The 61,085-nt window shown below is 41.0% G+C and overlaps 1 protein-coding gene across 1 annotated transcript; it reads left to right on the top strand.

Moving 5' to 3' along the window:
* Window positions 1-8,899: 8,899 nt before the first annotated feature.
* HAS2 (hyaluronan synthase 2) lies at window positions 8,900-18,965 on the top strand. Its single transcript, XM_008941466.1, has 3 exons — window positions 8,900-9,528; window positions 13,954-14,055; window positions 17,439-18,965. Exons 1-3 carry the CDS (start codon window positions 8,902-8,904, stop codon window positions 18,366-18,368), a joined length of 1,659 nt encoding a protein of 552 aa, XP_008939714.1. The 5' UTR covers window positions 8,900-8,901; the 3' UTR covers window positions 18,369-18,965.
* Window positions 18,966-61,085: the final 42,120 nt, after the last annotated feature.

The raw sequence follows: 61,085 nt of genomic DNA, 5'->3' as shown, positions 1-61,085 counted from the left end.
CCCCCCGCCGCGGCCCTCGGCGTCCTTCCCGGCCAGAAACCCCGCCGGTGGCCTTCCGCAGACCTCGGTCCCCGACGGCCCTTCCCCGCACCTGCCCGAGTGCCCCTTGGCGTCCCTCGGACAGGGCCGAGACCCAGCGCTTGAAAGTCTCAGTAGCCTTCACCTTGTCACGGAGTGTTTTAGGTTGGAAGGCACCTTTAAAGGTCCTGTAGTCCAGCCTCCCCTGCCATGGGCAGGGACATCTTCATCTCGGTCAGGTCACTCAGAGCCCCGTCCAACCTGACCCTGAATATTCCCAGGGAGGGCACATCTACCCCCTCTCTGGGCAACCTGTGCCAGTGTTTCACCACCCTAACTGCAAAAATTGTCTTTCTTATAGCTAGTCTAAATCTACCCTTTTTTAGTTTAAAACCATTACCCTTCGTCCTGTCACAGCAGGCCCTGCTAAAAAGATTGTTCTCATCTTTCTTAAAGGCTCCCTTTATCATTGAAAGGCTGCAACAAGGGTTCTTATCTTGACAGACTCCATGGCAGTGATGCTGGCAAAGAGAGATGAAAGAGACCTTAAAAGAGAATTTACCCCATTCCCCTGACCCACCAGAAGACCTCAATACACCAGAACACTCCCAGTGAGTGCTGTCTAACCCCTCCTTCAGGGCTCGCATCTGGCAAGACATAGCTGCTCCTCCTCGTTAGCACTCCGCTTCCCAGCCTCCTTCCTTACTGGAACATTTTTCCACAGGCCAACATGCACTTTTTCTCCAGCACACAATGCATGTAACACGGGTGCCTTGGGGCCTCCTTCAGGGACCAGATAGGTTATTTCAGCTTGGGGTGATGGCAGCAAAATGTGTTCTTTTTCCCTGAAAAAAATGCCCAAAATCCAGCCCCCACCAGGATTAGAGGAGTTTTGTCAGTGGTGTCAGTAGAGTCAGGTTTTTATTTCATACCAGTAAATCTTTCATATCCTACATGCAAGTGCAGAAAAAAAATGGGAAAAGGTTTTCCCAGTGGGAAGAGCAGTTCTACTGGATTCAGTGGAGTTTCCCAAGCTAGTTCAGTAGCAACTAACTGTTCTGTTCATGTTCTTTATGTGGAAACAAATTTGCTTTATTTTGTTACTATTCAAGATTAAGTGCATAAAGCCAGAAATCATTCCTCCAGGCAGGGTACTGGGACTTGACTAAGTCAAACAAGATATGACCTGTGCCTTGAAAACAAATTACAAGATAGTAAGATATGAACACCAAATAAATATTGATTTTCTTGAGTAAGGCATGGAGTAGTTAGTTTTGTGCCAAAAGCATCCATGGACTTCATAACCAGCGACCCAAAAACATTTCTAAACTAGATTTTTGTTTAACCACAGTCTAAAATATCTGAGTACAAATTTTTCTATTAATTTATTTCTTAGAGCATTTATTTGGGTTTGTTGGGGTTTTGGGGGTTTGATTGGTTTGGGGTTTTTTAAATCTTTCTTTTGGTTAATTTAACAGCTAGTGTATCACTGTCTATATTAGGGACAAATCCAATCAGCAGCTGTAGAATTCATTCCACTTTGGTTACTCGAACCTGTAAGAGACTGAATTTGGGCAGTTTAGTGGGAAACATACACTGAGCAGACAGGAGATTCTTGATTTCTTGATCAAAGCCTGTGCATGCAGATACAGTTTGCTGTCATTACTAATCCTGTCCTCTATTTTAAACCTAACCCCAGAGTTAATCTTAGTCTTATGTGAACCCTTTTGAGAAGATCAATGGCATGACAAAATCTGGAAGCGATAAATAACCGAAAGCACCAGATATGGTAACTCTGCTGTTGTAAAGATGTACAGATGTAACATAACTTTTCAGTTTCCTCTCTGCAGGCTGTAAAATAAAAGAGGGAGTCTGGACAGCTATTTTGTGCTTGTAATTAATGTGTACCTGGAATCATTTGTACTTCAAAGATAAATGATTTATTTTGCTACCAAAATAAGACTAATAATGAAACAAAATATTGGCTGGAAAATGGTAACCCACAGATAGTGTTTGTCTGTACGACAGGGTGTGTATGTGTGTAAGGCCACATACAGTATGTGTCAGCCTGTGTGCCTGCACACACACACTTGCACATGCACTCAAACACACTCATGTCATTGAAGCAGCTGCTCTGCTGAAGCCAGTGCTTTTATTCTCACATGTAAGGAGGGTATTTTAAGACTTATAAAAGATGTTACTCTTCCTTTGGTTGTTTGCCAAACAGCCCTCAATAGCTGTACCCACTTACACTCACATGTGTCGGCTTTTATGCTGCCAGCCTCACTGATCTCAGGCATCCTGCTGAGCAAGAGCTGTGTGTTCATGACAGAAAACCCCTACTAACGATACCTTCAGGTGAATATAGGCAAGGAAAATAGCAAGGGGTGTGCTGGGTTTCGTTGGGTTTTTTTTAGCAAAAACAGTTATATGGAATTAGACAATTGGTGGGTCCCATATCACACCAGAAAGAGTAACATTACAAATATCAGTAACCTAAGCCTTATGAAGGGTTTTGTACATGTCCATGAAACTCTTTCATGATCACAATTCCTATATTACAGGTGAGGAGGTGTTCTGCCAATGACCAGGCCCAACAAAAATAATACAACCAGCAGGAAGATGAACCAATACACAGACTGTATTGTAAGCAAAAAGGACATTCCATGATTGATCGCTGGGGGTACAAACAGATCAATCAGCTGGTAGATAATTGATGCCACCCCCAACGATCCCACAAAAGATGTGACTCTGCCCACAACAGGTGGTACAAACAGTGAGCCAAGGTTTCCCATAGTTGGCATGGGAAACAGCCAGACCAGCCAGTTAAATACATAAGAGAAAGGTGCCCACATGGCGACTCTCACCCGATCGCCCGCATTCGCAAAGGTCCAAACGGACTGGGGCCCAGCTCCAGGGAGAGTCAGGAGGTCTGCCCTGAACCAGGAAGCTCTGTGGAGTGCACTCCACAGACACTCCTGACTCCCTGCCAGTGGTCCCAGCTTTTATCCCCAGGCAGACACCTGACCTTTGTCAACTCAGTGCGGGACCCCTGGGGCTCATTTCCCTTCTGGCTCTCCCTGCAGGGCCGGCCGCACCCTGGGGGGAAGCTATAAGGCAAACTCACCCCCTCTTTATGAAGGGCTGTGGGAATCACTCATATGTCAACCTTAATTCGGGGCTCGGGGTTCAGACTCCAGCATTTCAGGAGGCTGAGGCAGAGAAAGGTGAATTACCTGAGGCCACCCAAGAGGAGAATGGCAACACTAGGCACAAATTCCAAACAGTTTGGGTCCCGCCCACTTTTAGGTTCTCTAATGTAAGAAATGCAGTGGTTAAGCAATACCCCATCTTTCAACTTTCATAAGGGAGATTAATCTCTATGATACATTTGTCAAATGTATGCATACATTTTTATCATAAGTATCCCAGAAATAGTGGCTTCACAGTGAAAGATTTTCTTTAAGCCTGCACTACAGAACTGTAAGATAAATTATCCACTGGTTTCCCTCTTCAGCAAAACACTTAAGTGCACACTTGTCTTTAATGACATACTTACATGCTTTGCTGAATCCAAAGCCTCAGCACTAAGGTTCAGAGGATAATAACTACTAGGCATTCAGGAATTCAGGCATGTAAAAATGACAAATTTTCAAAGGTTTTCAGTGACATATTTTCAAAGGTTTTCAAAGGTTTTCAGTGCTCAGCACTTTTGGTTGCAAGAAAGATTTGTAGACAACTCTGATGTGCAGATCTCATGTGTGAGGTTGGTTTGTAACATCAATTTATTTTGAATCAGGAGTGTGCTGTTGAAGCCAAAGCTACGAGTGCCCCCTCCACCCAAATTGCTCGGGTTTGCATTACAAAGCTATTACTGGGCACACAGACTGGATTCCTCTTGAATGAAACTAACTGCAAGATGTACCCTTGAAGAACACTTTTCAGACCCTAACGGGTTTTCAGTCCATGGAGTCTGACTAAACTTAGTTCAGAGTGAAATATGGAAATGCATGGAGGGTGGAGCTGGGCCCTCAGCACCAGGTGTTCCTGTTTGCGGGTCTGTTCATGAGGTATTAGACTATTTGCTGATGTAGCTGTAGCCCTCGGTGTCTAGAGAAAGGCATGGCTCTTTTGAACCTTTAGAGATGAAGGGGACAAAATAAGCACACTTGTGACTGAACCTGTGTCTGCTGGACAAATATTGACTTTTGCAGTAGAAGGTTCTCTAAAAGTTTCTTCAGATGTGTGGAATTAGTAAGTGCTAATTCTTTCAACCAGCCTTCCAAATAGTTACATTTTATGTATAAACTTCCTGTGTACACCCCTCTTGCTTTTTAATCTTCTGGGGAGAAGTTAGCCAGAAGAACTACAAAGCAATAGGTTTGAGTGTTCTACATGAGGATGAATTCTCAAGTGGATGATGTGAGCTGCCTCCACATGTGTTGCAAGCCAACCTAACTTCAGTTTTACCTCTAAACGGTCGTGTCCTGCATCAGCAGATGCCAGGGACCACCTGATTGCTTCCTTAGCCCTCATAGCTGGTAGAGAATAATTGAACAGTGTTCAGATATCAGTATACCTAGGTTTTCTGAATACGTATTTGCCCCTGTTCTGTTTATTACTCTTTTGATATATTAGTAACAATTACACTTTTTTTTTTTCCCCCTCTTTGCATCCTGTCTTTGCAATGGCCTGAACTATCTGCAGGTCCTGTTACTCTCAGGGATGCATGAAAGGTGATTAATAACTATGTGGATGGACTCTGTTATATGATTTTGGGAAATAAGGTACTTTACATAGGGGTGCTTTACTATGGAAGTTAGCAGCATTCTTTGCTGAGTAAAGACCCAGCCTAAAGCAGGACGTAAGAACCTGATGAATTTCAGTCCAGTATGTAGATCTTATTAAAGTTAGATTTATGTATCATAACTACAGTTAAATGCTCAATATTTTCTAGAATGCAGTGAACTGAAGCATATTTTGCTATGTTCTTCTAATTTGAGATATAAGGGATTATTCAGTTTGAGAAAGGTGTGAACTCTAGTGTTAGAGTTAATATCTCAGCTATTATATGTACGGTGTAGAAATCAGTCAACTCTTTGTTAAACTGAATTTTTTTAATCAAACTAAGAAGACTACAACTCTTAGTTACACTAGTTGTTAATAATAATGTAGAGTAAATTCTCCTTCATCACACGTGACCAGAAGAATGCTCTTTGTGTGGCTTTGTCAGGATGCCAAGACAGACACAATGCCAAACAGTTCACTAGGTGGATTCTGATGTCAAGTACATTCGAGGGTTCATTTCTTGGCCATGCTTTTCCATAGGAGCCTCCAAAGAGAGACACACATTGCCTTCTCCTGTACAGCTGCGATAAGGCACATACATACTTGGGACTGTTTAATGAATCAAAATATGTCACTGAATCAGCAACAGCCTACATAGCATTAGGATTTAACATATGGCTTTCATATTCCATTTCTACAAGGTGGGCTGGTTAGCACTTACCAACTCCATCCATGGAAATAAACAGCTGCAAGATCATGGCAACAATTTGCTTAGTAGTAGTTCCCATGTAGCAGCAGTTCCGTGTGTACACAGAAATGACCTACAATTATCTTTATTGATCTAAGAATATGGACTGGCTGACTGCATGTCTCCCATATGTTGAGCTCCTCTTTGCTTGCCTAGGCAGTGCTTTTTTTTGGTCTTATAAATGCTGCAGTGCCTGTTTTCCAGGACAAACTTACTGGGTTAAATCCCTCAAGGAACTGAAGATCCACTAGGCTGAGATAACAAAATGCTAAGCTGCCATGATCATATGAGGTGTGTAGAGTACAGTCCATGAATCAGATAGCTGTTGAATAGTGCTGGAGTGCTGGTAACTTTGAATATAAGCAATTTTTTTTTTTTTTTCTGAAGGAATATTGGTAGCACTTAGAGTGATTATCAACAAAATGACGGAAAAAAAAATAACGTGGCTTTGAAAGTTAACAGGATGTCCTTCACCAAGCATTTGACACTTGCATCTTGTCTCACCATGGCATTATTCTAGGCTTGCACTTTAAAATGCAGTAAGGTATACTGGTTCTCTGGGAATGCTTGATTCTTCATGTGACGAGTTCAGGAAACTTCAGGAATGGATTTCAACTTGCTAAGGACATCCCTTTACATTTCACTGTGTTAGGCCAGGCTGGGTACTCATAACAGCATTGACTGACCTTAAAATCTCTGATGCAGCTATTCTCTACTCTTGGTGCTAGTATTTGACTCAGCAGTTCATTTTTGGTCCCAGACTTGTACAAGCATCATTTCCTTTTAACTTCTTGGCTCAAATATTAGAGAAGGGTGGAGAATTTTTGACTTCTTTGCCGTTGTTTGGGCACGTTAAGTTGATAAAGATCAGTTCTGCTGGGCAAGCTATCAATAGGTCATGTGCTAAAGCTAGGGAATATTGAGCAACTTTTTCTAGACTTTCCCTGAGATTCAGTCAGTTAAAAGTCTACACATAAAAACCTCAATTGCACATACAAAGGGGAAAGTTTCTTTGATGAAAGCCAGGAATTTAGATCAAAACACACTTTATTTTCCCAAGGTTGACAGTGAAAGGATAGGAAAAAAAATGTTGTTTTATTAAGACCAGAAATCCATTTCTTGATCTTAAAAGACTGGGTTTTTGTGAGGGAGGGAAGCTGTGCTGTAATGACAGGATCAGAGCATTACAATCTTTTTTTTTTCTCTTTTTATGCGGAAACACTTCATGGGAAAAGAAAAGCAATAGCAAATTAATATAAAAGAAGCCTGGTACAGTATATAGTCAATCAAATGTAAACACTGCAGATCTTCACCTAAATCCTATGAGCTCTACCTGTACAAGTGGTCCATTTATTTCAGCTGTAAAATTCTTCATGTAAGCAGAATTTAGTCTGTACTCACTATTAGGAATTTTCTTTTTCTGGCAAGAAAAGAGAAGCAGTGGACCCCAAATGGGAAAGCAGAGCACAACTGCACCGTTAATGAAACGTTTACCTTGAGGTCTGTGACCTTCTGTGTACTTGAGGGATTAATAAACACACAGGCTATTTGACTTCAAGGTAATCTAGAGGGGATCCATTACTTAATCTGTTTTCTAAAGCGAGTCTATTTTGGGCACTGAGTTTTAATTCACCTATAGTGGTGGGAAGCATAAGCTATCTTTTCTTAGGCTTCTTTACGAGCCCTGTTGTGAAAGGCGTTCAGACAAGCCAGAGCAGGGACAGTCCCTTGTGCTGGTGGGTGATTATAGCACCTGTTGGAGCCCAGCCATAAGTATTCAAGGAAGTCCTAGAGATAGGGTCCAATTTCTTTAACAGTGTCTCCAACTACACATTTAAGAGGCTTCCTCCTGTCTTGAAATTTAAGACCATAAATAGCCAGTGGAAAAAAGCATAGTCTTTGTAACCTTAGACTTTATGCTTTCCTGGTTTATTTTTATTTTGCAAGTGATTCTGTGTTGACTTTTCTTTATTTTCTCAAGTCTATAACTTTTCAGACAGAAACACAGTTGATGACAGCTATGCTGCTGCAGCTTGGTAGTGTTTTTTCAAGAAAGAGTTAAAGACATATATGATGTAAGGAAGTGCTGTTCCAATTTCAGCTTTGGCCAACAGATGGTGAAACAAACATCAGCAGCAGACGTTCAAGATGATAGCAGCAGGGAAAATATGAATAATAGTAAGAAAACACAAATATTAGTTCCGTTACTCTGGTAGGCCCTAATTTGGCAAAATATTCACGCATGAGCTTCAAATTCATTCAATGTGCTTGCTGAGTTAGCCTTAAACAGACATTATCTGGTTTATGTCCCTAACATGAAATGCAGCCATTGACATAAAACAGTGTCATTAGCGTTCCTGTAATTCTGAGACAGCTGTTGCATGAAATGCTTAGTGTGATTTTCAGCCAAAACCAGCTAGGTAACAATATATTCTGCCTGTCTGCCACCCTACATCATTTGTCTCAGGAATACCAGAGCAACTTCCATGCCAGCCAGGTCCTCAGTTGCCAGAACTTAGATTAGAAGACTTTGCAGACATGTAAACCTAAATATGTAGAAGTGGTCAGAATCATTCTAAAATCATTCTAAAGAATTTCTGAGTCCAGGGTGGGGTCTTGACTCTGTTACATTAATATGTAGTTTTGCCACAGATTAAATCTAAGTCAAAATTTAGCTCTGTACACACATGCTCACACATGCATATATCTATGTACACAAAATTAATGTATGAATAATACATTTTTGCAATGGTATTGAGAAGCCCTTTCAAAGCAGATGCCTGATTATATAAATATAAATTATAAATATAGTCAGACATCTGTTTAAAAATTATAAATACATTCAGACATCTGTTTTAGGAATGTCTTTCCAATAGTTTTGCAAACATAACTAAGCAACAGAAGCAATTCAGAGCAGGATACAGTCATGACATGGATGAGGAGGAGGGTCTGCTCAGACATTCAGCTGTTCTGCTCGCCCGTGACCATATGAAGTGAGTGGTGGCCCAAAAGCCCCTTCTCCAACTTCCTCAGGGTACTATGACTCATTTAACATGCCTATGCTGCCAAAATAAGACCCTGACACAGACAGTACCTTCTGCGAGGACATTACAAATAGTAGAAAACATCCCTGGTACATTAAGTTTATTTCAGTCTTACTTTACATGGAGGAAGTACTGCAAAGAGATGTTAAGTTGAGCAGGATGATGCAGTAAGTTTGTGACACAGCCAGCAGCACAGGGTGTATCTGTTGATGCTGAGCTCTGTGTTGCAGCCACGTGCACCCATTACAAGGTCTTACATCAGTAAGTAGTGGCTCTGCTAATAGTTTCTGTGCTTCTTTGCAGATGTATTGTGAGAGGTTTATATGTATCCTGAGAATACTTGGAACCACACTCTTCGGGGTGTCCCTCCTGCTGGGAATCACCGCTGCTTACATTGTGGGCTACCAGTTCATCCAAACAGACAACTACTACTTCTCCTTTGGACTCTATGGTGCTATCCTGGCATCACATCTCATCATCCAAAGCCTGTTTGCCTTCCTAGAGCACAGAAAGATGAAGCGGTCACTAGAGACTCCAATCAAGCTGAACAAAACAGTTGCCCTTTGTATTGCTGCCTATCAAGAGGATCCTGACTACTTAAGAAAATGTTTACTTTCTGTGAAAAGATTGACCTACCCTGGAATTAAAGTTGTTATGGTCATTGATGGGAACTCAGAAGATGACGTTTACATGATGGACATTTTTACTGAAATCATGGGTAGGGACAAATCTGCCACTTATATCTGGAGTAATAACTTCCATGACAAAGGTCCGGGTGAGACAGAGGAGTCTCACAGAGAGAGCATGCAACACGTATCTCAGCTGGTCCTGTCCAACAAAAGTGTTTGCATCATGCAGAAATGGGGTGGAAAAAGAGAAGTAATGTACACAGCATTCAAAGCACTGGGGAGAAGCGTGGATTATGTACAGGTAGGTATTAGAGTGCCAGGTCAGTGCCAATTCAAACACACTTTGAAAGAAAGCAGCTTTTGTATATTTTGTGCAGCATGTTAGAGGCCATCCTAGTCCCTGATGAACACAGTGCTCCTTTCAGTCTGTTTGGAAACAGCCTGACCGTTAAAAGCATATTTTGCTACCTTTTAAAATGGTCAGTCTATCTGTGAATATGTTAAATCCGTGCACCAGCTACTGGAGATATCTGAAATCCTTTCCCAGCCTTCAGTACTGCGGCCTCATCCAAACGGGTTTGCTTCAAACAAAGCCAGTGGCCTCCTGAGGACCCCATCTTTGCTCCTGTAGGTCAAGATCTTGGGCGAAGTTTTATGTGGTGAGGTTGTTAGTGGCCCCAGATGCAAACAGACAGACAGGTATTTGGTGGCACTAGGGAATATCTCTAGGGAAGCAGTGGTGGAATCTGTAAAAAAGATGGGGATATTTTAAAGGTTTCAAAGGCTGTGCTGTGTATTCAATAAAAGGGTCAATATGCAACCTTGAAAGAAAGATTTCTTCAGCTGAAGCCTGAAGGAGCTTTTGCTTCATCACTTACAGCTGCATTACCTCACTCACCAGGACTTGGACTTTAAAGCCCTTATGACACTATTGACTTAAAAATGATTTAGGCTGGGTCCTCTCTCCCTGTTTCCAAAGCAGCAGAGACACATTTCTTTCCAGCTGCCTTGGATCCTGTGAAAGCTTTTCTATGTTTTTGCCTTACACATGGAACCACTCCTCACCCCTGCAAACAGCCCTTCTGCTGACTGTGGGAAGGGAAGAGGTTGTGTGTGGAGAAAGGTGGGCAGATCAGGGTCTCTGGCTGGACACTGAGGATCCATTTTTATCAGGCAAGGCCAGCAGGGCTCATTTGACTAACCCGACTGAATAAGAAATGATCTTCCTAACTAACCGTCCTCAGCCCTTCCCACTTTCTCCTGACCACAGAGCCTCCACCGGTCTCCTCTGGAGCAGCAGTTCCTCATGAGATGCTGCCTGCTGGCTCAGGGCAGCTGCATGGCTGAGCCATATGTGTTTCTGGGGTCCGTGCCCAGCCTGGTGTGGGTGTGTGCTCCACAAAGCACAGTATCCACAGTATCCAAGGGACGCAGAGAGGCTGCCAGTAGCTGGGCTAAAGAGCAGCGAGTCCTCCACACACAGGAGGGGCAGGAACTGAAGAGTGCTGGGTACTGTTCTATTATTGGAGCTGTGCGAGTAAGATTTAAAACCCATCTCCTACCGCTTCCCAAACTGAAACTGATTTATTCTCTGAAAACAATGGGCTTAAGCTGTCTATTGTCTGCACTTGGGTTCTGTGCTGTGAGGGACTAGGATGGGATAAAAATGCTGTTTTGCTTTATTAGCATGGTTTTACAATCACTTCACGCAGAAGTATCAAATTGCAGAGAGAGAAGGCAGAGAGAAAGCATTCATTACAAGTTTCCTCCCTCAGTCCAGCTCTTGCATTTACTCAGGGAACCTGGAAAATATTGTTTCTATGTCAACAGTCGTAACATAAACTGAGAAGAAGGAAGAGATATTTCTGGTCTTTCAATCAATTAACATTCCTGACCTGGCTTGTGACCTGGCTCAAGTCCTAATGAAAGTGTCAGGGACAGTAATGCTGCTGTAAGCAGCCACCAAAGGCTGCAGTAATGATTGATGCCACAGTCAACACCTACAGTCACATCTCTATTAGAAATTCAGCACCTTGATGGCCCTGGCTATACACAGTCATGATGCAATGAAGCTAAAGTGTGACTCTGTTTAATGAATGAATGAATTTGGGATATTTCAAATGGTTCTTTGGGGGTACCCTGGGTAAATTACCTTAAACAAGCCCAACATTTAAAGGCTGCGCAATCATTGCCTACTCCTGAAACTGAAGGCCTTATGGGTCTTAGATGACACCTTGGGTTTACAAACAGGCAATCATAAGCAGTCAGACCAATGCAGATAATGAGCTGTTGCTCATTAGAGATGTCTCATCAAATACCTGAAACTGCTGTGAAGGCTTATTTCCATCCTTGAGGAGGTTAGAAGGTACAAGCCATCAGGTAGAGGAGATAAGCTGGCAGTTATCATCCATGCAGAGCTGATAGGGGCAACCAGGGTGCAATTCATCTTGGTTTGATGGAGGTACCTGCATGGACAGTCCAGCGCAGCCTGAACTTCTCAGAGCAGCTTGGATAAACCACCACTGGTTATAAAAGCCAAACAGCTTACTTAAGGTCGAGTGTCCCTTTCATGCAGCTCTGTGACCCAAGGCAGTAATTTCTAGGTCATTCAGCTCTTACATGGAAAGATGGCAAATTGCCACTTTGCCTGTGCTGGGCCACCCCTGGCTGGGCAGACATCAGTGTGTTTTATTTGGGTTTCTGTCTGTTTTTCTCTGGGCATGTCCTCTTTTCACCTGCAAAATCCTCACCCAGATGGAAAATGAGAGCTAGTCAGGTTTGCCCCAGGAGCCCAGACACTGTGCTGGCATGTCCAGGACACATGCTGGGAATTTGTAAGTAGTGTTTTTAGGATTGCTCGTCTTGTATTAGTGACGTTCCTCATGGGCAGGTCTTTCTGCTATAGTTAAATGCATCTAATGGGGTGGGAGCTGCTCAGCCACATCAAGTGACAGGCGCTGAAGGGAAAACAGAGGGGCGGGAGAGAGAGCTGGTCCCAGACCCACCATTCATGATGACAAGAAAAGAGATGAGTATTGCTTCCCGAGTCCTGCGTACTCAGAGAACTACAGGTCCCCTATGCAAAACACTCAGCAACAGGTCTGCCCAGGAAGACCCAGGTGAAAATAGAGGCATCTTTCCCCTTCTTCAGCAGAATTGTTTTGTTCCCTTTCTATCACTGAGTGCTGCCATTGATGAGACACACCTTGGCTGGGTTACGAAGGTGATCCTGGGGATCATTCCTTTGAGGAGAAGAGCTGGATGCATCAAGTTAGTTGGAACTAAAGATGTTTGTTGCTTTTCTCCTGAAAGAAATATGAGAACATTCATCACCTTTCTCCTCTCATCCCCCACTGAGTGACCATGAAGGGGTGGATGTTGACACTCAGCTGCATCCCAAGCTGTGCAGCCCAGTTATCCCAGGTAACATTTCTGCTTGAGTCTGGTCTGTAGCAAAGGTCCATACCACTCTCCTGCCCCTTCACAGACCAGACATGAAGGTTTCTGCTCCCTTCGAGTGAGAAGACTTAGGTTGAATTGAAAGGTTGGATGAAAGGATGCCCAAATTAGGATACCCAGTATGAAGCCTCATTAGAATCTGATTTAGTACATTCATGCAGAGCTACTGACTTTTTCCCTCTGAAACCACAGGAGTAGGCCGTGGGAATAAATAAGAAGCAATATGAGAATTTGTAGGGCAGGGCTGAGATGGTCAGAGTGTTTCTGGGACAGCCTCTTTTCATTTGTGGGTGTCTGCGAAAGGAGCTTGCAGACGAGGGGGGCACTGCTTTCCACAGCAGCAGCTGCAGCAAGGAGACACCCGCACCTTTTAAACAGCCTGCAGCCTGGGTCCTTCTCTGAGCAAACGAAAGCTATGCCAGCGGCCTCACAGGCCAGCCAGCCTGTCTGAGCCCTCCTCCTACTCTCCAGGGGAAAGCCAGTTCCTAGTGTACACAGTGTTTAGTTGACTGGGAGTGTTTGTGTGGCTGAAAAGCCTTGTCTGTGTCATCTATTTCTGCCCTAGCCTTGGGGGAGCACTGCACTTCAGGACTCACTTCTTCTGGCCTTACATATTTTTTATTAGGATGCCAGAGGAAAATAGCAAATAATTTCTGTATATCAAATGTCAAATCCCTGCGCTACTAATAACACACCACACATCTAAAATTAAAAAATTAGCTTGTTCTGGAATCCAAAATACTTATCTTAGATGAATTGCTAAGGCCTTCTGCGAGTGAGACAACTATTAAGTTTCTTTCCAGACTCCTAGCTTTCCCTTATTTTTTTTAAATAACGAGTGTCTGGAATTTAACTCCTTGCTTATTCCCTCATATGAAAGTGGGAGATGTTTGACTAGGGTGCTCTAACCATGCAGCCGACACAGGGAAGCCCTATGTCAGGGCTCAGCAAGAATCTCCACACACCCATGTTGTATTGCTCTGCAGAGTCCCATCTCAGAGAGCATATCTTATTCCAAGAAGCCAGACCAGTGTGCCAGAATCATTGACAGGCACAGGCCTAACAAGCACTGTGTTTCATTCAGCATCACTCCTTTGCTGCCTGATGTAAATGGCCTTTAACAGAAGCATTAACGCAGACTCCAAAGTGAGACTTAATTGTATTCAAGAGGATATGCATTTAGAATCACTACAATCACTCATGTTATTTTTAATTTCTTCTCTGGTCTACACCTTAACCCATTTTTGTTCTTGTTTGGTACTTGTAGGTCTGTGATTCAGATACAATGCTTGATCCAGCCTCATCAGTGGAGATGGTAAAGGTTTTAGAAGAAGATCCAATGGTTGGAGGAGTTGGAGGTGATGTGCAGGTGAGTATGATAATTTTCAGGTGAATAGAGGGGTTACAGCAACTATTAGCATTGCAACAGATTTCCCTGCTTGGAATAGCATTGAATACGCTGTGATACCATTATAGAGGCTCTTACAGTACCTTAACCTTTCTGTCTGCTGAATGAAAACTCTTATTCTTGGATGTGAGCAGTATATGGTTTAAAGACCCTTAGAGAGCAAACAAATATTATTCTGCTCCATAGATGTGAAAAGTGGGGCACTGGCATCAGGTCTGTTGTGACATCTTTGAATCTCTGGGTATAAACGCTTGCTCGGGGTACCAAAGAAAAGGTATAGGGGAGCAAATTCCAGAGCCAAATCTCCAGCAGTCCAAACACTTCAATTATGTTACTACTGGCAGCCAAGACTGTTAGAAATAAAAGCCTTTTTTGAAATGCAGTGCACTGTGCACTCTGTGTATTGCTGGATTTCCTCTGCATCTCTGTCAGGCAGGACAATGGAAAGTCCCCACATCAGCCCAGCCCCACTTCTATTAGTATTTCCAGCATTGCTGAGTTCGGCTGACAGCTACAGCAAAAGGCTGTTCATTGCTTTTGACACAGTTGTTTCTGCTTCAATTTATAAAGCAAAATGCATATGAATATTTCAACTTGCCTTAGGATCAGTCCCTCACGCTCAGTTGGGTTTTTACGTGACGTGGAGGAGGAAGGGCCTTCTACCTGAGCAAGCACTTACTAATGAACACCCTGGTGGTCAGAATTATTTCAGGCATGTGGATCTTAGCTCCAGAAATTAAGATTCCCACAGAAGCCTGAATATCTTTGCAGCTCAGGACTGACCACAAACAAGGTGTCAATTCTCATCCAATATATATAAGGTGCCAGGCACGTGCAAGTGTGGTTGGAGAGATTGTACAAGTTAAGCTGTGACAGTGGAGGTTCATAAGCATCTGCAGAGATAGGTGGGAAGGACCTCTGGGAAGAAAGCAACAGAATGAAGGCTCTGGGCTTCTCCCCCCGCCCCCCGGCTCACTTTCAAGCATACAACAAATACATCTGAGCCAGGTTTAAGCCTACCCCTGAACCCGAGTGCTTCTAAAAGGTTCTGCACTTAAATTGAAACAGAGAGAAGATTGGCTCCTGGCCTTTAAACCTGACAGAAATTAGGACCATCAGGGCAGAAGACTATATTTTTCTAGTTGCAGGGAAATGCTTTCTAGTTGTAGCAGGCTACAGATTCCCCTGAAAATCCCCACATTGAGAAGATATCAGTGCAGAGCTGGCACAGCCTCCCTGCTACACACTTCCTTGCCACATTCCCCAGCACAAGATGTGTACGGAGACCCTGGATGGAAAGACATGGCAGCTGCACATGCTCATACCTCCAGTGTTCAGTCTCCTAGACTATGTCAATGTTGTATTTTAAGTGTAGGCCCGAGCTTGAAGTCAGCTTTTAGGCATACAAAAGAGAAAGAATGAGATCTGTATGCAGGCCAAAGTAAGACTGACTCTACTGGAGTATCACAAGAAAGATGCATTGGGGCAACTCTTCTGCTGACCACCTGGCCAATATAGGAAGATATTATTAGAGGCAAACCAACAACCAGATTCCTCTCTCGGGTCTTAAATCACACACAAACAATCTGAGGTGCCAGACAACTGGAGAGAGGAATAAATTAACACACTCACTCACAGCATAGGATGCAAAGAAGGAAGCAAGCTGGTCATGGAATAAAGCCATGGGAGATAGAAGGACCCAGGCAACCAGTCCAATTACATAGAATTTTTCCAGAGACAGATTCATGATCTTCTTCTGCCATCCTGGAAACTTTATTTCCTATGAAGAGTCAGGGAGCCCTTTCAATAACCAGAACCCCCACACATGCACTACATAGACAAGCCACCCAACCCCACTGCAAGCAGTCAGGTCTTATAGAGGTGGCTTCTTGCCCCACTTCCAAGTTAACGTGTAAGGTGGTGTTTTGCCAATGGCCAGGCCCAAAAAGAATGATACAGCCAGCGGAAAGAGAAACCAATACACAGACTGTATTGTAAACAGAAACATAGTGACGTGAATGGTCACTGGGAGTACAAACAAGTCAAATAGCTGGTACATAAACAACACCACCCCCAACAATCCCACAAAAGATGTGACTCTGCCCACAACAGGTGGTACAAACAGTGAGCCAAGGTTTCCCATAGCAGGCATGGGAAACAGCCAGACCAGCCAGTTAAATACATAAGAGAAAGGTGCCCACATGGCGACTCTCACCCGATCCGCCCGCGTTCACAAAGGTCTAAACAGACTGGGGCCCAGCTCCAGGGAGAGTCAGGAGGTCTTCCCTGAGCCAGGAATCTCTGTGGAGTGCACTCCACAGACAGACACTCCTGACTCCCTGCCAGTGGTCCCAGCTTTTATCCCCAAGCAGACACCTGACCTTTGTCAGCGCCGTGCGGGACCCCTGGGGCTCATTTCCCTTCTGTCCCTCCCTGCAGGGCCGGCTGCACCCTGGGGGGAAGCTATAAGGCAAACTCACCCCCTCTTTATGAAGGGCTGTGGGAATCACTCATATGTCAACCTTAATTCGGGGCTTGGGGTTCAAACCCTAGCATTTCAGGTCGGGGCACCTGGTGATGATCTCCTCATCAGTTCCCACCCAAGGCTGCCCAGACCCTGTGTAAAAACCAGTCAGGAGGGTCTTTCTTGCCTAGCTGTGGACACCATTCATATGCCAACCTTCATTCAGGGCTGGGGTTAAACCCCCAGACCTTCAGGCAACATAACAGGGCCGGTATTGCAGAGACAAATCAGAACAGGTTGTTCCTTAGAGGACTTAATGTCAGATATGGGGACATAACCCAGGGTCAAACCCCTAGCTCAAGCCAGCCTTATGATACCAAAAAAGTAGGCCAAAGACCATGTGCTCAGCCTTTCTCAAGCTCTGGCCTAGCTCTAAGGGGGCTGGAAGAAGTCTTGTGAGTCCCGAAGATGGGGAGAGGCAGGAGACAGAGAAGCAGGCAACCATGTCTGGGCCTCCACCACCTCCTTTCATGAGAGGCTGAGTCCACAAGGTAGACTTAACTGGAGGTAAAGGGAAAGGAAGAACACACCAGAAAATAAGTTTCTTATTGGAGAGTAGGACAGGAGTGGAGAATTGCAAGGAAAAAGAGAGCATTTTAGTGGAATAGACTTTTGAAGGCCTCATCTCACTCTTCCTGTCAATGTCCTGTGCTGCATAGGTAACTCCTGGATTTGCCATGAGTTTGACACAGGAATGAGATTTCCCCTGTATTTTGGCTAATGGTGCTCTAGCCTCTGCAAATTTCTCATTTATCCACTGTGTATATATTCTGACTCAAGAGCTCATCTAAAATGAACACCTTTTTTTTTCCTTTTGCAGATCTTGAACAAATACGATTCCTGGATCTCCTTTCTGAGCAGCGTGAGATACTGGATGGCATTCAACATAGAAAGAGCCTGCCAGTCGTACTTTGGCTGTGTACAGTGCATCAGCGGACCTCTGGGAATGTACAGAAACTCTTTACTCCATGAATTTGTGGAAGATTGGTACAATCAAGAATTTATGGGCTCCCAGTGCAGCTTTGGAGACGACAGGCATCTAACAAACAGAGTGCTAAGTCTGGGCTATGCAACAAAATACACAGCTAGATCCAAGTGCCTTACTGAAACACCGATAGAGTATCTCAGGTGGCTGAATCAGCAGACCCGCTGGAGTAAATCCTACTTTAGAGAGTGGCTTTACAACGCAATGTGGTTCCACAAGCATCATTTGTGGATGACCTATGAAGCTGTCATCACTGGATTCTTTCCTTTCTTCCTTATCGCCACCGTCATTCAGCTCTTCTACAGGGGAAAAATCTGGAACATCCTCCTCTTCTTGTTGACAGTTCAGTTAGTGGGACTGATAAAGTCTTCCTTTGCCAGCTTCCTTAGGGGCAACATTGTCATGATTTTCATGTCACTGTACTCAGTGTTGTACATGTCAAGTTTACTGCCAGCAAAGATGTTTGCAATTGCCACCATAAACAAAGCAGGGTGGGGCACATCAGGAAGAAAAACCATTGTAGTTAATTTTATAGGACTCATTCCAGTCTCCATTTGGTTTACAATCCTCCTGGGTGGCGTAATTTTCACTATCTACAAGGAATCAAAAAAGCCATTTTCTGAGTCAAAACAGACAGTTCTCATCATTGGCACAATACTCTATGCATGTTACTGGGTTATGCTTTTGACTTTGTACTTGGTTCTTATCACCAAATGTGGCAGGCGGAAGAAAGAGCAACACTATGACATGGTGCTAGATGTATGATGTTTCCATGGGAAGTTACCCAGAGTTGTAAAGCAACCCAACGACCTTGTAGTGTCTGTGGCATCAGACGAACGTTGCCAAGGGAAATGGATCATTGCTGCTGGGAATAAGACATTTATATTCCTCTGGGTTCATTTTCATCCTGCCAAAGTAAGAAAAAGAAAAAAAAAAAAAACCAAAAAACAATTTTTTTTTTTCCTAAGGGGGGGAAGTTGCAAACCACACAGTTTCTACCTGTTCGCAAGAAAATGGGAGAACTTCTATGTTTATGCACTTTTTTATTGTGCATATGCCTGACAGTGTTATGTTCTATATACCTCACTGGTCATGCTTATGTGTGTGGACAGGAAGGAATGGAGTTTGGAGAATTGAGAAAAGGATCTTATAACCCCTTGCAACCTAATTTATGAATTCATCTTTTTTTTTATAGTTCTGTTTATAGGAAGGGTCTTTTGTGTTAGGCTGCCAAATGTAATGCCAAAGGTAAATTTCAAGAGGCCGTTGGCTGAGCTGTATTTTTATATTATTGTATTATTTGTGTGTGTGTATTTTTAAGCCAACTTTTTAAAAAATCACATATTTTTTATTTTACTATCTGCCAAAAAAAGCTGCCTCTCAACATTTTGTTCTTTAGCATTTTTAAGTACATTTGGAAAAAAATTTCATATTTCCTCCCCCCACATAAATGATATTGTTCATAACAGTAAAATAAAACGTCTCTGCATTTTTGCAACTGATAAATGGTTATTTCTGTGAAAAAGCATTTAAATGTGCTCTTTGAAGACACTTATTAGGAAAGGCCAAACATTTTCATTTTTTTAATATATTTGTTCATAAAAAAGGCCAAAGGGGTAGTTATGTGCAATTTGGGGTTTTGTTTTGGATAACATTGTAAAAGGGAAATTTGCTTCTCTGCTGAGAGCACAATATCCCTGGCAGGCACAATGGCCGTAAGGCAAGGCAGCCCTCCATGACACTGGAAAAGCCATTGCTACAGGAAAGCACCCACCAATTTTATATAGGACTTCAGGAGTCAAAAACTGCTGATCTGGAGAAATATCGGATTCCTAAAACTAATATTGACTTCACTGATGGTTGTAATTCATAATCTGCTAGTATCAAGCAGACAGTTACGATTTTTGAGTTAAAAAAAAAAAACAAACAAAAAACCAACCAAACAAACAAGAAACCAAAAACACAGAAGGGAAACTTCCTAACAGTTTCAAAAGGTGGGTGTCTTTCTAAAAATCTTTTGCAGTGCCCCTCATACAGTTTACAGAAAATACAAACATCACTTTCTCTGACATCTAGTGTAATACAGACCCCACTACTGAGCCTAATCATTTGTGTTTGACTGAAGCACATCTACCAGAAAAGAAGCCAATTTTTTATCAGAAAACACCAAGCCTTAGCAAATCCATCACTACCTTGGTGCCTAGTAATCGGTCTTTGACATTTATTTTGGACCATGGTTTTGAGAAATAATATTCTGGACTAAATTCTACAATCCTTCACCAGCCAAAGGAATGTGGCATTGAGCCCTAATATACTTTACAAAGAGCAACAGAAAGTCAGCTGCATACAAATACATGTCCTTTGTAGATTCTGATATTAAAAGCACTGTGGTAAAGCAGAAATCAGCATATGATGCTTAAAGAAACTAGAAGCATTTTCGGCTTCTTTTTCTTTTATGCAGACATGAATAGATTCTGCTGTAGAATGAACTGCACACACACTACCTTATTTGTCTGATCATCTTGAGGTACATGATTGCTTGAAAGTCATGCTAATATTATGTTAATGATTGGAGGGTTGATTCATGTTGATTACAAAATAGAACAGTATTAAAAAACACAAAAGAAACAGTAAAAATGAAAAAAAAAATAATCCTTGACTGCCTTTTAACTATTTATGATGTAAGTTAAAGCTTGGGTTAACATTCAAATGTCAAATAAATCCTCTCATTCTATAAAAAGATTGAATTAATTGTCCGTATTTATTCTAGCAATTATTCAATGTGCTTCCAATATAGGTTGTATAGTATCATTGTTACTTTCATAAATAAAATATTTTTGATAAGACTATGACTAATTCATGGTATTTCTGACCAGCACTTCTGCTCTGAAGCCATAAATCTGCATGATTTGAAGGCTGTTGTTGTGTCACCTGCCTGTTTTCCAAGCAGGAATTTGCCATCCCATAACAGAGTACCTAGGGAGTGTGAGCCTGGAGGAGGCAAGGACTGGTCCCTGCTCTGAGAGGCAGCACAGTGTGCAGGTAGCCCTCAGAGGCTCTGCCAGCAACTGCTAGGTGAATTTGGTCAAAATCCCTTCTCCCCTTTTTCCTCAGCTTCCAGAACTGTAAAACAGGAGTAGCAATCCAACCTCCCTTTGGGAAGTACTTTGAAGTTTATGGCCAAAGTACTTTACATGATAGCTGATAATTTCCAGCCTTCCTGTCCACTGGAAGATATACCCCCCATAGCTGGGAAAGCAGAATGTGTATGTGGCCTTCTCCTGCTCCTTGCTACTGCCATTGTTCAAGCCCACTTTGCCTTGGCACAGCTGGAGCACGTGTTTGTATTTGTTTTTGCTGAGGGTTAAGGGCAGCAGTCACGGGCAGAGGGACAGAGTGGACAAGGGACAAAGTAATGTCTCATGCATCTCTCAGACCATGACAGGCTTGTCACAGGTCAAGTACTTTGGAAACAACTTCTCAGCACTCAGAGCTTGTTACCCCATGTCTAGATACTGTGCCCAGTTTTGAGTTCCCCATTTCCAAACAAATTGAGTTCCAATTCCCAAAGGAATTCTTTGATAAACTGGGGCAAGTTAAGCACAGGGCCAGCATGATGGTTTGGGCTGGAGCGAAGCGCTGAGAGAGCTGCGCTGGTTGGGTTGGAGAAGGGATGGCTTTGGCAGGGGGACACTTAAGGCCACCTCCAACACCTATGGGTCATCAAGAAGATGGAGCCAGTCTTTTCACAGTCATGCTTGGTGGGAAGATGAAAGACTCCAAGTTTAAGTTGAATGGGGAGAGGATTGGCCTGGGTGTAAACAGGGACTTCTTCCCCATGAGGACAGTCAGGCATTGGAGCAGGTTGCAAGGAGAGACAGTGAAGCCTTCATCCTGCGAGGGTTTCAAGACCAGACTAGACGAAGTCCTGAGATGCCTGTTCTGACCTCAGATATGCTTCTGCATTAAGCAGGAGGTGGGGCTACAGACCTCCAAGGCCCCTTCCAACACAAATTCTCCTGTCATCCTTTCTGAAGCGGGTGCTGACAATCTGCTTCCTAATGACAGCTCCCACCCACGTGGAAGCTCACTCCCACCTCTGTTCCCCACACATCCATCCTGACCTTAGGCGCAAATAGCTCATCAGCAGCTGGGGTTGAGTACCCAAAAAATCAGAACCCTACCTGTGACTCTGTGTCACTCTCCTCAATGTGTTTATGGCTGTGTGAAAAAAAGGTTTCATAAGAAAGTGAGACTATAAAGCAGTTCTTAATAAAAGTGTTCTTAGACAATTCTTTAATAACATTACCTCTGTTTCATTAATAGCAAGTATAATTAGGAGATCTTTGTCAAAAGAAGAAAATACATAAAAATAAAAAATCATGCTTTGTTTTGAACTCTTTAAAACCATATTTTTCAAATCAGCTCTGATAGACACTCAGTGTTGAATAGTGTACTCCCACAAAGTACAAATTCTCCATAATTACTTTTTTTTTTATAAAAATCTTAAAAATACTGCAGTGGATGGCAAATATCCCAGGTTAGAATCCATTTCCAGAGGAAAGCAATTTGAGTTTAAGACCATCTGTTTGCAGAGGCCAGGTGTGTAGGAAAACCTGCAGGAATCGGAAGTGCAGCAGGGAGGAAGGAGCCCTCCTGTTCTGTCTGTTAACAAGCTTCAGCTTGGCCAAGAATCAGGTTTCTTTCAATGGGAAATGCATGAATATTTAGCAGAACTTTCTAGGAGGTGGAAAACAATCCTGTCAGACACATACTGCCAAACATGTCCTGATGCACAAGCTGTTGTGAATCTGTCAAAAATTTGGTCTGAATTTTATTCTTAGCAAGAGATAAGATGGTTGAAGAGGAGATGAAATATACTGAAAGCTATTGATGAGGCTTAGTATTACTGACCTTTGCTGGAAATTGCACTTTTCTCTGGAGTTAACACAATTAACTTAAATATAGTGCAATTTTTTTTCCCACCTTTCACCTGACCCAAGTTTGCTGCTTCAGTTTCATATTGGATGGATGGATGGATGCCCAAAATTGTTGCTGCTTCTTCCAGTTCTGATATTTTATGTTTTATATAATAAAGTATTCTGTCTCTAAAACAAACAAACAAACAAAACCAAACCAACTTGAATTTTCTCCTAGAATAATCCTGAAACTTCTATAAGTTCCCGTGACTGCATAGAGGAAAAAAGGTATTGCAGTTACATTTACACTAAATAAATGAGAGCCCCAGGCCACATGTCTGAGCTTTGGTACACAGCCATGTTCTGTATTGTTCAAGTACAAGCATGGTCCATAGCATGCCTTTGCCATAGCCCAGATAGTGGTGCCTCAGACAATGCTGGTCACATGTAGGAGAGATGCATGGAGCAAGAATGAGCCCAGTTTGAGAGATCCTAACACTTAAGAGTGGTCTCTGTCATCAGCTAGTCTGAGAAGAGTCCCTGGCTGTTTCTCCCTTTTTTGCTAGGTTAAATATAAGCTATCAATACCTCACTGAGGAGAACAGTGAAGATCAGCTCACCCCTTCCTGAACACCATGCATGTGGGCTCTTACTGCAAAGAAATCAATAGATGTCATTAGTGTCTGTAGCTCTTGAAAAAACAAACCAAATTTCTCTTTCTTTTCTTTCTCTTTCTTTCTTCCTTCCTTTCTTTCTTTCTTTCTTTCTCTCTTTCTTTCTTTCTTTCTTTCTTTCTTTCTTTCTTTCTTTCTTTCTTTCTTTCTTTCTTTCTTTCTTTCTTTCTTTCTTTCTTTCTTTCTTTCTTTCTTTCTTTCTTTCTTTCTTTCTTTCTTTCTTTCTTTCTTTCTTTCTTTCTTTCTTTCTTTCTTTCTTTCTTTCTTTCTTTCTTTCTTTCTTTCTTTCTTTCTTTCTTTTTTTTTTTTTTTTTTTTTTCTTTCAATTAAGAAACTCCACAAGTTATCTAAATCCTTTGGTCATATCCAGGAAACAAGAACCAACACCACCCAGACATCAAAAACTACTGTAGTCACAGTGCTCAGGGTCTAGGATCCGTTGCATTTACAACTTGCTGGGCTGCCTTTCTCCTGGTAGCGATCCACGTTGATTTGCTCCAGGTTTGACACACCCTATAGAAATGAAACTGTTAAGACAGTTTCACAACTGCTTCTTACAAGGTTCCGTGAGAACAGAAAACATGAAGAGCTTGCCCATGATCAGTGCTGCTTTATACTACCCAAGAAGGTAATATCTGGAATTTAACACTATCAGTCACATTATTAGAGATTAGAGAAACCATACAAAGAGCATACAGAAGAGTACAGCTAGCAAGTGAACTACAGGAAATCAGATTCTCCAAGTTCCTCTGCCCATATAATTTTTTATTTTACATTTTTTTAGGGTGGAAGTCATAATCATCACCTTTAACTCTGCCTTGACCCTACAGCACTTTGGGGACACGTGAAACACTGTGGCCATGAAGAACTGAGCTGAATGTTGCTAAAAATAGATTAAATGGACAACTTGTTGTAAATTAATTACAAGATTGTGGCTTTTATCAGCTTTCCAAAAATGCTCTTAAGTTTTCCATACTGATTCCTTTTAATGACTGTAGTTTATTCAGAAGCCATCCAGTGAGTTGATGCTGCAGATCACTTGTGACTCCTATCTGATCTCATTCTTTCTTGCCTTCCACCAAAAAATGCATGGCACCTGGCCAACATGAGTTGGTGCTGGCCTTGTTTCTGCCCCACCTATGAAACCTGGATAACCATGACAGCACTATGACATGTTAGAAGATTCCTCAGTGTCAAAAGAGAAAGACTGTGAAGACCATAGGAGAGGGCTCCTCCAAGAAAAGTGAACTGCTTGATAACAGAGATAAAAAAGCATCATTTTTCCGTACACGGAATGGCTATTTAATGCTTATACTGTAAAGCAACAGACTTCCTTCCCTACAAGTGGCTGTTTCTCTGCTGACTATGGAAAAAGGCTCTATGATAACCTCAGGTCATTAGGTCATAGTGTAATTCAGGTTGGAGCACCTCAGGAGATCAACTAGTCCAACCTGCTGCTCAAAGCAGGAACAGCTAGGAAGTGAAAACAGCCTGAGAGAAGACACACAAGATAAGCACAGCCTTTCCTATATGTTGACTTCTGTGGATGCTCACGCTTGGTCAGACAAATCCTATCCCAGCTGTCTCCAGCCAAGGAACACCAGCTTACTCCAGAGGGTGAGCCTTGCACCCCATGCATACACCCCGCAGTTTGGCAGCAGTGAACTAACACCCTGGTGTTTGAACAAGAGTCCTTGCAAGGGTTCTAGCTACTCTTGTGCAATTTCTTCTAGCCATCAATTCAACCTCTTTCGCATGGCACTTCTTTACTCAGTTCCCCACCATACATGACTTCACATACATGAACCTCCATCTCCATCTTTCTATATCTCTATCTGTATCTTTTCCTTCCTAGCTCCTAGGACTGTAATAGTCCATTTCTCTTAGCAAGACAGAATCCTGGAGGATAGGACAATTTCACATGTTGAACCTGCATGCTGCAGCCATGCTGCAGAGAGATATTTTTTTTTCCTTGTAGTTTTTATAAACAGCTCTATGTATGCTTGATCTTCCCTTTTTTAAAATGACCATCAACAAGACTTGTTGGCAACTTTTCCTGGAGATAGGAGTAGATGGGGAAAGTGCCATCTGTCTGTGCATGTCATGTAAGGAGGTTAAATGATCAGGTGCAAATTTTGTGGTGCTTGACTCCAGCCAAGAGAAAATTCACAAAAAAAAAAAAAAAAAACACCTAAAAGGGTTATACATGTAGCTCTTGTCATGGATATGTCCCAGAATTTTAAGGTAAACCAGGTATGAGGTTGCAATTGAATTGCAGTTGATTTTTAAAACTGATACATTTGATTCCCTGTGGAGTTCTCTTTGGACACTTTTATCCATTAAAATCTCTCTCAAAGATAAAAGCTAAACAGATACAAGTTGTGTTTACATTAATGTAAAAACATATGCACTGTGAAAACCTTGTCTACACAAGAAAGTTTATCCAATGCAGTAAAAATCTTTGTGCTTTTACTTATTGTATTGTGTTATTTTATTTGGTTAATTTTGATTTATGTTTCTTTGGAAATTGTGCCCATAATTGTAAAACTGGAACTCCCATTTACTGACCTGAACAAAGAAGAAAGCTGTATTTAAGTTGTGATAATAAATTGGTTTAATCAAACTGGCAGAGAAACATGACACTTTTATGTCGATCTATGCCAGATAGGCTTTAGTTCAGTCTTGCATGATTTACCTTAAGATAAGCCACGATGTGAATTTGCAGCACTTCAGACAGTCCAGAAGGACTGCTCTGGGCAAATCTCTGCTCTGCAGTAAGTGTGAGGTAGTTTAGCCTGCGGCATCAGAATCATTAGTTACATTGCATTTGCCACAGACTGAGAGAGGAAACAGGGACAGCTAATGTAAAATGACTAAGGCAGTGTAAACTCTTGCCCTAGGCTGCTCTAAGAAGCTTTTAAATGTATATGTACCTTAAACTGATTCGGACTGCCTTCTAGGTACAAAGATCCAGAAGAGCTGAAGTGAATTGCCAAGACTTAAAGCTGGTTATTTAAACTGTGGGAAGCCTCTATTAAGAATGTGTTTTCAGAATAAAAGCAATTCTGCTTTGATTTAGCAATCCCCCTGGTTCTTCAGGTAGGACTTTAATACGGTTTACCTCTTGCATACTAAAATTCTGACCAAGATGTGCTCACAGGATTACAAACGCACTGCAAGAAGCTGGCCTCCTGCAGGCACTGCAAGACGATACTGAGCACTTACCATCTACTATAAAGCAAATTAAACTGGAATAGTTGTAGGTGTGCCTCTGGACAACCACCATCTCTGCCCCACACAGGACTTTGCACAAGCCAGAGCCCAAAGCCCTGCCTCACGCAGCCAGCACCCGTTTTCCCCAGGCTGTTCTCAGCTGAACAAGGAGCAGGCTGTTCTCAGCTGAACGACCGCACCTGCCCCTGTGAGGCAGCTCCAGTGCCTGAGAGATGCATAGGCTGATTATAGGGTGTACCCAAGCGGGAGGACAGAACTGGCTGTGCGCGCAGCAAGCCCCTATTGGCCAGGAAGCACGGGAGAGGAGTGTGCAACCGAGACATCTGGTCCTGGCAGCAGCAGAGGAAGAAGAAGAGTTTTCATTGCTAAAAGAAGCATAAATAAGCTTTAAATATGCTGGCTGACTGCACGGCACATCCCTTTGCAGTCAGATGTGCGTGGTTGTGCCTGCTTTGCGTAGAGACATTGGCACAGCAGACGGGAAAAAGAGTAGGAACCTACAGTGCCTTATGCCGGGTGCAATTGCTGCAGGGCATGCTCTTGCCTCTCGGCCCATGGGAAGCAGTTTACTCCTCTTGCTGACAGATCAGCTGCTTTACACATACTGCAACATGAAAGCATGCCCGAAAGGCAGCTGCCAGATCCATTAATTATAATTTGTATAACTATTAGTCTTTAAGTCTAGCAATTACTTAAGTGGTGGTCATTTGGCTTAACTCAGTGCCAGGATTAAAATGCCCAGTGCAATCAATTGGATAGCAGCATTTCTTGCAAGTGTGATTAAAGTGTTTCCATGGTGAATGAATCACCTGCATGCCCCAGGCAGAGTGTGCTCCCCAGGCAGCATGAAAGATCTCACACTTGTATGTATACCTGTTGGGTAGCACGTGTTGCCCACAGCTGCCAGTTTGGCCTCTCTCTTAATTTGTCACTGATTCGATTGCTCCTTATGTTCTTCATCAAATTATAGGAGTGTGAGGTTCTGGCCAAGTTAATCATGGCTGGGAATCAATGTTCATATTTCTTTCTTTGAAGTCTGTCTAATCTGTCCTGTTATCACTATAATATCTGAGATGTGATGAGGGCTTTGTAAGTACACGGATTAGACAGATTGCGAAATTAATGGGGACATATGAGTGCTGTTTCTCAGCCATTATTCTTTCTGTAATTGTGGTGGAAAGAATCTGTCAGCAGAAGTGCACTCTTCAGTAATGCATTGCTGCAGCACATTGGTAAACGTTGGGAAGAGTGCTGGTCTGCGAGAGCTTATTCTACACACACAATTGATTGCTCCATATCTTTTGGCTGGTTGGTTTTTTTAAACACCTAAACAGTAGCAGAGTAATTTGGAAATATATCTGGCGCTGACTTCAGCTTCCTAAGCGCTGTATGCAGTTTTCTGATCAACCCAGTGTCAAAACAAAACTAAAAACTTATTATATTTGTTTTTCAATTTATATATTGATTTTTGGATGATACACTCTCTGCTAATAAGCAAAGCCCCATGAAACTCAGCACAGGACACTTGCATCCTTTTGTTTTCCAGCCACTTCCTCAAATCTAATTTGTTATTTTTCTCTTTAAATCAGCACACCCAGGCAGGTATAAAACTAAAATCTTAACCACCCATAGCAATTGCACATTATGTTCCATAAGATTAGGCAGGAAGCACTCCATAAATTCCAGTAGTTAACACTCATTTTAATTGAATTGCCCCCGAAGTTTGAATGGAGCTGGTATTTCTCTGCTCTGAATGGCTGCAAACTCAGCTGCATAACAACAAACAGATGTTTCCCAAGGCAGACAAGGCCACGTTTCTAGCGATGGTAAACTGATGTCTCAATACCTTAGTCAAGTACTTCTACATCTAAAATAATTGGAAAAAACTTCCTTTTGGGTCATCTTCATTGAATCCATTAGCATAAGCAGAAGTTTGAAAAAAGATCTAGCAATTGTCTGAAGTGTAATGCATATTAAATTATTTTATCTTGATTTGTCCTCTTTCCACAGGCAGGACAAGTCATCAGGATGCAGGGACACATATTTGTCTGAGCAAAGCAGAAAATGGATCATTCCTGAGTCCATTTAAACTGCCAAACATACTGTGCTATAGGACTGTATCATAGCACAGCTGCCTTTACTTGTTCATATGCAGTAAACTGCTAAAGTTTGTGTTCTAGAAGACTAGCATCCAGACTGTCTTTAGATGCCAGATACTTCAGAACAATTTAGGAATAGATGGGGCATGAAAGATGCTCCCACCTGCAGCCACAGGAGTTTTTATGCTTCAGCACCAGATCAGCCAGGTTAATGCAAGCCATGTTTATAAATAGCAACTTCAGATAAAATATTTGAATAGTGATATTCAGATGAAGAGCACTCTCAGTCCCTTTATATGACCCTGGTTCTGGAGACAATAACAGCCAACAGCCAGGGAGAGTTACAGCTTCAAGAGTTACAGCTGCATCAGGAAGACACTGTCTGTCTTTGCCCTGATACATGTAGATTGTAATCCAGCTGGCATCATCCCTTGCTGCTGCTGCCAAACCTCTGAAAGGGAGGGGTTGCATATTTTAAAGCCTTGTCTACACATGTCATTTTATTTAGTATATGCTAAGTCGTTTATTTTAATCAATTAGATCAATGAAACTCCTGGGATTTTACTCAAGCACACCTGTTTTGTTTTTTGGTTTGTTTTTTTTTTTTTCTTTTAAGCCTATGTTATTTGGAATCAAAGCCAAAAAAGCCATTCTTACGCCACAGTAAGTCTATCCAAGAGTAGAAGAGGCCTCCCCCATGGATTGTCTTATATTATTATGTTCATACAAACAGTAAAATGCAGACAAGCCATGACTCATTAAAACCAGGAACTTACAAACACTAAAATGCGAGAAGGAGCAGTCTCACATTGTACTTACACAGGAGCAGAATAGTCTAGAAAAGTAGCCTCCAACCCACGACTCTGAAAGCCTTCAAAAATCAGTTCTGGTCAGAGGACATAAGTTGAAGACATGACCAGAAGGCAGAGATGAGCTTGTAACTTCTGCAGTTTTTATTGTAACTTCTAGCCATGAGCTAACTACAGGTTGAAGAGCACTTAAGAGTTGTTGTTGGTTTTGGTTTGGTTTGGTTTGGTTTTTTTTATCTCTAATGGCTATAATTTCACTGTTTCATTTCTTCTTAAATTCACCTTTAATCATGCTTCAGTATTTAGCAGAAACCTAAGAAACTCTCCATATAAGAGACTCTGAAGCCCTGTGAAATGCATTCCTATTTAACATACTTTGGGTAAGAATAAGAATCTTCAGAAGTTGTTTTGCACTTAAAGATCTGAAGATTTTTGGCAACTCCGTAAATACAGACTCTGTGCGTATAAATGCTCAGTGTGAAATCAGATTTCCTCCAAAGAAATTCTAAGATTTTAGGAACATTTTACAAAACTGGGTGAAATGTTTCAAAGTTGACAAGCATCACACATGCTAAATCATGGCCAATTTGGATTCAAACTCAAATACCATTACCATGGCCTAGAGTTTACCATATCCTAGGGTTAGCATAAAATTTCAACCACCGTTTTACTGGTTCCCAAATGCCACAAACATAAAATGGATTCCAGACAGACTTTGTGTCCCACTGAGACACTCCCTTTGAAATTCCACTTCTTTTTTCAACTAGCTGTTGTATAAAAGTACTCTATATATTTTTACCAACGATACACTTTAGAATGGTTCACCTGACCCCTTCCTTTATCTTTGTTCAAGACATTGTCCTGTGAAATGTCTTGAAATTCTCATCACAATTAGAAATAGCATGTCTTCTCCTTCCTCCTCTTCTGTTCTCACAGAAAAGCAGGCTGTTGAATAGTTAGACAGAATTTATTCTCAGTAAAGACATGTTAGCTAATTTTATCACTCACTATTTTCTATCTTCCTTTCTTTTCTCCTGTCTTCCTTTTTATGGTGTTATTTCTTTGCCAGTCTCCAATCTGCTTGAGCCTGCTGTGTCCCTGAGTGTCCCTACGGGTCCACAGAAGGTTTTGAGTTAGCTCAATGAACACTCAAGGCTGTGCTGACTTTCATACGTACCTTTTTCAGCACAACCTTTCATTTTGTGCCAGACTGTAGACTTTGAGTAGGAGGCAACAGAAGGCACATGAGCTGGGGTACCTCCATTCCTATGAACCATACCCCGTGCTCCTTCTCTGAACTTTAACTAGTTCCCGAGCAATAGTCCAGAGCCACCCTCCACATTCAGGCAAATGCAAGCACCACAACCATGTCCAGAAAGATGCAGGTGAATTATGATTTTGAGACTTTCTGCATCTGTTCACACACCCCAGCCTTTCCCTCTACATTTACTGTGGCAATCAGACCTTTAATTTCACCTCTTCTCCCTGACAAGACTATTTTATTCCAGCTGCTTGAGTTAGCAGAGTTGAAAGCAGGTAGTTGCTACGGCATGATTTGGCACACTTCAGAGCATTTGGTGTCCTCTGTCTGAATGTATTGTGCAGCAACAAGAATCTGAGTCTATGCTGTTTTTAAACATTGAGGCAGTTCTATCTGTAAGCTAGAAGAGATGATTTCCTTCATTTTCGTTCCTAGTCCAACATGGGACTCAATGAATTCAAGATGTTTATGTTCTAAGTCAGCAGGGACACTAGGATAATGGGAATTACCTAACTGACACATACCACCGCCCACACACTTCATAAAATCCAGTCTCAAATTGACTAGCATCACATTCAGAAGGAGGCTTTTCCCAGTGTAGCTACACATAAAACTACTACAAGTTTCTGGCCCATTGTTACATAGATATGGGTTTAGACTTGTGAGGTATTAATCCCATACACCTACTAGCAGAGGAGACACTGAAGTCATCTGCAGGCCTAAATTCAATGGGTAGTTTGCCTGAAGAAAGACTTATTATTATTATTATTTATATTACGTGTTTAAATAAAAACCCTTTGAAGTGCTAATTATTCTGCTGCTGCAGTCTTTCTTGTTGATATGTGTAGAATGTACTGCTCTGTAATATTTCTGTTATTTACTATTTTCTAGTGAGTGGTTTCCTATGAGCAATTCATTCCTTTGTTTGCTCTTTTACCTTCCTGTACCAACATTTGAGCTCAGAGTGGAAACTTCCACTTCTCTCTTGGAAGAGATCAGACAGTTGACAGAACTGCCAAGGTATGCAGAATTTCTACTGGGGCATTTTCTGTCTACTTGGCTATAAGAGGCTGCCTACTTGGTCCTCTTATCCTTTCAGTCAAGATACTATTGGTACTTGCAGAAAGGGTGTGCTTTTTTCGATTTGGTGTTGAGACCAGTTTTCACAAAACCCTACAAATTCTGTTAGGTGAGCTTCATGCCAGAGTGTAATGTATTTCAGCAACTGTCTTTTATGCACTTCATTAAGTGTAAAAGTAACAAGCATCTCAGTGTTCTCCATAATGAAAGGATTCTTTGAGAATTAAATACTCCTTAAGTTGTTTTTAATCAAGCTTAATACATGTGAAATTTGTGGGAACAACAGTCCCATAGACTAACAGCAACAACAGGTACAGCCAGAAATCCTGACTTGCATAGCATATCCATAATATGCGATTAGCTCTTTTTGCTTTCAACCTACTGGGAAGACATTGTTGATCAGTTTTGCTCTTATGGCAGTTGGAGTTCCCCCTGCTGCCATTCAGCAAGGATAGCCACAGATGAGTTTTAGACATAGGAACTTAGGGAGGAGTAACATACCACCTAGTTTCCTTATGCAATTTAACATTCTGTGGTATCCTGTCTACATTTTCACAGCTGGCAAAATGAGCAACAGTGTTTCACAGTTGGACAGTGCTACGTTTGTCAACTGCAATTATTGGGGGAGGGGGCACGACATGACACATGATTAACTTTTCAGTTAGATAATCAGATTTCAGTAAAATCCTCCCAGCTCTCAGTATCTTGAAGCAAAGACACAGAGTAAGTGGGACAGGTTTATATATTTGTTTCAACTTCACTTAAAACAATAGGCTTGAGCTGTTATTTGCCCTGTTCATTTCAAAGGGCTGTTAACTAGATGCCCAGTGCTGATAAATGTCATCACGCTATGTCCTTTTTACAGTACGTTCCAGATCAAAACCCTGGAGTGCTGCACATGTACCCTTCTTGTGTCACCTGCTTACAGACCAGTTGTGTCCTGGACACATTTTAGCCATGAGAGAGACAGGCAAACTCATCTTAAGTTGCCTGTCCCAGCTGAACTCGCTTCGTCTTGACTTGGGAGCACCCAAAGGGCATGGCAAAAGTGAGGAAAGGAAGAGATGAGGAGTCCTAGGAAACTCCAGCAGAGGAATACAAGCAGGAGTGTCCAGCAGTCTTTTCCAGTGACATGACCCAGGCAGAGTGTTCACCTCTCAATGGGCTGCACTCATCTGTGCAGCAGAATCAGTATTATGCAGTAAAGCGAGTTATATTTACAGTCCATTCAATGTTACAGCTGCACTTGTAAATCTGGCTGCAGACGTAATTGGCTGACAAATGTATTCCAAAGACCATACAACAACATAGCTTGAGCTGAATCATAATCGCCATGTAAATCAAATGCAAAATCAGTTTTAATGCTCTGAACTGTATTCTCCCTCCCTTTTTTAATATCCTTTCCAATTCCATCTGTACTTTGCCTTGCCAAACCAGTCTCCCAAACACAGGGCCATCTTCTGTTGTTTACTCACTCAGTAGCAGTGAAACATTCTCAGGTAACTCCCTCCTTAGTGATAGACGACTTAAAATAGGTAAGTAGAAGACGAAAACTGTTGGTTAGTTTAAAAATATATAAATACATATACGTGTATTTTATTGTATAGACTTTGTATATCTTTTAATGTAAGAGAAAGAATAGATATCACTTTTCTAGCTGTAAATTAATAAAGATCTGAACATCAACTGCTTTTAAAATTTGAAATTAACTAAACTCTACAAGTTTCATTTTTTTTCTGATCAGGCCCTATCTCATTTATCACAGTGATCCCCACTCTCTCTCATCACTATGTTCTTTCCCCAGACAGCTCCAGACCTGTCCACTCCCTCTCTCACCACAGATGCTTTAGTAAATCTTACTAGTACTCACACACCTGGCAAACTTTCGCTTAGATTTTAAAAACAAAAGAAAAAAAAATCAGTAAGTTGTTTTAACTCCCAAACTGCCTAAATGTAAGAAAGACATATGTTCCTAGTAAACCCACACAGTCCGGAGGGACAAGGCATAGACCCCTGGAACAGCCTTCAGCTCTCAGCAAGATGGATCTACTCTTTATCTACTGCACCATACAAGAGAAGTGGAAATGAACTGCACTGTATCAGTGCAAGAGCAAAGTGAAACAGCAATGCCCCACTGTCCCTTTCCCCTCTGATTTCCAACCCATTTGAGCAAAATCTAACCATCAAGCCTCACTGAGCCAAATCCTTTCTCTTTTGTTCCTCAACTCCAGCTTGAATGATCCCAGATTTTTCCCCAGATCTTCAAACACATCCCCCGCCACTCCCTCACCCCTACAGAAAAAGGAAAGCTGGCAACTTCAAGAGCACTGGCCACTCCTCCCTGCTCAGGGGCCACTGCACATCTCCGCTTTGATGTGGCTGACCTCCTCTGAACTGGAGAATACGGTTGCTTCTCAACTCAGATTTCCCCTTGAGGCAATGAATTATCCTGACAACTGACTACTGACAACCGACACCTCCCCAAAGGGCTCCGTCCTACTGTGGGAACCAACACTTCAAGCGGAAGCTTCAGTGTATATCCTAGGCTGGAACTGGGACACTTGGTGCTTAATGAATGTTTCTGTTTTGCTTAGAGACAACCACAGGCTGGAGGGTTTGAGGTGAAATCTGAAAGTCCAAAAATGTTTCAGTGTGAGGGCTCAGCTGGTCTCGTGACAAAACAGAAGCCAACTGTGAAATCTGGAAACATTTCCAAATTTTCCCAATTTCTAAATGAACATTGCGATCAGTTTGATGTGTAACATCAACGTCGAGTCTCCATGGGTCATTGGTTTGTGCTCCTTTAACTCCCTTTTGTGCCATCCTTCCCATGCACATTTCCTCCACTTTCTACTTTAAGGAAATATAAGTTCCTGAAATTATTATTCTTCTTTACCAGGCACAGTCAGTGAAAATTTTGCAAAAATGGAAAGTGCTGAAAATAAACAACGTCTCTGTTATTTCTAAATTAACTTTTTTTTTTCTTTTTTTTTTGTCTTGGGGAATAAAAAAGTCAAACTGCATAAGGAAAAGTTGAAATGTTAAATTATTTCTGAAGCTCTATATGCTAAATCCACTCACATGCTATCCATCTGCAAATTTGCACATGCACAACACAGTAACACATTCAAAAGACAACTCACAATGTGTGATTTAGGGCTGACCATTCTGTGGACTTGAGTTTTAGGTTAAGAGTATTTTTTTTTGTTCTGGCATATTTTACTCAAAAACACATAACTGAAGAAACCCACCAGGATTATTAAGTTCAGCCCTTAATCATAAGTAACTCTGTGTAGTTCAGGCGACTTGACAGATCAATCAATCCACCAGAGCTATAAAATATTTCCCCTGGAAAGAAGAATTAAAAGGCATCACTAGGGTCCTGAGTTAAAAGGTACAACATGTTACTTAGATATCGAGCACCAATACATAAAACTAAAATGGTTCTGTAACTGCCATTGTGGCGAAGGACATGGCTCCTTCTAGCCCCGCCTTTAGTGGCGTACCTAACCTGCAGCGCGTGAAGTAGATCAAAACATTGGAAGGTAGAAATATTTTGGAGTGCCATTAGGAACAGACTATCTATCAGGTGTACTGGGGCTAGTTCGACAACTTCAGACATTTTTTCATCAATGAATGCAAAGAAGCATTAAACAGGACACGTCAGAAGCCAGATCTTCATTTTGTCTAAATCAGCTTTGTTCAGCAGATTTATGCTGATTTACACCAATTAAACACTTATTGAGTTTTGGATTACATTCTACACAATATTCACTCAAATTCAAAAAACTTACTGCATTTTTAACAATACTTTTTTTTTTCCAGCAAACCAAAATGGGCTTCAGGGCTGCTTTAAAAAAAAAAAAATTTCTTCTGCATATCTGAACTCTAAGAGTGTCCCCTTCTTCAGTGTCACTGATAGGCAGCACGTGATTGCAGCTGATGGTATCTGCTAGCCAGAGGATACGAATGTGCTAATCTTACTTCCAATATAAATAACAGTTGGGGTAACTTTTTGCAATGTAAATGGTTGGTTGGTGCATTTTATGACACAGCTTGTGCCTTCACAAGCACTGGTCATTGTTTGCTTTTCTTTAAAATGAAGTCAGAGTATTTCACAGCCTTGTTTGGCACCGAAATAAATTAGGTCTCTTTGTGTATGGTCTCAGTGCAAGTGTGCACGTAGGCATTTGTGCTCAGGTTTTTAAGGGGATACGGTTTATAGAATTCAAAAGACATCAACTGCATGTAAGGAATTACGGGGTTTTCTTAACACTGAGGAGAATTAAATGCAAACAAAAATTAAGTAGGGCTTGGGTTTTTTTCCTCTCCATTTTTTTGAGGCATGCATGAACATTGTATTGTCAGGCTTTCGTTTGTGCCAAGGAAAAATGGATATTTACCCCTATTGGTTATTGTTAGCTTGAGAACTGAACTTTTTTGTTCAGATGAATTCGAGACTATCGAGCTGCCCAAAACAATTTCAGAACTTTCAAGTCAAAAAAAATTGGATTTGACTCTTTCTGTTTGTTTGTTTATCCATAGTAATTTTAAAAGACAATCAAAAACTGCCATTAACTGAAGTGAACTTCACATTTCCAGTCACTGAGCTCATTTGGAGATGAAAGGCTTCTACTGGCCGTTACTCAGCACTTTCCCTTCGAAATGCCCTGTCCTACCACGGAGGTTATTAACTTTTTACAAGCACTGCTCACATCCTCCCTTTGATGGATGGTGCTAAACTTGTATTTAGATTACAGGATTTCCCAGCAAGGCTCTGTTGTTTTTGAGGGGGAGGGAATTTTAACAGAAGATGATTTTTCATATCAACGCTTTGATTTCCCCCCCTAAAAATTTGCATATGGAATCTGCTTCAAGGAGTTTCTCACCATACCACCCTGAGGCCCTAATGGAAGGTCATGGGTGCCCCAAGCAGTGCAAGCCGTAGGTTTGGGACTAATCATCCCCTGCTTTTTGTGCCTGACTGAAATGTACAAGGGGGCTTTTCCCTGAAGCTTTTAATGCTGCTTTCTTGCAGGTCCTGCAGGGACACAAGGAAACATAGGGTGACCCACAAGAAGACTAAGGGAGAATGGAGAGGAAGGGGGCGGACAGAAAAGAAAGCACACTTTTGCTTCTTGGAAATCCTCATCTTCTTTCGAAGTCTGGAGGGAAGAGAAGGTGGAGATGGAGGCCAGAGGGGAAGAAATTTCCCTGCCACCTCATTACTCTCTGCTCACTGTAAACTCCCAGTTGTGGCCAGCCTGACTCCCAACCTTCTTTCCCCTCTGGTCTCTCAAAGCTCTCTTTCCAGCTGGAAATGTAAATTGACAAATTCCGGATTTAAAAAGAAAAAAAAAAAAAAAACAAACACAAAAACAAAACCACAACGGAGCAAGAATACCCCCTTCTCCTTTATGGATTACGTAGGAATGAGCATCGTTGATCCTCAACAACTCTGACTTCTCTGATTTCTAGCTGAATTTTCATCACTCATGGACTTACTTTTCTGGCTAAAGAACCTACTAGTTTAATTTTTTTTTTCCCCTCAATGGAAAAAAGCTGACACCAGATGTTTCTTTAGACCCTTCTCTGTCCTAAGCGAGTAAACACCAGAGACAAACAGGCTGTTCTGTCATCTTGCTCCTCTCCAGAATACCAACCATTTTATCACTTCGTTAAGAAAATTAATGTGTTTAAACTGCTACCAACTACATATCCAGCTATAGATATGTAAGTCCTCACTCTCAAAATTAAATAAAAGTGTTCATGCATGAATAATATGGCTGTTTATGAGCACTGTGGTGTGATGCATGGACACAATACAGCTCTTGTGCTGCTTGAGCCCTCAGCTCTGATGAGTGTGTCTCCTGGCCCAGGAAAGCAATGGCCCTTTCTAACAGCTGCCCGTCAGTATTTTTAAACCTCCTCTCCTAAAATAACATGTCAATGTTTGCCTCTCTAAACTTACAGGAAGGCTGAATGAAAATTTGTGGGCACACCACTGTAAATGGATTTTGTCACGGTTTTTATGATGTCATGGGACTATTTATCGTGCTGTGCTGAGAAAGTGAGTGAGAACTGCACTTCTTCCTGCAGCTCTATCACCTCCAAAGGGATTTTTGAACTCTTTAACACCTCTTAAAGTGGGGGATTGAAATCGTGGACACCAAGCTATCCCTCATGAGGTGAAGGTGAGCACGTTGGATCCTTTCTGCCAGTCCACATTCAAGCTTGCTGTGTTGCTTACAAATATATCCTGAAACAAAACATATCAAAAACATCACACCGAAAATTTTAATTCCTCCCTGAGAAAAATGCTGCTATATTGTTTAGCAATTGTGTGTGGAACTGTGGCACTAAGTAGTATTTTATCTTGTGCTAGTGGTAAAAATCTGCTTACTTTCTATCAAGACGTTTGACTGAAAGAGTAAACACCCCTCTGAGGCCACTACATCTGCAAGATACAGGTCTTCCAAACTTTTCTCAGTTAAGCATACATAAAATATTAGATCAGTACATGGTTAGTTACCACCATTGTAATATCACCTTTCACACAGAAAAATTCCTTCCACCTCAGCCTTTGCTTAAAAAGTTATTCAAACAATAAATCATAGATGTAAGACTTTCCCCATTTTACCGTAAGTTTTTAAAATTAAATCTCCCTCTAGCCTCCTTCTGTAGTCAGAGATATGTACCTTCTGGGAACGACTAATCCATTCAAAAATAGATGCCTAGTTTTACACCGACTCTGAGGCACAGGTACATTCCTTTCAGTAGGATCCTGGTGTGCCCCAGGGTGAGAACGTTTTTCATTCAGGCCATAAAACACATTTATGCATACGTGCATTTTGCAGTAAAAGTGAAGTCATTTGCATCATAATTCATGGCACAACCCCAGGTGTGCTGGTTGGAGCACTGTGGTGGTTGCCATGCATTTGTAGATGATGGGGAGGGATTCCAGGGTGCAAAGCCCTCAAATATAGGTCTTGTGGACCTATGAGAGGGAGGATTGTGCTGTTTTGTACTGTCAGTGTGAAGCAGCCCCTGGAAAAAACCCTCCTAGAACTGTAGTTGGGTTATGTCTCAAGGGAATTGAGTCACTTCATTCTGGGAGAGATCCCGAGTGAGAGCTAATGCACAAGCACTGCAGGTGGTGGCAGGAGGGAAGCTGGGACAAGGGAGGGAGCAGGGGAACTAAAATAACTGGGAAGTCCATCTGGAAAGTGCTGTTTCAGTAGTGCCAAGATCTTTAACTCAGTCTTAAGTCTGATTTCTCTTTTGGGCCCCAGTAATGTGACTCATCCTGTGGAAACCACCTACCTGAGTGTGTCTCCTAGCTAACGTGCGCTTAAATAACTTGCAGAGCTAAAGGGCAGGAATGGGGAGAAGAACACCTTCTTGGACAGTGGTATTTGTGAAACATGAAGATAGAATATGGTAGTCTTCGGGGCTGCAGCAGGGCTGGGTTTTTGCGGTGTGGTGTCAAAAGCTGTTCCTGGTATTGGTTTTGTTTCCTTCTGAGCTTACAGAGTTGCCCTGCTTCCTTCAGTACTGCAAGCTATCCAGATGGATCAGGGTGATAAGTGGTAAGAAATTTCTTTGCAATTTAGCCACATATGGAAAACATGCTTTGGAAAATGTATCCATTTGTTTTCTTAAAGGTGAATGTAGAGATTTATCTAATTTACGGTATATTTCTGTGTCTTTAGTTCAATTTTTTCCCAGTATAGATCTATGTCTCAATTCCATCAGAGTTAAATTTAAGACCATATTTATTTTGCAGTCAGGGAAAAAAAATTATCTTATCCCTGCTTGTTTCATAGTTCTGTATAATCAATTCCCAGCAGATGTGACAGGAAAGTGACTTTCCTGTTGTCCTCTTTCAGTCAGGACTTTATAACAATGGCTGACTGAGGAGCAAAGGCTAACTCCTGTCCCCTTAGACAGGATAAGTCACATCTGTGGACCAACATACAGACCCAGACCACCTCACTACATCCAGCTGGCACTGAATCACCCATTGCTCTTACTTTTTGCTGAAGGACCCAGTGTCTGACAGGCTGAAAATCTCCACAGTCTGAAATTTAAGTGGGTTATCTGGATATGGCTCTAATTCTATACTTTCTCTCTACGTAGAGAGCCATTAAACATTAATTTAACTTTGCATAGAGATGCAAATTCTTTAAGCATTAGTTTCCCAAAAGGAACGTTTAGAAAGAGCATATTATGATAAACTAATGTCACAAAAGCACAATGCATAGCAGCCTTCTTCATAGGTAAAATGAATAAGAATATAGGCAAAATTAATAGGAGGGGAGATTTTTCTGCTAAAGATGGAGTCACCTGTTGTAAAGCATTGTAAAACACCAAAAGTCAGGTGCAAGCCACTTAACCTTCTTTGATATCCAACAAAATGCCCATGCAGTGAACGATTTCACATAAGTAATCTTCTGGTGCTTTATTGAATCATTGCATAATCAAAAAATGTATATTTTTGGGAAGAAAAGATGCTTCCTTTACCAACCCAAACTCTGGAATGAGCTTCAGAGCACCAGAAAAACAATGATGCTCTCTTGCTTGTGAGGTATTAATGAGGGTAAAAGTGTTGCCCAGGCATAACTGTGCTGGAAATTGATGCTGTTAACTCATTCTCTGTCATTTTGGGAGATGTTGGTTCTTACAAAGTGGAGAGAGGAAGTCTTCTTCCTGAAAGCTAAATAGGCTTTTTGAGCATTCTTGAATGGTCACACTAGAACACAATTAGTGCATGCACATAAAATATGGCCACAGACCTTACATTATGAAATGGTGGGAATATTTGTCCATGGGCAATATATTATAGATAGAAAATTTCTGGTCTGAGGATAGTCTGAGGCATTTTGTGGGGTCTCCTACAGTGAAACAAAGGATAGTTGATGTGTCTTTAAGGAAATGAATACACTGAAGAGCATTCTGGATAAAATTGTATGTAGCATTGCCAGTCTTAGTATTGGTAGTTTCTAGAACCGATCTAGTTTAAGTATGTAAAGTAAGAGACTATAAATCAATGTTATGATGTTTGCATATTTTCCTTGTGGGGCTGATAAAGTCTGTATATCTCTTGCTTCATCTTGTCTTCTCTCAGTTACCCTTAATTTTCCAGATGCACTTGACACTCTAGTTAGTTGGACTACTTCAGATTCTTGCCATGAAGACATAACCTTACAGAACTTCTAACTCCAGAGCTGACTGTATTTAACTAATTGCAAGATTTTTAGATTTGAGAGGTTATTAGAAATATGGTCCACACATGCAACATTTTCCCTCAAGATGTCTGAAGTTACATTAATTAATCGAGCATCCAGGATAGGAAGCATTAATCATTTGTCTCTGTACATTGCTGGGATTGTTCCAAAACCTCCTTCCTTTTCTCTGTCAATATAAATAAAATAGAGGAAAGTTGAACATATGGTTGGAGACATAGATCATGTCCTTTTCTCCAGGAGCATACATCAAAGATTTGCAGATAGGATTGATTCATCCACAATTTTCTTAGGCCAACATAGAATCAAGGACATGAGTCAGTCACAAGCAATGTGACTTTAAACCACCATAAACAATTTTTAAAGATAATGCAATAAATTTATATTTTCCTTGTTCTGTTCCCCATTCAATATTGTTATAAAAATATTCTCTTTGTAGTGATTCCTTTTGCCCTTATCTCCAAGACACTAGGAGTAGTCATGGTTGTGAAAACCTGAAAATCTCCATTCTTAAGCACAATCCAGGAATCAAACTCAAAAAGCCATATCACAAACCAGGATGGATGCAAGTGTCTCGTCAAATCAGTCTCCTGAGGGTTCATGTTCATGGTGTCAGTAAGGGAACTAGTAACATTATGATGTTGAGGTGCATCGCCTGCTCATATTAGACACAGATGAAGCTTACCAGAAGAAACACAACAAGCTAAGGATAAGATTGGCAGTTCCTAGAAAGTTCAAGCTGAATGCTTCTACTTGGTTCTTGGGAGACCCTACCCGAAATTCTGTGTTCAGTTCTCGGGCTCCCAGAGTAAGAGAGACACAGACCTGCTCAAACTGGTCGAGAGGAGGGCCATGAAGATAATCAGGGGGCTGGAGCACCTACCCTGTGAGGACAGACTAAGAGAGTTGAGGCTGTTTAGCCTGGAGAAGAGAAAGCTCCAGGGAGACCTTATAGCAGCCTTCCAGTGCCTAATGAGGGCCTGCAAGAAAGCTGGCAAGGACATTTTACAAGGGCATGTAGTGGTAGAACAAGGGGTTATGGCTTTAAAATGAAGAGGGTAGGTTTAGATTCAGAATAAGATAGAAGTTATTCACTGTGAGGGTGGGGGGACACTGCAACAGGTTGCTCAGAGATGCTGTGGATGCCTGCTCCCTGGAAGTGTTCAGGGTCATGTTGTATAGGGCTTTGAGCAATCTGGTCTAGTGGAAGGTGTCCCTGTCCATGGCAGGGGGCTTGGAACTAGATGATCTTTAAGGTCCCTTCCAACCCAAACCATTCTATGATTCTATGAATGACTGTTGTGTGGAGCGTTTTTCATCTAAAACTATTAGTCATACTCTGTTCTCAGCTGCATGAGACAAACCCAGGTTACTATAGCTAAATCAGTGGAGTTGCACCAAACTGTCAGTGGTACAGATGTACTTCATTTCCAGGAAAGTGGTGGAAGCACTCTGATTTCCCTTTCTTATCTTGATGTTCTTATTTTCCAACTAATCCTTCTTATTTTAACCTTTCAAACTACAGGCAGTAATCAGCTTTTCCTTGCTTTAGGGAGTTTACAATATCATGACAAAAAAAATCTAAGGTATCTGATCATCTTTTCTTAAGTCTGAATGGCACCATCAATGTAAGTTTACATTCTATTGCACAGTTCTGAAGAACGAAGCTATCCTGAAATTATCTTTGTTTACAGAATTAGGTCAAAGTTAGCCATAGACCGTAAAGACCAGTCAAGGCTACAGTGGAGACATACAATATACGTAAGCTGTGACACATCAGTTCTGTTGCTTCCTTGTAGTAAGCAAAATTTCATATCAAGCTTCTCTCCCAGGAATGCACAGAAAGGAGAAAAACAGAAACTAGTTGGGGACAAAAGATTTTGTCCTGCTCTCTGTGAGACTACAAGGAGTCAGAAGACTAAATTTTAGACAATTACAAGGAACAACAGACTTTGAAGGAACATAGAGTTCCATGATCAAAAGGCTGTATCATAGCCAAAGCTAAAGAGTTTTTATATTTATACTTTTTAAGTTAAGCCATTTGGATTTGCTTTTGTAAATGATATCCTGTGGCCCTAAAGGATAAAACCACGTGGTAAAACATTAACTGCCTGAGATTTTTGCCTTCTTACAGAATTGCTGCACTCTTGTGCGAGAAAGTCAACCTTTCCTTATGCCAGTAACATTATCATTAGGCCACTCTCTTGGTTTTAGCTGTCCCCTGAGGCATACAGTCTATATCAGCAGTCAGTTTAATATTGCAAATGAAAAAAAGAGGATGATTCCATTAGTCAAGACCCAAAATCCACACTGAAGTGACAGCACGCCAAATTGCACAGATGCTAGTGAACGTACGCATAATTTCAGTATTACTTCAGAAAAATATCATGTAGTTCATTATCTTTCTTTCCCACAAGAGAAACTTCACTGAAAAATAGAAAACAAACACATGATTTTAAATGAAACCACTAATTTTTATGTTACTTGTAAGTAAAAAGCCAGATCACACTGGCAACATTGAATTTTCTTCATTTGATTCACAAATCTACAGGAGAAGGGAAGTGTTTATCACCTCCCGTAAGAAATTTTGAGCATTCAGCATAAAATACAAATATCTGTTTAAATCTTTTGTCCTTAGTGAATTCTTTTCAGTATGACACACAGAGAGGAAATTTTAGTTAGTATTGGTTTGGAAGAAAAAATTAGCCATTTTTTTAGTAAGTAATTTTGGAAACAACCCCAGCTTTGCAGAAAACTGTCCTGCCTCATCCTGTTTTACAGAGTTCCCTCTCTGTGCAGATCCTGGCAGAAGTCAGCTTGTTAATTCCCAGTGACAAGAATTAGCCAGATAATGGTTTTTATGAAACTGCTAAAACATTTGGCTCCATTAATTGGCCAAGAATATGTTTACACTTAACCAAATGGCCTGCTTAGAAACTTCCCAAGGAATAACCTATACACTTAAACAACTTTTGCAAGACATCCAGCCTCTTTTACCTCAGTTTCAGAAAACTTCACATAAACAGAGTGTCTACCTGCGTGTGCCTGCATGCATGCTTAAGATCTAGACCACACCAACAGATTATGGTGCTTTAAACAAGAAGGCGGAACTGAGGTGCCTAAGTCTAAAACTACAATCCACAAACCCCTGTCTAGCTCTGAAATAAATAAAAGGGAACACAACCACTGACCTTTTCCCCAGTAAAGTTCACCAGGTTCTTCCCTGCTTGACAGCCTGGTCTGCTGCTATCCCTCAAAAGATGAGCATTTGGTGCCTCTCTCATGCCTGCAGTCCTCTGGGACTTCCAAACTGGACACGCCTTCATCCATATTCCCAGGGATCCATTCTAGCAGGGGTTTTCTGGAAAATGTGGGTGTGTACTGGCAGCACTGATTTCTGCATGAAGTACAAGAGGCATGTGGAAGCGAAGCAGAACTGTTGCATTTAAAAAAAAAAAAAAAAAAAGTTTTTAGAGGTTCAGAAAGCTGAAGCTCAAGGCTTTTCTCCTCCACAGCCAAAGGCAGTTTCAGCTCAAAAACCTGCAACCTATCACAGGAACGCAGGGAAGAAACATCCTCCTCTCTTTCTGTCTAAAGCAGTATGGCCAAGAAAGCCAGGGTCAAAGGGGCAGGAAGAGAGTAAGCCACAAATGGGTGATGTTGTCCTTCTACCTAGGAAGCATGAGCTTTGGGCTCCCTTCTTGTACTACACACTAGAGATCTCAAACAATTTTAATGCAATTAGAACTCTAGAAAAGGAGGTTAAACCATCATCTAACTGCTGCCTTTCTGCTATCTCAACAACTCATCAACACATCAACATTTTAGACAGAAGACTCAAGGTAACCACTTCTCTATTTGCAAGATACTTGGTAGAATTTGAGTTAGAAAATTAAAAACAAATTCTTGGAAATTTTTTTTCCTTAGAGTTCATAAGAAAACAAAATTTAAACAAACAAACACCACACAACAAACAAAACAAAACCAAAACACAGAATGGGATGAACTTACATTTCATTTTAAAACTCAGATATCTACCAATTCTTTTCTTATTCAAAAATTTTTAGAACAAATGGTGCACTTGAGCATCTTAAAAAGTGGTTTAACTAACTTCCATTTTTCCATATGAAGGATAGAAATGAAGTATTTTGTGTACAAAAGAAAGAAAAAGTGTGTACTCACAAGTTGTTTTTCATCATAAGCGCTTCATTTAGTATCTTCTAAAAGATTGTACTTGCAAATAAGTTTCCATCCTTTATAACAGAAAGCTATTAGCGATTAAATTTGGGCTTGTGTTAATATAAAGTACATTTGTGGTGCTTTCTAAAGTAAATTGAATATACTTTTGATGTACAATTGGAAAACAGTTTCAACCTGACCATTTCTCTGACAGACCAAATAAGATATTAAAGCTGAGAGACCTGGGTCTGTTTAGACTGGAGAAGACAGAGAGGGGATCTTAGCAGTGTTAATAAATATCTAAAGGATGGTTGTCAAGAGGATGGGGCCAGTCAGTGGTAGGACAAGGAGCAACAGGCACAAAATAGAACACAGGGAATTCCATCTAGACATAAGGAAAATCATCTTTACTTTGAGGGTGACAGGGTACTAGAACAGACTGTGAAGTCTCCTTCTCTAGAGACTTTCAAAACCCACCTGGATGCCTTCCTGTGCAACCTGCTTTAAGTGAACTTGTTCTCTAGAACCTTCAACCCCTTTGTTGCCTTTGTCTGTTGATCTCTTTGCAGTTTTGGAATTTTTTTCCTGCTTTCCACCCATCTATTTCAATTAAATAGCCAACTTGACTAGAAGTAGTAAAAGGAAAAGTAGAACTGATTATGAAATCTCATGCAGTAGCCAGAAGCAGTTAGAGCAGTGATTTTTTTCATAGAAAGATATTTTTACTTATAGGGAAATGTGTTTGTGCTAATGACCTTTATGAGGAAAAGCATGACTCCAAAATCCTAAGGGATCCTACTGCATGTGTTTTTTTTTTTTTTTTTTAAGAAGGAAGTTCATAAATCATTCTTCCTTAATACAGTAATACATTGACATGTATGGATTTAATTATTTACTCAATTGAGCACTAGACTCCTTAATTTTATAATGTTCGGCCTAGAAAACTTTTTAAAATAAATACCTAAAAAATGCATAATCTGGATTTTCATCTGTAAAGTATAATTTAAACATGGAAATTACAGGTATTCTGTGGAAAAAAAAAAAAAAAGCAATATTCAGAATCTGAGTAATGTCATAGCAGATCCAACTATGACATAAACTTTTCCTTGAAACTAGAAGACCTTAACTATGCATTTGATAAATCTTAAATCATATTCTCCAGAGAAGAAAACAGAGGGAAGTACATGGAAGCATATGAAGGTCAGTCTGGGTGTGACATGTGTTACGAGCCCCATTAGTCATTTCAATGTATATTTCTTTTTACTTACATTGCCACAGAGAGCTTGGGTTCATAGTTGGTCTTCTGCTGACCACATGCCCAACTAGAAAGGATATTGTTGTTAATGGGCAACACATAAGCCAGATCCCTCCCTCTGTTCTTAGATTACATGCAAGAGATCCAAGGTGTCCCACCACTGGAGGAGCAAATAGACCAATGTATTCACTCACAACACCAAATGCAGCAAAGAATGGAGCAAGCCCATTCCAAAACCAGGCCATTGGAGAAAGAAGGACCCAGGTGATCAGTCCAATCCCAATCATGTAGTAATTGCCAGGAGAAATCCCCATAATTACCTTCCTGTCTCTATCTTGTCCCACCATCACTGGTAACTCTGCTTCCTGCAAAGAGTCAGGGAGCCCTTCCAATAGCCAGAACCCCCACACAGCACATGCACTGTGTATGCAAGTCCACTGCAAGCAGTCAGCCCTTATAGAGGTGGCTTCTTGCCCCACCTCCAGGTTAATGTGGAAGGTGGGGGCACCTGGTGATGATCTCCTAATCAGTTCCCACCCAAGGCTGGCCAGGCCCTGGGTGAAAAGCAATCAGGAGGGTCTTTCTTGCCTGGTTGTGGGAATCATCCATATGCCAACCTTCATTCGTGGCTGGGGGGTTAACCCCAGCACTTCAGTGGGAAAGGAAAGAGAAGAGGGGAGAGGGAGAGGGAAGAGGGGGAAAGGAATGGAGAAATACACAGTCTCTGGGAAGACAGCAAGATAAATGAATAGGATACAGCGTGGAGATAAAGTGTTCACAGTTTATGGGCCCTCAAAGGCACAGTACTTAACTGGGCAGGCATGTTGTTGCCTTTTGGTTACTCTCAGGGTCCTGAACACAGCACTGTGGCTAATTTTTAAATGTAACATTTATACTTTTAACATGATAACTAAGTGGTGTCCACCTCTTAAGCCCAGATTCCCCCCACTGTCCCCATAGAAAAGAGCAGCCCATTCCCAACCTGTGCAGAGAAAGGATGACTTCACCGAAAGATTTTTTAAATGTCCATGGAGAGAAGGTATCTGCTTTGGAGGACAGCTCAGTGAAATTGTGCAAGGGACAAGAAAAACAGAAGAAAACACATTGAAGTGACACTGATATATTGTAGGATATATCTGGAGGTTGTAGCAGGGTGGGAACTGGTCTCTTCTCCCAAGTAACAAGTGATAGTACAAGAGGAAATGGCCTCAACTTGCACAAGGGGAGGTTTAGGTTGGATATTAGGGGAAAAAAATATTCACTGAAAGGGTTATTAGGCACTGGAATAGGCTGCCCAGGGAAGTGATTGAATTACTATTCCTGGACACGTTTAAAAATCGTGTAGATATGGTGCTTAGGGACATGGTTTAGCAGTGGACTTGGTAGAGTTAGGTTAATGGTTGGACTTGATGATTTTAACATCTTTTCCAACATAAATGATTCTATGGTACTATGAAAGCAACCAAATATGAGTATGGTTTTGTGGGGATCACAGAGCCAGAGAAGCAGCTGCAGTGGGTATCTTGGCCAAAAGGATAGGCAGAGATTTACTTCTGCCTTCTCAAAAGTGCTATTTTGGGGATTTCTGAGCAAGGAAATACTGACAACACCCAGTACCCCTAGGGTAAACAGGTTCTTGTGCCCACTCATTGGAAGTAAACTGGACAACAGCAAAGGTGATGCTTTGTTCCTGATACAAAAGTTTCCCACTAATGAGGAGGGGGGAAAAAAAAGAAAAAGAGTCCTGAAAGGTCCTGAATATTAATCAGATGTTCATGACACAAAAGGAGGAAAGGGTCTGAGGGGGTTGTAAGAGTTAATTTGTGAATGCTTTGAGATCTTATTGTAATGCTTGCAGAAGTCTTGTTCTGTGCATATTTGCAACTCCCTAAATAAAGACCACAGTGCCAGGGCTTGAATTTCACACATTAATCTACAGGGACCTTCAAGCCAGACACATGGCTCTCAGGCAGCAAGGAAAAAAGTTCTTTGCTCTTTTGCAAATCTATCTGATTAGGTGGATTTCTACCATATGAGCAAGCTTACAGTGAAAGAATAGTCACTTTTTTTAGAAAGCAGCAACAAGCACAGCTTACAGAAACTCTGCTAGAAAAAAGGTAGTGTCTGTCTACAATCACAAAGCAGACTAAATCTCTGCTGATTTGAGTTCTGTTTCCCACAGTGGAAGAGTGGGAAAGTGATCTTCCTTTGCTCTTTGGATAGAAATGCTATCGGATGAATCAGTCTCTTACAAGAGTTTTTTGGACAGAATGCAGGAAAAACTTCATATGATTTGATTTTTTTTAACTCACAAATGTTATTGTTTTATGTTGTTGGCAAACACAGTGTCATTAATAATAGGATCTGCCAAGTGCTGCTACTTTATGTGACTTAAACCAGTTGAACCTATGTGTCAATAGCTTATAGTCTCATACCCATTAACAGGACTCATCCAGTCCATTGGCAAGGACCTTGCCCATGGGTGCAAAGTGTCATCAGCTTTAACATCAGCCAAGCCAGGTTACGGCTCTCAACACTTTGTAGGACTGACTCATATTTCTGTGCTTTCCAGCAGAACCCTGGGTTATTGAAGGGAGCCAATAAACAAAACAAAACAAAACAAAAGCCAAAAAGAGCCCAGTATTTGCTGAAAATGCTGAGCAACCTCTGCACTGATTCTGTTAATGTGCCCCTGAAATTTCCTGCATGTCCTGCTGTGCAAATGCTGAAAGACAATGGCTTTATTTCTCCAAATATTAAGGAATATTTTCTTTGACTTTGCTCCACATGCATCGTCATTGCTCATGCCCTGTGCTTCAGAGCAGGGTTTGAAAAGGATACGCCTGGGGAATATGTCACTTACCTATTCTGAGATTTGTGTTCCTACCACTTCCAAAGGATCAGGTGAATTTAGCAGGCCATTTCTATTTTCTCTGTGAACACTGTGTGTAACATTGCTTAACAATTGTTAGCATCCTTATTCTTACCTGCTGGGGTTGTACAAGAAGGTCAGGTGAAACTGTTTTTTTCCCAGGTTGTGGGCAGGCTTTAGGGTTATGACACAGAGGCTTGAATTTCAACCTATGAATTGAAGGCATAGCATCAGGCAAGGCTAAGAGTTGCTGGGCTCCATAAGCTGTGATCCACCTCAGCTGCTGGCCCTCTCCACTATCAATGGACCGAATGTACAGACTCCATTTATATGCAATAAATGACATAGTTCCAGCGCTTAACTGGGAAAACCAACCCACTACTGTGCTGCTTGTGCCATGAACGCCGCTGTTGTCAAAATCTTATTTTAAATTTGTCATTCTTGGCTATCAGCAAAAGAACAGGAATACAGCAGGCAAAACAAAATAAACTCTGTGGCTGCAAGTTCTGGGCAAAGCTGCTCCAGTATTTGTTAAAAAGTGTAAGAAGTACCATAGCCAGTTAAATCAAAGACCCATGTAGCCAAGTATCTTCTCTCTGACAACAATTATTAGCAGATACTTAAACAAAAGTATGAGAATTAAGTTGTATAGTGTCCTTTCATTGTCTTCTAGCCTACCAAAATCAACAGCTTAGAGATTTCCTGAGACTTAAAATTTCATCCAGAGCATAGTATCAAATAGCCAACAAAGAACTCATCCTCCATTAATGTGTCAATCCCTTTTGGAATTTATTTATTCAATTTATTTGTCCACACAAAAAAATTTTTCCTTTTTTGCCTTTTTAACTGTGCCTGACAATTTTATTGAATGTCTCCTACAATGTTATGTTCTGAGAGACTGTAAATGATCATTCCCTGTTCGTTTTCCCTGCACCACCCTGGTTTTACAGAGCTGGCCCATATTATGCCTCCATTATAATTTCTCCAAACTGAGAAAACCTGTGATTTAATCGTCAGAACAGAGAACCACACTGAAAAGAGATTTGTGGTAGGACCAGTTGTGGAGGAGGGAGCAGGTTCTGGAGACAGGTTTTTCTTGCTCTGAACATCTTCTCACCCACTCTGTAGCCCTGTGAAGTTGAAGAACAGATACTATGTCCTGGCAGCAAGTGAACATTAGGCTCTATTGTCAGAGGAAGAAAAGCCAAGGACCACTCCTGCTCTGAGACTCTGATGTCCCTCCTCAGGATCGCCAAGAGATGGATGGAGGTGGATGGCAACTGTCACTTACGGGTGGCAGGAGAACACATCTGCCACATGGCTCTTAAAGGCAGGCAGAAAAGGAAGGGAGAGGGCATCATCTTCTCTGATGTGTACAACTGACTGCATTGGTGGTCTGATGGAAATTGGGTGGATGAGAACAGGGAAGAATTTCTGGGTGACTTCATAAAGAAATCTTTAAAAACACCTGACCAGGAAGATCAGGTTGATGACTCTTTTTATGAAGAGACAACAATCGTCTTAAACACAGTATTTAGTGTCAGTGGAGGGGGGGGGATTTGAACTGTTGGGTGGGACAGGAAGTAGATCATAGGCCGTGTGCAAATTCAGAGGAGGGATTAGGTAACCTGTTGTGATACAGAAGGGGAAAGAAAGTTAATGGGAGTGATCTGATTATAAGGCATAGAGAAAGACTGAAGAGGAGTCAAATTATGAAAGTCCCAAAAAAAGAGAGTTCACAATCCTTAAAAAAAATTAGGGGAGAGAAAATCAGATAGAAGATATGAACTTTCAATAAGGGAGTCCAGTAAACTCTATGACTGCAGCTGACATTTCATGGGGCAGCAGCCAGAGCAAAAGGAGATGAGGAAAGGAGAAAAGCTGAAAGCTCCTGACTGCCAACTGATGGTTGCTTCCAGGTACAATAGTAATATATGAACACAAGTTGTCCCAAAGCAGAGAATGGGTACGAAAGAAAGTAAGAGGTCAGCTTCACTGACATTTAACTTTATTGACCTTAATTTTTTTACTGTTATAAACAAAACTAGGCATTTATAGGAAAATATATTTTTTTCTCTACCTCTCAGCTCAGATCTGGTTCTGAGTCATAAACTTATAAAAATACAACTTCAGCTTCAGTCCCTTTCATGAAAAGCCGTATTAAAATACAGGCCTTTAAGGTCATTAAACCCAAGTGTACATGGAGGAGATAAAAAACCAGCAAGAAACACATTCCCAACACTAAAAGCCTGTGCAGGTTCATATAATGTTATTGTGACTTTGCAGAAAAGGAACGTGCCAAATAAACAGATGTTCAAATGTAATTGTTTAAAAACCTGTATGCAAGATGGAGAGATGGCTCTTTCCCACCACATGGAGAGGACAGGCCATGGAACAAGTGATGTCAGATTTACCTGTGCACATGGAAAACCCAAAGAAACTGGTGAGCTGGGATCTGAAGCAGCCACCCTGGTGCCTCTTTCCCGTATTGTCAGAACTGCCTCCAGAACAAGCAGAGCCAGGGTACAGTACACCAGCTCTGCTGGCTGGGAACAGCCTGTTCTGCAGCGTCACACTAAAAACCTTAACTACAAGATAATCTGTCACTGATAATTTTGAAGACTGTTTGTGGAAACTACTCCCTCACTCACAGATTGCAAACAAAAACCATCATCAGTGTGATCTAGTGGCCAGAGCACATGTTTTTATTAATTATTATGTTAGTCATAGAACCATCAAGACCACCACCAGACAAATAAACATACTCAGGACATCCAGGACTATTAAACTTTGCACTTTGTAGGACTACTTTTTCCATAATTCTTTGTCATGTTTTATGCATATAACGTGATTTCAACAGCAAGCACCTCCACCTCCCTATGATAACATGCATCATTATTTGTTTGTAGAAGAAACTGCCTGAAGAGCTGCTTGCCTTACCTTCAGGATATTGCTTACTAAGTATTAAGCAATTGCTTAATTTGACAGGCAAGATCAGATGATATCCTAGCTTGGAAAAAACATTGCAAAAAGGAACTGCAGCCTTATGATCTCTAGCCCTAAGTCCTGTAAATATGGGTAGTATGTCTTGATAAGAAAAGGACAATGAGGGCTGTTTTTTCACTCACGAGTTTTCTTACTGCTCCCCTGCCCTGCTCTGTGCCTATGAGTTCTTCCATGAAGAAAACCATCTCCTTTCACTCTCTGTCACTGAGTCGCTGAGAATGGAAACTGTTTAACTGAAAGTCCCATTCTGGGCATTCCTATTCTCAGTTTTATTGCACATTTCCCTGCCCACCCCTGCATGAGAAATTAAACTCCCTAGAGACATGCTAAAGCAAGGAGAGTGGAGAAGGCCTTCCTTTGCTGCTGCCCTCTCTTATCTACAGCTACTTGGCAATCTTCTCTTGGTAGAGAGAGTTGAAGCTTTGCCCTGCTTTGCTTCCTGGCAGGGTTGAACAAACCCCAAGGAGAAGAGAGCAAGAGCTGGGCAGGGGCTGCCTCAGTCAGTGTAGACACTACGTTAGCCTGTGATCCTCATCTTTATTAGAATGACATGTTCAGGCAAGATACAGAAAAACTTACAGATGGTGGAAGGACAGGATGGAAACAATAATACTTATTTGATTTTTAAAATATTTTAAAAATCAGTTTCATTTCATATTGGAAAGGAATTGAGATGTGAAACCCATAAAAGCTCAGACAAGCCCCTAGAACAACGTACTAGTTCTGTTGGAAGAGTTTTCATTTGGATCTTACCAGTTCAAGTAGGTGATCTAACTCTTCTCTAAGCAGCAGTGCCCTTGCCTGCTATGAGTATTTACAAAATGTGGAAAAACTCCTCCTGTGGCTCATCTGCTGTTGCCTGCCTAGGAAGAGAGATCCCAAAACTTAGACCTATTTGAGAGAGATCCTCCCTGTATCCCCTGAGCCACCTGTGAGATGACTGCTTATTCTCCCTTCTGTCATTTTTGCTCACTCTCACCCACAAATGTCAGCGCTTCCTGAAGGTTCCAGAAGTTTCTCCGTTAAGAAATATTCCACCAACAAATCCTAACCAGTACTTCCCAAGATTAGGTTTTCATTTATGTGACCTTCAGGATTGTATGGGTGAATACTATGTAAGTACTTGATTAATGGAAAAAATACACAAACCTGCTCAGAGAAAACAAGACTCACATAGTGAGGTCTGTGTTGTTTTAAGTTCAAGGTCTAAATTCACCAACATTTGAATATGACTGGAGTCAGCAAATATGTCTCTAACGACCAAGTCCCATCCTCTGTCCAGGATGCAGCCAAGCACTTTCACACCAGGAACAGTGCAGCCTGCTCTGTAGCATCATTCCTCCAAGGTCCTCCACAGATCTTCAAAACTAAATACTGTCTTAGGAATTTGTCTAAGATAAATTTCACTTCTATTAGGTCCTAAAACAAGCACTTAATGGAGGGAGACAGATGTGGAACATCCAAAGCTAATGCCACAGCTTTGAAGAGCAGGAAGTCTGACCTGGTAGAGTGAGAGGTCAGTTTTATGACCACCATGTGTTTGCAGGATGCACTCAAACAGTGATTCAGTATTGAATGGCTGTGGTGTCCTCAGGCCACAGAGATGGGGTGAACAGGGCAGGATACTGGCATTCTCCAAGCAGGGCACACAGAACCCATAGCAATGCGTTGCCGCCCTGACGTCACCCCCAGACCTGAGTGACAAGCCATTGGCCATGCCAATACAGCACTCGTCAACCTCCAGGGGGTTTTGTTGGCTCCCACACTTGGAAACCAGCTGCGCATGAAGTTAAGAAAAATTCCTGATTTAAGCTGTTGAAAATTACGAAATGACAGAGTAGTTTCCTACACTAACCACATTTGCCTGCTTCATTTTTTTTTTGTTACAGTAAAATGAGAAGAACCAGTAAGCATTTTTAATTTGACACATTTTTCCTATCTTTTTAGTTCACTATTATTAACTGTAGAGTAGCTATAAAAAAAAGTAATTAACTAAGATCATACTTTGCAGTCAGAAGTGAGGTGAACCCATAGATTAGGTAAAGCAAGCCTAGTATCCAGCAAAGCACTCACACATTTTTCTTCTGCCTAATTTCTTGTGCCCACTTGTTCACAAAGCTGTTTGCCGCTGGCTGTAGGCAACGTCAGTCACAAAAGGCAGAATCAAGCAAGAAAAATAAACATCGCCTCAAGCTGTTAACAAAACAATTTACAATTTACTCATGTTCTTTTCTCAGATATTCTCTTTGTATATGACAGAGCTGTCTGGAGATAAAAATCCATAGAGACAAATATTTTTCAGAGGTTAGATTAAATGGGTCAATAAATGAATAGGAGGGAAATCCAGGGTCTGCTTGTGCTCTCAGTTGCTGGGTGTAAAACCATTCAGAAGTACGCATTTAACTGTTAAAAACACATTTAGCAAACTTCAGTCTCCATCAGTGCCCGTACTCTTCACCTTCAATATCCTGATTTAAGTCTGTGAAAAAAAAAAACCTGCAGAAGAGCCAAGACCTGCTGTCTCACTAAGCCAGGGAAGCTTTTGCTTTAAATTGTGGTTTTAGAGGAGGACCTTCAGCATAAGGCTGTCTCTGTAGTCTCCCTTATGAACACTAACAGGCCTGTCCTCTAAGTTCACTCACCTCATTTCTCTGCCAATAATATGATAAGAACAATAAATAGTAAGGCTAAAAGAGGCACCCTCAGTTTGCTGAAAGTGCATTTTATCATTTAAATTAAAAGCTTAACTTGCAGTCACTAATGGCTTAAATATTTAGCCAAAGTAAAATTACTTCTTCCTTAAACCTATGAGGTAATTCATAAGATATTGTCATTTGGGAACTAGAATAAATATTATGGAAGGCAAAAGATGTCAAATCTTGTAGGCAATGGAATAACCTAAAATTAATTCCAGTAATGAATTTTGATAGAATAATTTCTAATATGTCTCTTTGGAGTGATAAACAACCTGACTTCAAAACTGACTCAAAATCCAATATTCAATATATTTATGAGTAACTCCATGGTAAACTGACAGACAGTTTATTTCAGTCCTGGAGTCTGCCTCAGCGTAGCTGTTTGTGGTAATTTTTTCAGTTCTTTCTTAGCAGGATTGCTAACTGGAAAATTGCCAGTTACAGAAATCTCTGGCCGTTGTGAAGTGCAGCTGCGGTTATCTGCTTAAGTTTCTATAAAATTAATTTGCATCAGGCAATCTCCAACTTATACTGAATAAAACACACTCAGGTACACATTTTAAAAGTGCTGTGGTGATGTGATCCCAGCTCTGCTTTTCTGCTCCGCATTAATCATTTTCATATATTTTTATTGCCATGAAAAATAATGCAAAGCCAGTAATTGTGGCTTTCAACTATTTCAGAGTACACGTGTTCTTCTTGACTGTGTTATAGAGAAGAGAAACAAAGAAAACTAGTCTAATGTAGTTTTTGTGCAGAATCAAAGCCTGTAAGTCAAAATGGATGACTAGTATACATCAGATCTTTTAGTGATATGAATCCACCCCATATAATCTCTTTTAGTCATATAAACCCACCTCACTCAATACACACAAATAAACTGTAAATATAAGATCCCTTTCTATCTTTAAAAATGATGGATCCAGTGAAGTCTTTGGAGCTTGCAAATATTCAGAGGAAAAGAAGAAACAGAAAAAAAAAATCCTATTTTTATCAGCTTCCGAATCTTCTGCCAGTCTTTAGCTCATAGTACAAGTATGAAAGTTAGCTACAGAAGGCATTGGCCATTTTCACCTGTGTATTTATTGTAACTGATTTAAGCATCATTTTAAAAGTTTCTTTCATTATCTGACCAGGTACAAACTTCTATCAGTATAAATATTTAGCTAAAATTTCCATTCCTTCTGTGTCATATGTATACTAGCAAAAAAACTAATGCCAGCATAAATTGTATCAACATTAAAATATCTTTGCCAATACTGCCAGATCCCTGCTATCCAGGCTAATAGGAGGCTGGAAATAACTCCGTGTACAAAGGATATGTCCCTGCATCCACCTTTGGCTGGACTCACATTGCATGGACCCATGGTTGTGCTTCTGGCAAGCTTTAACTACTGGGTGTCAAATGGCATGTATGCATCTATCCTGCAACCAGGGCCAGCAGCTGCATGGCTGCAGCATGACCATGTCCATCTGGTGTGCAAGCTGCACCAAAAACTCCCACCGCACTCAAGCTGATTGTGCACAAGGCTGCTCATGTGCTTTTGCATCCACAACATGGACCATACCGGTTGATTAAAATTTTGGATTACAATAAGTTGGTTTATTTTCCTGAGGAACAGTTATGACTTGCACCTACATGAGCAAGGTCCACTGATGCAGCCAGAGCAGTGTGAAGACATCAGTTAAAAATTTGAAGTCCTCAATAAGGTCTTTGTTTATTTTATCTGGATATGTTTCATTGATCTGATTCATCTGTAAGTACTTGATCCACCCTGTCTTCATCTGATATAGCTTTGATCTAGTCTGTACTGACTGTCTTGCCTCTAGTCCATGTGTACAGAGCTCTAAAGGGTTTACCATGAATACAAGGTTACTGAACTATAGCTATTGAGAAGGAAAGAAGAGGGAATGTTAAATGTTTGGTAGTTCACCTTGGCTGCCTCTCTTCCTGCTAGTCAGTTGGTCATTCTATCCATCTCAGCCATGTCTAGCTACAAATGCAGAGCAGTTACTTTTTTCTGTATGACTTTTTTTCAGACTTGGTAGGTTATTTTAATACACATCTGTTTCACATCTGACAGTGAAACATTGCTCAGAAGAGGAGAAGGGAAACGTGCTAGTGCAGGATGGTTTGATGAGGTAGTATTTCTGTCAAGATGTTCTTTACAAAAAAGATGAGTAGTTTTTGTTCTAAGGAAATATTTTGATGACCTATGGTATCACAGAGGGAGCTCAGGGAAACTATTAATACATATTTTTAATAGACAGCAGCTTTCCAGGACTTGCATCTGTTCAAACATACAACTTAGTCTATAGAGATGGGCTAACAGAGACCACTATGCACCAGCACAGGCTGGAAGACCTCAGTGAGATATGTCTGCTGTATTTGTTATCCAGTGTCAGAGATAACACTTGAGCTATGATATCCAGAGGTGCAAAAGTTGGAATCACCAGGTTGTAAGGTAACTAAATCACTCTCTTTCTTACAGATTCACTTCATACCAATAGGGGATGAACTCAGTTGTCAAAAAAGAAGTGCCGTAAGGTATTTTTTATGACCTGCTTCTCCAGAAAGGCACAGGTCTTGCATTGGGTCTGCCATCTTTATACTGGACACACCATGGCATCTCACATGGCACTAGATGTATAGTGCCATGTGATCCTTAGATATTAATCCAGATTCTACAGGAAACCCGAAGTTCATCACCAAAATCACAAGTTCCTGAGGGAAAAAAGAAATTTAGAAATTGTAATATTGAGTATAGGAACATTCCAAATTTAGGCAGCCCTTTGAAGGTGTCTTCCACACAACTCTGGGAATGTAACCAAACCACTTAGATTTCAAGGCTGTTTGCCCTGAAATCTCTCTGTAATTAATGGAAAGAGGCAAGACATCTTCAGAGACTGACAAAGACCTTACATGTGCTGAGACCATCCATGTAGCTTCTCTGAACAGTGTGGTCATTAGTTTCTCAATGTAAATACCACTGTGAAAGGAGTAAAATTAGGTGGGATGATCTAGGCCCTAGTCATTCACTATAAAAGGCAGCAAGCTGCATGGGAACCTCTTTGAGCAAGCCAAGAGAAATGCAGGAAATGCAGAGGTAATTTGTATACTGCCATGAGAACAACATACACAGCTTCATACTCTTCATAGTGAAAACCTCACAAGCATTGAACTTTCAATTGAGAAAAACAGACAGTGAGAAAATATACATTATGAGTGATACTTGCCAGCAATATGTCAATGTATCAGTGGTGCTCCAAAAGGTCTTCTTTTACCCCCTACTTGTATGTGCAGCTATTGGTATGGGTAGAATCCAGCACATTTCCTGTTCTTAGACCAATCTCTGTGCATTCATATGCTCAGACACCATATGCACGTCCCTTCTGAGAATTTGTGTGAAAACCAGGGACAGAGCAGACCAAAATATTGTTGAATTTAACCACAGTACTAAACTATGTAGAGAAAAAAGCGTGTAGAAAAACCCAGCATGTATTCTACATCCCTTTATGGTTGTGTCAGCTCTCTCAGACACCCAGTTATATGACCAAAAGGAGTATTATTTCCACAAACAACTTTATGGCCTCTCTTGTAGTAGTTCCCCTCTTGGAGCTACTGCACTTCTTTTGTTCTCCATTGGGCATAGGCTTTCTCTTGTCTTGCCACTCTCTTTTAAAGTTCAAAGGCACTTTGCACAGAAGCAGTCTGGCTTCAGCTATTATATTTTGTCCTCTGTAAAGCTTTTGTCCCCTTTATAGATTCTATGTGACCGAGACAAAAAATTAGTTCTGAAAGTTCTACAAAAAACCATGTGGGCCTCCAATATCGCCACAAAGGAACATCTCCCATGCCTTTATAGAGCTAACATGTGAGACCTTTTCCCACAGCATGCATCTATTTTAGATATCATACTATCTTTGTGGTTTTCTCATGCGAATGTGATCAGATGAGACCATAAGCTCATCCTTTATAGGGCACCATCCAATTGTCTTCTGAGAGAAAAGAGCAGCAACAGAAGACAAAGATGAATGCTACGTCAATGCACAGTAGACACAGTAGCATTGTAGACAATTACATTTCAGTGATGATAAAATACTATGATGATGCAAACTTCTTAACTTCATTAAATGAACATTTCCTTTCTGTTGCAGTTTGAGTCTCTGTGTGTTCTGCTCAACAATGTCTAAGCCCCCCAGCCCATTACAAAGTTAATTAAGATAAATATTTTTACACTTAATTAATAAAGCATGACATTTAATTAAAAAAAAAAATTAAATCCACATTAAACCATCTAAAATGAAAGTAAAGATTGTGACATTCAGAGCTGAAATTTTCTTATTTATGCAGTAGGTATTAGATATTTCTTACTATTAAATGAACAACTCTAATGTGATAGACAACTCTAATCTTCCTAAAATATATTCCCATTTATTTTGCAAAATTACTGTGATCCTGTGTATCAACAAATTCTCAGGAGGAACTACACTGGTATCACCACAAATAGGCAATAAATCATCATTTAACCCTTATTCATTCATTTAAATATCAACATTGCTCCATCTCCACTAAAGTACGGAAATGTTTTTTTATTAACAACACCTCACATTATGTGTAAAAGATTAATATATTATGGCTAATGCCATATATTTATACCAGTTAGAAACCAGTGACAGGTTGGCATTATGACAACCAGCTCCTAATCAAGTGGAACATATATGCATACAGTGATCTCTGCACACAAGACTGTTATGAATCTTTGTTGGCTTTTCCTCATGCAGTGTTAGTAATACTGCACTGTATTGCTGTCTCAGACAGCAATTCTTAGTTTAACATTTTTAATATATTACAATTGCTTTTGGGAATCTAAATTTAAGGAAAGTAGTTCTCAGGACTATCTTTACCTCAGTTTTCATCTTGTAATTGGCAAATCCTTGTCATGGCTTCTGCTATCTTGGCCAATATGGTAGTCACACTAATTACTTGGAGTTATTTTTAGCATAATTTCATTAAGAAACACAATTTGGATAATTATGTAGTGTGTATGTGTCTTGGGGGGTAGTGATGATTATCAGTGTGATCTTCTAAATATGTGTTCCACTTGTAAACTAATTCAGTCATATCTAACAATAGGGTAGAGGATTAAACTTCTGAGTCTTTATGGGTTTCAAAACACTGGAAACTGCATAGAGAAGAGAGACTATCAGCACCACAGTGGGAGTTCTCCTCCTTTTTGATATCGGAGACATACAAAGAAAATATGAATACTCAAGCCCTGAAGATAGTAGAAACTAGGCAAAAAAGCAATCATGAGACACAAATTGAGGTGCTACCAAGCTTCATTACTTTCATTGATCATGGAACGAGTTCTTGAACTGCCAAGAAAGCACTCAGTTCAAGTCTGTGTGTTCTCCTACTCTACAGGTTGGAATATCCTGATTTTAAGGGTTTTTTCAACTTCTCTGATTTCTCTGATTTTTAGGATTTCTGTCACTACAATTGCTTATAAACCAGTCAAAGGCTGACTCTGTAACAGAGTCTCTGGTAGGCCAGTGCAGTTGAATTTAGTAATGCCGCTCTGGATTATTCCACTACTCCAAGAAACCAGACAGGATAAAAACTACAAAACATCCTGTATAGTAAGGAAATGTCAAAGCAAGATTTATCTGCAAATGTCAGACTTCACAAAGGCTGTCTCTATACCTACAATAGTGAAGGTTTTCCATGTACATCCAAAACCTATTAAAAATCAATTCCAGTCTACAGAAAGCTGATTAAGCCTTCTCATTTTGCAATTCACTCAGCCTAAATTGCCATCCAAGGGGAATTTTTCTTGAATGAGGACTACAAGATTGAGCTGGACATTCAGATGCTTAATCTGATTGTATTTGATTTCTTTCCAAGTGTTTCCCCATTCCTGGCTCCTACACACAACTTTTATATTATGCCATAAATACTGTCATCAAATTAACCATACTATGCTGTATATAGGTCAACTGGAAAAAGATTATCACTACATATGATATAATGTATGAAAAGGTGGAACAATGAAAACAGTAGGAAATACAGATGATCACCTCTTCTAGTAGAATATTTTTCATTTTTTTTTATTCAGGCTCTCCTCAGGGGCAACTTCAACCTCAAAGGAA

Source organism: Merops nubicus, unplaced genomic scaffold (assembly GCF_000691845.1).
Source record: "Merops nubicus isolate BGI_N331 unplaced genomic scaffold, ASM69184v1 scaffold13485, whole genome shotgun sequence".
Classification (NCBI taxonomy): domain Eukaryota; kingdom Metazoa; phylum Chordata; class Aves; order Coraciiformes; family Meropidae; genus Merops; species Merops nubicus.
The sequence above is the reverse complement of the archived record's forward strand: the minus strand, read 5'-3'. Positions and strand labels throughout refer to the sequence as shown.

What these genes read in the sequence shown, in the direction of transcription:
- HAS2 (XM_008941466.1), top strand. Translation starts at nt 8,902, where the DNA reads ATGTATTGTGAGAGGTTTATATGTATCCTGAGAATACTTGGAACCACA. An exon ending in GAAGCGTGGATTATGTACAG is followed by an intron (nt 9,529 to 13,953) that starts GTAGGTATTAGA and finishes TGGTACTTGTAG; the next exon opens with GTCTGTGATTCAGATACAAT. An exon ending in GAGTTGGAGGTGATGTGCAG is followed by an intron (nt 14,056 to 17,438) that starts GTGAGTATGATA and finishes TTCCTTTTGCAG; the next exon opens with ATCTTGAACAAATACGATTC.